The sequence below is a fragment of the Urocitellus parryii genome, chromosome Y (genome assembly GCF_045843805.1).
Source record: "Urocitellus parryii isolate mUroPar1 chromosome Y, mUroPar1.hap1, whole genome shotgun sequence".
NCBI classification, from domain to species: Eukaryota; Metazoa; Chordata; class Mammalia; order Rodentia; family Sciuridae; genus Urocitellus; species Urocitellus parryii.
In genome coordinates, this window is record NC_135548.1 from 59,575,696 (window position 1) to 59,647,784 (window position 72,089).

Here is a 72,089-nt window from a genome sequence, read left to right on the forward strand (position 1 = left end):
GTGACAAGTCACTGTCACCTCCTCTGCTCCAACTTCACTCATTGAGAATACCAAGTTCTAGGCACTGCAGCCTGCACCCTGGACATATCTCTGCCTTCATCTGTCCACAGCACTTCCGTCTGCACTTCTGGCCTGCAAAACCCACAATACACAGGCCCACTCACCACTGAAGCTGGGCATGCTGATGCTCTCCCTCCTCAGGTCAAGCCCTTAAGACGGACCTCTCTCTTCTTTATTTCCCACCATAGCCCTGGGGTTGGCTGTGTCTCCTGCCTTCCACTGTGTGGACACCCAGGAGGCAGCCCTGCTGTCGGGCTTACCGGGATGCGCTTTGTCTCCCTCAGGCTCTGTCCCTCTAGGAGGACGTGAACAACGCGGCTGTCTTCCACCTGCTCGCTGGAGTGAAGCAGTGAGGAGCTGCTACTCACAGCTGCTGGGGTCCTGGATGCCACTGCCACAGAAGGTTCCAAGAACTGTGGGGGATGACAACATCAGCAAAGCCCAGCAACTGCACCCCACCCAGCCTGGCAGTTGGCTCTGTGGGCATTCTACAACATCCATCCAGAACCTGGGGTTCTTGTCCCCTTGGAGGATGTGGAGTGGCACCAGGAGTAAAGACTGAAGAAGGTGGCTGCTTTGGGAACAAGAGATCCAGCACCTGCTGGGTGGGGATGGAATCCCAGGAGATTAACCCCATGTTGCTGCTGAAATGTAGGTTCCTCCCACAAATGACAGGCAGGAGCTCATTCCTAAGCTGGTCCTGCCTGTAAGGTTCAAGGCTCTGAACCCTGAAGGGCTCCTCCGTGTTCTGATCATTTTCACCCTGGGTTGGGACCAAGAATGGTGGGTTCAAAATGGAAATGGTGACAAACAGAAAAATGACTTGTGCCAATACACTAGAGTCAAAGCACAATGGGACAGTTCCCATCAGTACAAACACACACACACACACACACACACACACACACACACACACACAGAGTCAGAATAGGAGTCCTGGGCCATTCATCAGGGATCAGACTAGAGGGCCTGCTGGGCTCACCTACCCTGTGCTACTCACTGTTACTCTTGAGCTCCTCTGCGACAATCGCCAGAGGCTCTGGCGTCTAAGATGAAGCCTCACCCAGTGTATCCACAAAAGGGCTAGTTGGCCCCCCTGAGATTCCTGGGAGCCTGAGGCTCGGCATTGTCTGCAACCACAGGAGAACATCCTTCTCCCTCCAGTGGCTCCAACCAAGTGAGCTCGGATGGCTTGGTCAGTGAAGTGGGTGCCTGGATACCAGGGTTCCATGTTCTGTTTGATCCATTGTCAAGGCAATGATGTCATTTCCTGTGCCCATACCTGAGCCTCTTTTCACATAAGACCACTTTCAACAGCCCTATGGGCTGCCGATTTCTCCTCCATGCCTACCCATCTCAGGTGCGCAGGTGTTCACCAACAACTCCCCAAATATCCCCACCAGCATCTGCCCTGCTTGGTGCCACTAGAGTTCCAGCTTGGAGCCTTCAAAAATGCATTCACAACCAGTCCTTCCCTCTCAGCAGCTTTTGGACCCTGGTCCCATCATTGTGCAACTCATGGTGTGCCCAGTCTTTTCTGGAAAGTAGGGTAGCATCTAATCTCTAGGGTTTATTGTGTCTCTTGGCCCATAACACCCTCTGTTCTCTCTGAAACCAGAGATGGGACTCACAGGTGGCTAAAGCACAAATGTAGAGATGGGATAATCACAAGAAAGGGAGAGACAAAGAATGCACCCTAACTCAATCAGGCCTGTGTCCCACACAGGGACATGGCCAATGTCCGTCCCATCGTGGCTGCAGTTCCCTCTCTACACCATGGCAAGTTGGAGGGGACTGAGATGCAGAGGCTGCTCCCCTCTGCCATACATCTTCCCAAGGCTTCTCCTAAGATTTCAAAAGGGCCAAGTGTGTCTAGTGTTGGGGTCTCACAGAGACTCCGAGGTACCACAGCATCCTGCTGCCCAGAACCGGTTCACCCCTCACCTCAAGGGGGCTCAGCCTCTGGATTCATGGGAATTGAAGTGGGTACAGGTGATGGGATATCACCTCCAAGACTGAGTTATGCCAAGTCCATGACCCCTGTCTGCATCCCTGTCTCCAGCACCACTCCCCCCTCTCTCTTTCCTCCTCAGAGCAAACAAATCCATTTAGCAAGTGTGTCCTGTGATAAAGACATGACGGTCACCCATCCTCTCATTACAAAAACACTGAGGCTCAGCCAACATGGATCCTACAGGGAACACAGGCATAAACTCAGACTCCGATCCTCCCAGCCGAGCCTCAGTGGAGCCTGGACTCCCAGCCTCCTGAGTCAAGGAAACAGAGGTTCCTAGCCGAGCCACCTTGGATGCAGCCGCACACAAACTGAACTCATCAATGCCCCTTGCTCTCAGTTGTGAGTAAGAGGGGAAGTGGTGTTTCACAACCCTGGACATCAAGTGCAGTCTCCAGGCTTTGGGGTGTGCCCTGGCCTCTGTCTATCTGCCCAGGCTCTCCAACCCACACTGGCCTCTTACCCAACCTCCTCCTAGGGCCAAACTCAATCCTGCCTCTCAATTTCTGCTGCCTTCCCCAACACACTGCTCCCCAAAATGAGCAGGGCTGGCTCTCGGTTATCATGCTGGTGCCAGCAGCAATGCCACCCCACTGACATAATTCTGAGTCCCAACCTAGGCACTCCAGCTGTCTTTGCCACACCTGGCCTGTTTGGGCTCTGGCTCTTGCTCTTTTCTTTCATGTGCATGTGTTTTGAGGTTTTGAGTTTCTCCCACTGCAGAACTGCAGCTGTGGCAGGGTAGAGCTCATGAGGGTGACATTCTGAGCCACATCCAATCCCATCAGGACTGTTCACTGGGGTGACTGCTGGAACACAGTGATGAGTGAACACATGGGAGGTGGTTGGACCCACCTTGCCTCTGAGTGGCTTCCTTTCAGGACAGGAATGTAGGCATGGGCGGCCCTGGCGTGGGATGCTTTGCACAAGGCGTGACCATGGGCTCTCTTTCCTGGCAAAAATGGCTCCACTCAGCATGGAGAGCACTGTCATTCCTGGTGGCTAACAACAGCCCTGGACCCCAGAAAGGAACCCACACTCAAGATTAACGTCTGAGTGTGCGTGTCCTCGAGGAAATGAGGTCTCCTGATCCCAGGTGCAAAGGGGTAAGTCCTCTAACTCCAGGGGCCATGAAGGGACATCTGAGTTTCCCTTGTCCTTCTTTCCCTCTCTAACTAACCACAGTTAGGACCCTGGCCTCATTCCCCAGTGAGGATCATTAGGCTCCATAAAGGACAGTCTCTAAGATGCTCAGTGGACCAACACCCTCTGCACAACCCATAACCCTATTCACCCAAGAGGCAAGAGGATTTCTATTCAGGAAAACCAGGAAAGGGAGAGCCTTTCTCAAGGACACAAGGACATTAGTGAGTGAGGGAGTGATTAATGGATGGAGAACTATTTCCAACACCAACTTCCAGGAGCATATATGGCCCCCTGGAGAATTCTGCAGTGTGTTGGTGATTAAGGAGAACGTGTGAATTCAGGGGTCACTAGGTCCTCTCAGCCATAAGGAGGGAAACTGCCATAAAGGAACTAGGACAAGGGTGCGAGGAATGCTCACTGGTGGGAGATCGGAAGGAAGGAAAGTGTACTCATTAGAAAAGTGTCGCCTGAAAATTCTTAGCCAGCCAAAAGTCGTGCGAACTTGTGTGGGAAAAGAGTCTTTGCACAGTGATGAAGCTAAGAGCTCACATGATGGAACACAGCATCAACTGGGACCAAATCCAATATCTGATATTCTTGTAGGAAGAGGAGAGTCTGGACCCAGACTGGGGGATACCGGATATGTGAGGTTGGAGCCAGGGCGGGATGCCCATATGGGAACCACAGATCGTGGGCAGCAATAGGAGAGTGGGCAAGGGCTGGGAGAGTTGGGGAGACAGTCCCCTTGAAACCTGGGAGGGGTTATGGCACTGGGACAGCCCAACACCTACTGTGTTGAGCCTCTGGAGCTCAACGGAAGACACTTCCTCTGTTGTCGGCCACCCAGTTAACAGAGTTTGGTTGCAGCAGCCTAGGACCCAGCTGAAGGTCTGAGCATGTTGGCCATGCAGGTTGGATCTGGACCACAGACACCCTCATCAGAGATTGTAGGGTCTCAGCCCTGAGGCAAGACAGGCACTAAGTCAGGCCAGGTGGGGAAACGGATAGGCACACACTCTGGGGGCTGGTGCCTGTGTTACTGGGAGCACTTCTGATCGCAATTCCCTGATCTGCTGCCAACACAGGCTACAGAGGAGGGTACAGAAACACAGACCACGGATCTGCCCCACTCAGTGGGCCCAGGCCAACACCACACCCAGCAGCCTCGTGCCATACCCAATGAGTCTCGAAGCGGCCCCCTCTTCCCATCCTGAGAGCTCTTCCCTTCCTCATGTGCCAATAGCTCCCTACTGTCACTGGCAATATCTACTCTGTGAGATGTCAACATCCGTGGGTACTGTTCTCTCATCCCAGGACCGTGTGGTCCCACACACCCTGGTGAAATGGGCCACCTGGAGGCTGGACCTGGAGGTTGTTGAGGCTGAATGGCAGCGGTGGTCCTCTGGCACTTAATATTATTTAAGTTAAAAAAAAAAACAAAAACAAAAACAAAAAACGGGTCTTGGTGCTCAAAAATGTTTGATTTGCATATTCTCATCCCCTAACCCCAATATTTTCATTATTTCCTCACATATGAAATCTTACTAGCATAAAGGTAATTTCGTATTAAACAAAGTGGATTGAAATAACATTGGTAAAAATAATCAATCACCATACTTTCAATTTTTGTTCTGCTTTCCTATTAGAAACCACTTGGATACAAGAGAACAGAGGACAGACTCATGGAAATGCTTGAAATGACAAGAAGCTCCCACTCAAGCTCAGCATTCAGTCCTGGACAGGGTAAGACCAGGCCACTTTGACATCTGTGCCAAAGAGTCTACCAGACAGAATCCTCTGACTGATCCCTGACTGAGCCATAGGAACTGGCTAGAAAAGCCTTCACATCCTCAATACATTCTTCACGTCAGAATACTTGACAACCATTGATATCCATCTCTCGTTAACTTGCTCCCCAGCCAACCATTCTTCAACAAATTCAAAGGAGTAACTCATGCAAGCACACAGAAAGGGGTGTTCACTACACACATCCATGTGCGAAAAAGACAACTGGTATTTCTTGTTTGGGCTATTTCAAATGAAATCCCTTCTGCATGACCTCCACAAACCAAAGGAAAATATTTGTGAAATTCCCACGTAGAAGACAAGATACACTTGCCAAGGAGGCAGTGGCAAGAATTTTGACACTCCAAATGTAGAGTGTGTGTTTAGGAAGCAGTCACAGTTTCCATGAGAGAGTCCCATGAAATCAATTAGGAAGATCCATGCTCTAGCCCTACCATGCAAGTGATGTGACTTGAAAGAGTCACTTAGTCTTAGTAACCATCATCACTAACAACTAAGTCAATGAATAAAGGTCCTCAGGTGCCAAGCTACAAAATGTGGGTTGAGCATGGATGAGGATGGGTGGGAGAAGTCTCCAACTCTAACACAATTAGGGAAGGATGTGCTGACCTCAAGTGGCTGGGGGGCTGGGATCCTGCCACAGAGGGGGATTCCAAACCTCACATCCCCTGACCCAGGCCAGAAGACCAGGTAGAGTCCAAGGACCCTGGGGTGGCCCAATGGCAATAAAGGTCAAAAGGAACTAGGGATCTGCCTGGTCCCTCAATCCCCTACTCTGAGCAGGGCTGCATGACGAGGCCAGAGGCCATCCACAGCAATCTGCCTTTACAGGAAAACAGGGACTGCAGGCTGCCTCTGGCTCACTGAATCAGGGTGGTGTTTTCATAAAGCAAGACCACTTCCTCACATTTGACCAGCAGCTCATGTGTTGACAGCACAATGACTGACTTGACTCCGGCCCTGATGAATGAAATAGAAAATTCATAGCAAACCCATCTTTAGCTCTTCCACATCATCAGGGGCTCTGATTCAATTCCGTCCAGAAAGGTGTCTGAAATGATTTCTAAACATGCTGGGGACTCACCTCTGTGTGGAACTTTTCAGGAAAAAGGGGATCAAATCTCATGAAGCAACTCTTCTCTCTTCTAGCCCATGGGCAATGCAAGGAACCTGCATGATACCAGAGGCTCACTTCTCTCTTCTCATGTCTTCTGGAAAGGATTCGTTAATGCTTCCTGCAAGGTGAAGCAGAAGCCTGCATCCCCAGCTGCACAGAAGTGTTTTAGGGCAGTGTCTCCCTTAAAACCCAAAAATAAAAAAAACAGGTCATTCAACAGGCACATGGATTCGAGTACATGTTCAATGATCCCTCCTCCCTGGAGCCTTCCACATGCCCATCTTCCACATTCACAGAGCAATGCTTGGCCATTCTCAAGACCAGGAGACCATGATGCTCATCACCAGGAAGTCAATAAGGAACATGAAGAGAGCAGCATGGATTGCAGAAGGTGGCACATCAAGGATCTTCAGCTCTGCTGCTAGAACACAAGAGCTTAACTTCAGTATTGACTTTTTGCCAGCTACCAAGTACGATAGCAGTGTCAAGCCCAATATGCAGATATGCAAGTAGTAGGTGACACCCCGCATCCATTCACAAAAGTGGGCAACATCTGCATCAGAACAAGGAAGTATCTTACCCTTACTCATAAAAATCATCAGAAACAAAATAAAATGGATGCAAGACTTCTCATTTCACTATTAGGTAGCTGTTGGAATTCCCTATTAAATAATACCTCCTCCAAAATAAAAAGTATCTCAGACATGTGTCAACTATTCAATGGATGACATTTTAAAAACTATGGACTTTACTTAATATTTATGTATGCTATATCCCTGCCTAAGGCTCTATGAGAAAGGAGCACATAGAATTGGATCTTTGAAAATCTCACATTTGCTGATAAATATTACTGCTGATCTCAGGCATGGCGAAGTGAAAAGTGGGACTTTAGATATTCCAAGAATGCTATGTTGTGGGATTGGTGTCCCTGATTCATACATAGCATATGGTTTCTATGAAATCCAGTGAGGGAGCAGGAGTAACGAAGCTGATTGCACAGATGACCTCAGGGAATACTGACAGATAGGCCAAATGAAAAATATGCTCCAGCTAACCATTGGTATTTGGGCTTCTGATCCCAGTCCTGTTTTTAAAAAAGGTGCAGACAGGCAGTGTTCATTAAAAACTGTCTACCATGTAAAAGTGGGTAATTTAAATGGCATCTAGTTACACATCTGATAGAATGGTCTGGCAACATATGAATTTCATTCTAACAACAACAACAACAACAAAACATAGAAAATGAGACATAAAGATAAAACCTTGTCTTCACCAGGATGCCTAAAAATAGGTTTTATTTGGCTCATGCCAATAAATATCTTTCAATAGAATTTCTGATTTCTGAATGAATCCATTCAACTTCATACTGCACAGATCACAAGGTTTTCTTTACAGAATATTCTCTTCTTCTTCTTAAAGCCTCACATAGAAAATGTCTCACAGGACATAGGAGGGGAATGACCCAAAGGATGAGAGAATGGCTGGAACCGTTCTCAAATGTGCCCATGTAGCCTAAAGTTTGAAGGCATCTAATTGTACTCTAAAACAATTATGAACCTATTCGATCCATTATTAATAAATATCACCACTTTACCACTTGAACCAAATCACAGAAAATTGGAAACAGATGATCATTGGCTTTGATACCTTTACTTCTGTTTCATTACTCAGAGTCGATCAACTCTATACTTCAAGTGACACAGATTTATTACAGAATGCCTAAGATCCTAAGGATCTATTTTAGCTCAGCCCATGGTATTGCTTCATTATTTTATTATTTTGTAAGTAATAAAATATAACTTCATGTTGGATGATATATTCAAGCCATGAATATATCATCCAACATTGTTCTTCCCAAAATATTAGCCCAATTTCTGCGCGCGCTCACTTACTGTTCAGGAATTTTACTAATTGTTTGAAGGTTCTAGAGGACCTGTTAGACTCCTAATGGACAAACCATACAACATAGTCCAGAGAACGGACGAGTGCCATAAGAAGAAAATAAGGTCAGCCTACAGCAATGGGCAGCTGCCTGCCCTCGGCTGGGAGGAGCCCTGGCCATGGCACCAGGGCTGCTGGGCAGCAGAAGCCTCCACAGCCCTGCAGGGAGCCTGGAGCACAGCTCTGCCTAACCATGCTCAGCCCTGGACAGATGCACATGAGTTCCCATCACAGGCTCGAGTGTGACAGTCCCAGGTGCATGCCTGTCATGCCAGCCACCAGGGAGGCTGAGGCAAGAGGAACGTTTGAGGTCAGCCTTGGCAACTTAGACCCCGAGGCAAAGGGGAAATACTTTTAGAGGGGTCTCTGAGGGTGTAGCTCCGGTAGGTCACTTGCCTCACAGGCTCAAGGCCCTGGGTTCAATCCCCAGAACCCACGTACACACAAAAAGTGAACTTGGAATATTGTTTAAAATGATGGGTCAGGTACACACAAGGACTTCAATATGACCTCTCAGAGGAGCTCAATTTGAGATCAGACTGAACAAAAGACCACCTGGACCATTGACTCAGTGTCTGCAACCCTCTGTGAGCATGGGAAGCACTGCTGGCAAGACACCAGAGGGCCAAAGCACTTGTGCCCCCTGCAGGGGCGTCTCTTGTCTACCGCCAAAGACTGTTCCCCTCCTGGGGCAGCTGAGAGCAAGCTGGGCCTTGGAGCAAGGACTAGTGCTTTAGATATAGACTATGCAAGCAAGGGGCAATGTCTTTAATAAAACTAAAATTAAAAAGTCACATTGAAAAAATTTTAAAAAGAAGAAAATAAGGTCAAGTAGAGGAAGCCCATTTTCACAGGAAAAAATCCCCCAGTGAAAAGCATCAGAATAGATACCAAGAAAAATACCAACAAAAACAGTGTGCTCCCACTATGTATCTACTCAACATGCAAAAGTTAGAAAGCTAGATAATACAATCCTGGCCACAGGTAGAGCTATGCAGAAGAGCCACCTGGCAGTGCTTAGTCAAAGAAGTAAACATGCACACTTTGACCTAGAAATTCCACCTGTGTGTAAACCAGGCGGTGCTTAAGCAGTTTCACAAGGGGACATGCACAGGGAAATTTATCCTCAGGTTCTTATAGAGTTGTCTGTGCTTACAGGGAGTTGATGGTTGTCAAGATGCCCACAGCTGCGAAAGTCAAAAGCTAAAAAAATAATAGATGCCAACCTGGATATATTAATAATCCCGTATCTATGATCACCTTCATAAGGTAGCTTCCCAACTTCTGTGTGGAAGTGTGTTTCTCCTTGGCCCTTACACTGTTGTGGAGACCACTAGGAGTTCAGCTTTGTGCAGGATCATCTGACCTGGGCTTTTGGGAAGACCTGTACAGCCCTCACACATGCTCAGATGCTACAGGACTTTTCAGACCAGTCCAGACAACAGTAGGCATCCATTCATTGTCTGCACTCTACAGATTCCTAGATGCACGACATTCATTACCATCAAATGCAGAATTTTCATCAAAAACTAATATATATATCATTCCAATCTGAATCAAGAAAATCGGAAATATCCCCAAATCCAAAGAGTGGATCCCCATTGTGATGCTACAAGTTGAAAATTCCACAGCTGACCTCATGGGATGGTTCACAGTCAAAAGACAGCTGCATGAAAAATATTACATGACCTTCCTGCTATGTGAAAAGTGGCATGTGAAGTACACATGCATGTCTTCCTCAGACATGGGTTCATTTGCAAGACACCTTGTGCAATTGAAAATACTCCAAAAGGGGAGAAATCAGAACCATGTCTCCAAAGTATTTCAGCAGAGACCAACTCCATCTGTCTATCTATCACTCAGTGAGTGTGTGTGCTCTTGTGTGTGTTTGTGTGTCTTTGTTTGTGTTTGTACCATCATAGCTGATACTTCATTGCCCCCATTGGAAAACTGACTCAGATAATGCCATCTGCCAAACTCCTAAAAACCAAAGTTCTTGCTGATAGAATGAAGCATTCCTTCCTGTTGGTTTGGATGTGTCCTTTAGGAATCACTGCTACATTTAGTATACTCAAATCATCACAGTAGATCAGGTAACAAAAACATATATATTTTAAAATAATAATAATATTTTAATGGAAACAACAAATACAGGATAGAGTAACATCTGTGTTACTAAACAAGGTCAAGGACAATGGCAAAGTATAGATTCAAACTTTGAAGAAAATAGTAATCAATGTAAATATTCCTGGGCTGCCTCAGCCCCGCCCAGGCACACAGCAACAGAATGGTTTTGCAAGCATCCTCAGGAGGGCAGGAGCCTTCTTTGCAGGATGAGAGGGAGGTTGAGGCTCGATCCACCCATCATTCTTTTGGGAGAGGCTCCTTTTCCTCAGCACAAAGTTGGATTTTTTGTGAGGATTCTTGGCATAAAATACGTTGGCCTCTGCTGGAATCCTCAGCTCTGGGGAGAGAGGGGTGTACAAAAAGAAGGTGGCACTCAGGAGGTGCTCCCTAGGACATGCCAACATCTGAGAGCCTGTGCCAGAAAAGGCCAGAGCCACACACCTGAGAGCTCTCCAATTCAGCACCAATACCAACAAAGACAGCCTCCACAGTCCTCCCTGAGGAAGAACTAGGCAGAGCACTTCAACAGACCTAATGTCTGTTCCTACCGAAGGCTTTGGACTCCAGAATATCTCAGGTCCTCTTGCATCTGCCAAAGCACACCACTAGGGTTTGCATCTGAAATCTCCCACAAAAGGCTCCTGTGCCGAAGATTCAGTCCCCACATGAGCCATCTTCATAGGTGGGTTTGGAGGGAAGCATTGGATGGTGAGTGCTCTGATGTCAACATGAAATTCTCATTCAAGATGAATACACTACTGGGGGGTGGGAGGGACTGGAAGAAAGGTTGAGAATGGTTGGAGTAAGACCTAAAGAGGGTTGTGCCCTGGGCAACAGTACCTTGTTCCTGTTGGCTCCACTGAATCCTCATTCTCCAAGGAGAGGTCCTCCCTCTCCATCTTTCTCTCTCTCCCTCTCTGCCAGCCTCGTTCTCTCTCTCCCAGTCTATGCCTTTGTGGCAAGGGCTGAGGAGCTCTCCACTGCCACACACTAGAGCTTTATGGACAGCCTCAGTGCACAACCAAAGAGAAAGCTATGAAACCCAGAGAAAAAAGGCCTAGGATTCCTCCTCTGAGTTATTTTCCTCAAGTATGGCCACAGTGAGGACAGGCTGACCAGCACGGATACCACGTTAGAGCCATGCTTCTGCATTGGTGGAGCCCGCCTCCATGTGAACCAGGCTTCTGAGAATGGAGGCCACATTCCAAATACTGCCCTACTGAGAACAATGGTTCCAAAGACCAGCAAAGGGACTGCTTCCCTCCAACATGGTGTATGGCCCAGTGGTGCCATGACCCCGAGTGGGGGAATACAACAGCCGCTTCTCCTTCCTCTGAACATGTGTTTCCTGTCGCCCTCCTCTAACCTAGAGCCTGTTCTCCATCCCTTCTGGGTTGGATGTGGAGATCTCTGCTATGAATTTCTTAGGCTACCAAGGCCCCAGACAGACTTCCTCTTCCATAGACTCTACTAACCTAACAGTAGGTTAAGATAGGAGACAAGTGATCCTAGAACTCATAGGGATGGTGGTCTTCAGGGTACATAGGCTGGGATAATGGCTGCTGTGGTGTTTGGCTCACAAAAACCAACCAACCAACCAACGCCAAAGCGCTGGCATTATTATCAGATGAGCTCTGTGGCTACGTGCTCAGGAAGCCCTCATCTGACTTTAGTTAGGGATCACAACCTGGCTATTGTGATCACTCCTTGCCTAGTGGACTCAGGTGCGTAAGACCATGGAATTTATGCAAAAACAGATGATTCAGGCTGTCTCCCAGGCTGTGTTTTCTTCCCAATTTCATCCTGTTACTGCTTGCTAGAATCCTGGCAATGCTCTGCCCAGGCAGTGGTTTTTTGGTCACACAGAAGGCTTTCAATAGTACTGCTTCAGTCCACAAAATGCGAGTTCCCTCTTTAGCCCATGCATTCCCATGTTCCTTTGAAACCACTCCTATCCCAGACCATGAAAACATACTTCTCCTGGAGAGAGGCTTTCCTCCTCACTCCTCAAAGATGTCAGCTTTGGATGCCTGTTCATGTCCAGGGGAGGGCACCTGGTGGGGAGCCGCAATATCCACCGGGGTATACCATTGGACCTCAAGACCTTCCACCAGCAGAAGTGCAGTTGGCTTTGTGCACGAACCCAACACACCTGTTGGAGTGTTCTTGGGGGTCAGAGACTACTCTTTGTTGCTAAGAGTTGACCTGAGTCCACATCCTGACCCTTGCTCTCTGCTATCTGATTGTCTCACTTACTCTGACGGCGAGAGATGATTTGGCCCAGCTCATAATCCTCTGGATTCTCCTCAGTAAGGAAGTGTAGGTCGAGGGCGCTGCGGATGACGACAGGAGCCCTATCGTGGCAGGTCACCTGGAGCAGCATGGGAGACAGGCCTTCAGGAAATGGGCCTTGAAGTGACTACTCAAGGACAGTGGGCAGGGGCATTCTGGAGGCACCTCCACTCTAAATACAAGGGCAACATCCATGACCCTACTACCCGAGGCTGACCTCCTGCTCATCGTGTGGGCTCTTCCCACAGGCTACTAGCCCAATCCTTGTACATAGGACTTCCTGGGCCTGCCATTGCTCTTTGTGGAGCTGCACTCCTCTCGGAGTGAAAGGACCCCACTACCTGCATACAGATGCAATCTCTTCCCACAAGTTGGGAGGAATGGGACAATAGCCTCCAAGATCCCAGGTCTGCCCGAGGATGCAGGCGGCATTGGGAATGGCCTAGGCACAAAACCTAGAGGCTTTGGTCTGGATTGCCAGGGCCAAAAACAGACCCAGGAACATGACCACACACAGGAGAGCTGAAAGATAGCCACGAGAGCTCCTGGCCTCCAGAGGCTCAGTGCTGGCTGGGATGTAGGAGGGCACCTCATCCGGCAAGGGTGGTCATTGGGTTACCTGGACATTTAGTGTGCTTGCTCCACATCCATATCGACTCTGCAGAGAGACTCTCTCAGCTCCTTGTTCAAGGAACACGGAGAACCTCACACTGCTGTCCTCCTCCATAGACGTCAGCATCCCATACAAGGGAACCTGCAACCTAGTTCCTGTCCTATTCTCATCTGTCACCCATACCTGTCCCTGCCCTTCTGGACTGCATGCTGCCACCTGACACACAGACTCCCTCAGACATGGCAGTGGACAAGCTGCTGCACTCGCTCATCTCAGCTCCAGCCCTTCACACTGACCTCTCCCTTCTTGATTCCCATCTATCCTCCTGATCATCCAGAAGCTCCAAATTCAAGAGGGCATGAGTAGTCCATGGTATTGGACCAGTGTCTGCTCCCCACCCAGGTGTAAGCACCACGGGACACCCCTGCTCCCAGGCTTACCAGAACACTCTTGGCCATCTCTGGACTTTGTGTTTCTAAGTGGACACGAATTAAGCAGGTGTCTCCCACCTGCTTGTGGGAAAGCGGCCTGGAGGACTTGCAGGTTGATTCTGAGAACTGTGGGGGATGGAACATCAGCAAACCCAGAAACAGAAAGCCACCCCAGACTGTCAGTTGGCTCTATGGGCTTCCAGCAAATATGTCCAGGTGCTGAGGCTTCTTATTTCCTCAGGTCGGAGTGGAATGGCAGCACATGCACAGCTTGAATAAGGTAGGTGTTTACCTCCTTTCCCTTGACCTGGGGGCGTTTCCTCACCATGAAAGATTATATTCCCAAATTCATGGACAGACACACGAGTGAGTGGTCAGACACCTTGATTTCTGCAGAGCGAAGTGGAGAGAATTGTTAGGTGGCACTCAAGGATTATACCACAAAACACCCACAACCCCTGAGAGTCTCCGCCAGGCCCATCACAGTTTGGTATTTTGGGGCCAAGGCCCACTTTCTCTTGGCTGTCAGTTATCCTGAGCCCACTGTGGATCATGTCTCCCCACTGTCTGATTGTCCTACTTACTCTCATCCTCAGACATCATATACAGCAGCTCAAAGTTGTCCACATCCTCATGCTGCAACAAATTTTGGTCCAAGGCCCTGCGGATGAGGCTTGTCACCGTCTCCTGAAAGGTCACCTGGATCAGGGTGGGACAAATGTCATCAGAGAATGGCTTTTAGAAGAGCTACCCAGAAGACTGTGGTCAAACATTCAGGAGAAATCTCAGCTACATATACAAGGGCACAATCTTGTTATCCTGCTACCTGAGTGTGTCCTCCATATACCACCTGGGTTCTTGCAATGTGCTACTAGAACAATCCTGGTACAAATATCTGCCTGTACCTGCCATCTCCCCTCCCCCTGGGGAGCCACATTCCACTCATGTCAAAGGACCAAACTGCCTATGCACAGACACACTCTCATCTCACTGAGATGAGAGCAATGGGCCAGGGATCTGCGCACCAAGTGTGATCTGGGATGCAGGCTGCCTTTGTGGGTGGAAGAGGCAGATGCACTGAAAATTTGGGTCCTGACTGCCACGACACAAAACAGACTCAGATACAAGAGTGTGCACTTGAGTGCTTCATGATAGCTTTGAGAGGCCCTGGCCTCTGGAAGCTCGGTGCGGGTCTGGTTGTCATGATGTACTTGACTCAGCACTGGCAGTCACTGAACATGTCTCCTCTGCAGCTGGACACCTGCAGCATTAGCGTGTCTACTGCACATCCATAGAAATTCTGCCAAGAACCCCTTTAGCTCCGTATTTACATACATGCAAAGCCTAACATTCCGAAGCTTTGGCATGACCCCCCAGGTGATCCCGACCCCAAATTCCTACACCTAGTCATGCTAAGGAGGTTCTCTTCCCTGCCACCAGGAACACATCCCCTCCTACACATGTGACAAGTCACTGCCACCTCCTCTGCTCCAACTTCACTCATTGAGAATACCAAGTTCTAGGCACTGCAGCCTGCACCCTGGACATATCTCTGCCTTCATCTGTCCACAGCACTTCCGTCTGCACTTCTGGCCTGCAAAACCCACAATACACAGGCCCACTCACCACTGAAGCTGGGCATGCTGATGCTCTCCCTCCTCAGGTCAAGCCCTTAAGACGGACCTCTCTCTTCTTTATTTCCCACCATAGCCCTGGGGTTGGCTGTGTCTCCTGCCTTCCACTGTGTGGACACCCAGGAGGCAGCCCTGCTGTCGGGCTTACCGGGATGCGCTTTGTCTCCCTCAGGCTCTGTCCCTCTAGGAGGACGTGAACAACGCGGCTGTCTTACACCTGCTCGCTGGAGTGAAGCAGTGAGGAGCTGCTACTCACAGCTGCTGGGGTCCTGGATGCCACTGCCACAGAAGGTTCCAAGAACTGTGGGGGATGACAACATCAGCAAAGCCCAGCAACTGCACCCCACCCAGCCTGGCAGTTGGCTCTGTGGGCATTCTACAACATCCATCCAGAACCTGAGGTTCTTGTCCCCTTGGAGGATGTGGAGTGGCACCAGGAGTAAAGACTGAAGAAGGTGGCTGTTTTGGGAACAAGAGATCCAGCACCTGCTGGGTGGGGATGAAATCCCAGGAGATTAACCCCATGTTGCTGCTGAAATGTAGGTTCCTCCCACAAATGACAGGCAGGAGCTCATTCCTAAGCTGGTCCTGCCTGTAAGGTTCAAGGCTCTGAACCCTGAAGGGCTCCTCCGTGTTCTGATCATTTTCACCCTGGGTTGGGACCAAGAATGGTGGGTTCAAAATGGAATTGGTGACAAACAGAAAAATGACTTGTGCCAATACACTAGAGTCAAAGCACAATGGGACAGTTCCCATCAGTACAAACACACACACACACACACACACACACACACACACACACACACACACACAGAGTCAGAATAGGAGTCCTGGGCCATTCATCAGGGATCAGACTAGAGGGCCTGCTGGGCTCACCTGCCCTGTGCTACCCACTGTTACTCTTGAGCTCCTCTGCGACAATCGCCAGAGGCTCTGGCGTCTAAGATGAAGCCTCACCCAGTGTATCCACAAAAGGGCTAGTTGGCCCCCCTGAGATTCCTGGGAGCCTGAGGCTCGGCATTGTCTGCAACCACAGGAGAACATCCTTCTCCCTCCAGTGGCTCCAACCAAGTGAGCTCGGATGGCTTGGTCAGTGAAGTGGGTGCCTGGATACCAGGGTTCCATGTTCTGTTTGATCCATTGTCAAGGCAATGATGTCATTTCCTGTGCCCATACCTGAGCCTCTTTTCACATAAGACCACTTTCAACAGCCCTATGGGCTGCCGATTTCTCCTCCATGCCTACCCATCTCAGGTGCGCAGGTGTTCACCAACAACTACCCAAACATCCCCACCAGCATCTGCCCTGCTTGGTGCCACTAGAGTTCCAGCTTGGAGCCTTCAAAAATGCATTCACAACCAGTCCTTCCCTCTCAGCAGCTTTTGGACCCTGGTCCCATCATTGTGCAACTCATGGTGTGCCCAGTCTTTTCTGGAAAGTAGGGTAGCATCTAATCTCTAGGGTTTATTGTGTCTATTGGCCCATAACACCCTCTGTTCTCTCTGAAACCAGAGATGGGACTCACAGGTGGCTAAAGCACAAATGTAGAGATGGGATAATCACAAGAAAGGGAGAGACAAAGAATGCACCCTAACTCAATCAGGCCTGTGTCCCACACAGGGACATGGCAAATGTCTGTCCCATCGTGGCTGCAGTTCCCTCTCTACACCATGGCAAGTTGGAGGGGACTGAGATGCAGAGGCTGCTCCCCTCTGCCATACAACTTCCCAAGGCTTCTCCTAAGATTTCAAAAGGGCCAAGTGTGTCTAGTGTTGGGGTCTCACAGAGACTCCGAGGTACCACAGCATCCTGCTGCCCAGAACCGGTTCACCCCTCACCTCAAGGGGGCTCAGCCTCTGGATTCATGGGAATTGAAGTGGGTACAGGTGATGGGATATCACCTCCAAGACTGAGTTATGCCAAGTCCATGACCCCTGTCTGCATCCCTGTCTCCAGCACCACTCCCCCCTCTCTCTTTCCTCCTCAGAGCAAACAAATCCATTTAGCAAGTGTGTCCTGTGATAAAGACATGACGGTCACCCATCCTCTCATTACAAAAACACTGAGGCTCAGCCAACATGGATCCTACAGGGAACACAGGCATAAACTCAGACTCCGATCCTCCCAGCCGAGCCTCAGTGGAGCCTGGACTCCCAGCCTCCTGAGTCAAGGAAAGAGAGGTTCCTAGCCGAGCCACCTTGGATGCAGCCGCACACAAACTGAACTCATCAATGCCCCTTGCTCTCAGTTGTGAGTAAGAGGGGAAGTGGTGTTTCACAACCCTGGACATCAAGTGCAGTCTCCAGGCTTTGGGGTGTGCCCTGGCCTCTGTCTATCTGCCCAGGCTCTCCAACCCACACTGGCCTCTTACCCAACCTCCTCCTAGGGCCAAACTCAATCCTGCCTCTCAATTTCTGCTGCCTTCCCCAACACACTGCTCCCCAAAATGAGCAGGGCTGGCTCTCGGTTATCATGCTGGTGCCAGCAGCAATGCCACCCCACTGACATAATTCTGAGTCCCAACCTAGTCACTCCAGCTGTCTTTGCCACACCTGGCCTGTTTGGGCTCTGGCTCTTGCTCTTTTCTTTCATGTGCATGTGTTTTGAGGTTTTGAGTTTCTCCCACTGCAGAACTGCAGCTGTGGCAGGGTAGAGCTCATGAGGGTGACATTCTGAGCCACATCCAATCCCATCAGGACTGTTCACTGGGGTGACTGCTGGAACACAGTGATGAGTGAACACATGGGAGGTGGTTGGACCCACCTTGCCTCTGAGTGGCTTCCTTTCAGGACAGGAATGTAGGCATGGGAGCCCCTGGCGTGGGATGCTTTGCACAAGGCGTGACCATGGGCTCTCTTTCCTGGCAAAAATGGCTCCACTCAGCATGGAGAGCACTGTCATTCCTGGTGGCTAACAACAGCCCTGGACCCCAGAAAGGAACCCACACTCAAGATTAACGTCTGAGTGTGCGTGTCCTCGAGGAAATGAGGTCTCCTGATCCCAGGTGCAAAGGGGTAAGTCCTCTAACTCCAGGGGCCATGAAGGGACATCTGAGTTTCCCTTGTCCTTCTTTCCCTCTCTAACTAACCACAGTTAGGACCCTGGCCTCATTCCCCAGTGAGGATCATTAGGCTCCATAAAGGACAGTCTCTAAGATGCTCAGTGGACCAACACCCTCTGCACAACCCATAACCCTATTCACCCAAGAGGCAAGAGGATTTCTATTCAGGAAAACCAGGAAAGGGAGAGCCTTTCTCAAGGACACAAGGACATTAGTGAGTGAGGGAGTGATTAATGGATGGAGAACTATTTCCAACACCAACTTCCAGGAGCATATATGGCCCCCTGGAGAATTCTGCAGTGTGTTGGTGATTAAGGAGAACGTGTGAATTCAGGGGTCACTAGGTCCTCTCAGCCATAAGGAGGGAAACTGCCATAAAGGAACTAGGACAAGGGTGCGAGGAATGCTCACTGGTGGGAGATCGGAAGGAAGGAAAGTGTACTCATTAGAAAAGTGTCGCCTGAAAATTCTTAGCCAGCCAAAAGTCGTGCGAACTTGTGTGGGAAAAGAGTCTTTGCACAGTGATGAAGCTAAGAGCTCACATGATGGAACACAGCATCAACTGGGACCAAATCCAATATCTGATATTCTTGTAGGAATAGGAGAGTCTGGTCCCAGATACCAGGGAGACTGGGGGATACCGGATATGTGAGGTTGGAGCCAGGGCGGGATGCCCATATGGGAACCACAGATCGTGGGCAGCAATAGGAGAGTGGGCAAGGGCTGGGAGAGTTGGGGAGACAGTCCCCTTGAAACCTGGGAGGGGTTATGGCACTGGGACAGCCCAACACCTACTGTGTTGAGCCTCTGGAGCTCAACGGAAGACACTTCCTCTGTTGTCGGCCACCCAGTTAACAGAGTTTGGTTGCAGCAGCCTAGGACCCAGCTGAAGGTCTGAGCATGTTGGCCATGCAGGTTGGATCTGGACCACAGACACCCTCATCAGAGATTGTAGGGTCTCAGCCCTGAGGCAAGACAGGCACTAAGTCAGGCCAGGTGGGGAAACGGATAGGCACACACTCTGGGGGCTGGTGCCTGTGTTACTGGGAGCACTTCTGATCGCAATTCCCTGATCTGCTGCCAACACAGGCTACAGAGGAGCGTACAGAAACACAGACCACGGATCTGCCCCACTCAGTGGGCCCAGGCCAACACCACACCCAGCAGCCTCGTGCCATACCCAATGAGTCTCGAAGCGGCCCCCTCTTCCCATCCTGAGAGCTCTTCCCTTCCTCATGTGCCAATAGCTCCCTACTGTCACTGGCAATATCTACTCTGTGAGATGTCAACATCCGTGGGTACTGTTCTCTCATCCCAGGACAGTGTGGTCCCACACACCCTGGTGAAATGGGCCACCTGGAGGCTGGACCTGGAGGTTGTTGAGGCTGAATGGCAGCGGTGGTCCTCTGGCACTTAATATTATTTAAGTTAAAAAAAAAACAAAAACAAAAACAAAAAACGGGTCTTGGTGCTCAAAAATGTTTGATTTGCATATTCTCATTCCCTAACCCCAATATTTTCATTATTTCCTCACATATGAAATCTTACTAGCATAAAGGTAATTTCGTATTAAACAAAGTGGATTGAAATAACATTGGTAAAAATAATCAATCACCATACTTTCAATTTTTGTTCTGCTTTCCTATTAGAAACCACTTGGATACAAGAGAACAGAGGACAGACTCATGGAAATGCTTGAAATGACAAGAAGCTCCCACTCAAGCTCAGCATTCAGTCCTGGACAGGGTAAGACCAGGCCACTTTGACATCTGTGCCAAAGAGTCTACCAGACAGAATTCTCTGACTGATCCCTGACTGAGCCATAGGAACTGGCTAGAAAAGCCTTCACATCCTCAATACATTCTTCACGTCAGAATACTTGACAACCATTGATATCCATCTCTCGTTAACTTGCTCCCCAGCCAACCATTCTTCAACAAATTCAAAGGAGTAACTCATGCAAGCACACAGAAAGGGGTGTTCACTACACACATCCATGTGCGAAAAAGACAACTGGTATTTCTTGTTTGGGCTATTTCAAATGAAATCCCTTCTGCATGACCTCCACAAACCAAAGGAAAATATTTGTGAAATTCCCACGTAGAAGACAAGATACACTTGCCAAGGAGGCAGTGGCAAGAATTTTGACACTCCAAATGTAGAGTGTGTGTTTAGGAAGCAGTCACAGTTTCCATGAGAGAGTCCCATGAAATCAATTAGGAAGATCCATGCTCTAGCCCTACCATGCAAGTGATGTGACTTGAAAGAGTCACTTAGTCTTAGTAACCATCATCACTAACAACTAAGTCAATGAATAAAGGTCCTCAGGTGCCAAGCTACAAAATGTGGGATGAGCATGGATGAGGATGGGTGGGAGAAGTCTCCAACTCTAACACAATTAGGGAAGGATGTGCTGACCTCAAGTGGCTGGGGGGCTGGGATCCTGCCACAGAGGGGGATTCCAAACCTCACATCCCCTGACCCAGGCCAGAAGACCAGGTAGAGTCCAAGGACCCTGGGGTGGCCCAATGGCAATAAAGGTCAAAAGGAACTAGGGATCTGCCTGGTCCCTCAATCCCCTACTCTGAGCAGGGCTGCATGACGAGGCCAGAGGCCATCCACAGCAATCTGCCTTTACAGGAAAACAGGGACTGCAGGCTGCCTCTGGCTCACTGAATCAGGGTGGTGTTTTCATAAAGCAAGACCACTTCCTCACATTTGACCAGCAGCTCATGTGTTGACAGCCCAATGACTGACTTGACTCCGGCCCTGATGAATGAAATAGAAAATTCATAGCAAACCCATCTTTAGCTCTTCCACATCATCAGGGGCTCTGATTCAATTCCGTCCAGAAAGGTGTCTGAAATGATTTCTAAACATGCTGGGGACTCACCTCTGTGTGGAACTTTTCAGGAAAAAGGGGATCAAATCTCATGAAGCAACTCTTCTCTCTTCTAGCCCATGGGCAATGCAAGGAACCTGCATGATACCAGAGGCTCACTTCTCTCTTCTCATGTCTTCTGGAAAGGATTCGTTAATGCTTCCTGCAAGGTGAAGCAGAAGCCTGCATCCCCAGCTGCACAGAAGTGTTTTAGGGCAGTGTCTCCCTTAAAACCCAAAAATAAAAAAAAACAGGTCATTCAACAGGCACATGGATTCAAGTACATGTTCAATGATCCCTCCTCCCTGGAGCCTTCCACATGCCCATCTTCCACATTCACAGAGCAATGCTTGGCCATTCTCAAGACCAGGAGACCATGATGCTCATCACCAGGAAGTCAATAAGGAACATGAAGAGAGCAGCATGGATTGCAGAAGGTGGCACATCAAGGATCTTCAGCTCTGCTGCTAGAACACAAGAGCTTAACTTCAGTATTGACTTTTTGCCAGCTACCAAGTACGATAGCAGTGTCAAGCCCAATATGCAGATATGCAAGTAGTAGGTGACACCCCGCATCCATTCACAAAAGTGGGCAACATCTGCATCAGAACAAGGAAGTATCTTACCCTTACTCATAAAAATCATCAGAAACAAAATAAAATGGATGCAAGACTTCTCATTTCACTATTAGGTAGCTGTTGGAATTCCCTATTAAATAATACCTCCTCCAAAATAAAAAGTATCTCAGACATGTGTCAACTATTCAATGGATGACATTTTAAAAACTATGGACTTTACTTAATATTTATGTATGCTATATCCCTGCCTAAGGCTCTATGAGAAAGGAGCACATAGAATTGGATCTTTGAAAATCTCACATTTGCTGATAAATATTACTGCTGATCTCAGGCATGGCGAAGTGAAAAGTGGGACTTTAGATATTCCAAGAATGCTATGTTGTGGGATTGGTGTCCCTGATTCATACATAGCATATGGTTTCTATGAAATCCAGTGAGGGAGCAGGAGTAACGAAGCTGATTGCACAGATGACCTCAGGGAATACTGACAGATAGGCCAAATGAAAAATATGCTCCAGCTAACCATTGGTATTTGGGCTTCTGATCCCAGTCCTGTTTTTAAAAAAGGTGCAGACAGGCAGTGTTCATTAAAAACTGTCTACCATGTAAAAGTGGGTAATTTAAATGGCATCTAGTTACACATCTGATAGAATGGTCTGGCAACATATGAATTTCATTCTAACAACAACAACAACAACAAAACATAGAAAATGAGACATAAAGATAAAACCTTGTCTTCACCAGGATGCCTAAAAATAGGTTTTATTTGGCTCATGCCAATAAATATCTTTCAATAGAATTTCTGATTTCTGAATGAATCCATTCAACTTCATACTGCACAGATCACAAGGTTTTCTTTACAGAATATTCTCTTCTTCTTCTTAAAGCCTCACATAGAAAATGTCTCACAGGACATAGGAGGGGAATGACCCAAAGGATGAGAGAATGGCTGGAACCGTTCTCAAATGTGCCCATGTAGCCTAAAGTTTGAAGGCATCTAATTGTACTCTAAAACAATTATGAACCTATTCGATCCATTATTAATAAATATCACCACTTTACCACTTGAACCAAATCACAGAAAATTGGAAACAGATGATCATTGGCTTTGATACCTTTACTTCTGTTTCATTACTCAGAGTCGATCAACTCTATACTTCAAGTGACACAGATTTATTACAGAATGCCTAAGATCCTAAGGATCTATTTTAGCTCAGCCCATGGTATTGCTTCATTATTTTATTATTTTGTAAGTAATAAAATATAACTTCATGTTGGATGATATATTCAAGCCATGAATATATCATCCAACATTGTTCTTCCCAAAATATTAGCCCAATTTCTGCGCGCACTCACTTACTGTTCAGGAATTTTACTAATTGTTTGAAGGTTCTAGAGGACCTGTTAGACTCCTAATGGACAAACCATACAACATACTCCAGAGAACGGACGAGTGCCATAAGAAGAAAATAAGGTCAGCCTACAGCAATGGGCAGCTGCCTGCCCTCGGCTGGGAGGAGCCCTGGCCATGGCACCAGGGCTGCTGGGCAGCAGAAGCCTCCACAGCCCTGCAGGGAGCCTGGAGCACAGCTCTGCCTAACCATGCTCAGCCCTGGACAGATGCACATGAGTTCCCATCACAGGCTCGAGTGTGACAGTCCCAGGTGCATGCCTGTCATGCCAGCCACCAGGGAGGCTGAGGCAAGAGGAACGTTTGAGGTCAGCCTTGGCAACTTAGACCCCGAGGCAAAGGGGAAATACTTTTACAGGGGTCTCTGAGGGTGTAGCTCAGGTAGGTCACTTGCCTCACAGGCTCAAGGCCCTGGGTTCAATCCCCAGAACCCACGTACACACAAAAAGTGAACTTGGAATATTGTTTAAAATGATGGGTCAGGTACACACAAGGACTTCAATATGACCTCTCAGAGGAGCTCAATTTGAGATCAGACTGAACAAAAGACCACCTGGACCATTGACTCAGTGTCTGCAACCCTCTGTGAGCATGGGAAGCACTGCTGGCAAGACACCAGAGGGCCAAAGCACTTGTGCCCCCTGCAGGGGCGTCTCTTGTCTACCGCCAAAGACTGTTCCCCTCCTGGGGCAGCTGAGAGCAAGCTGGGCCTTGGAGCAAGGACTAGTGCTTTAGATATAGACTATGCAAGCAAGGGGCAATGTCTTTAATAAAACTAAAATTAAAAAGTCACATTGAAAAAATTTTAAAAAGAAGAAAATAAGGTCAAGTAGAGGAAGCCCATTTTCACAGGAAAAAATCCCCCAGTGAAAAGCATCAGAATAGATACCAAGAAAAATACCAACAAAAACAGTGTGCTCCCACTATGTATCTACTCAACATGCAAAAGTTAGAAAGCTAGATAATACAATCCTGGAAACAGGTAGAGCTATGCAGAAGAGCCACCTGGCAGTGCTTAGTCAAAGAAGTAAACATGCACACTTTGACCTAGAAATTCCACCTGTGTGTAAACCAGGCGGTGCTTAAGCAGTTTCACAAGGGGACATGCACAGGGAAATTTATCCTCAGGTTCTTATAGAGTTGTCTGTGCTTACAGGGAGTTGATGGTTGTCAAGATGCCCACAGCTGCGAAAGTCAAAAGCTAAAAAAATAATAGATGCCAACCTGGATATATTAATAATCCCGTATCTATGATCACCTTCATAAGGTAGCTTCCCAACTTCTGTGTGGAAGTGTGTTTCTCCTTGGCCCTTACACTGTTGTGGAGACCACTAGGAGTTCAGCTTTGTGCAGGATCATCTGACCTGGGCTTTTGGCAAGACCTGTACAGCCCTCACACATGCTCAGATGCTACAGGACTTTTCAGACCAGTCCAGACAACAGTAGGCATCCATTCATTGTCTGCACTCTACAGATTCCTAGATGCACGACATTCATTACCATCAAATGCAGAATTTTCATCAAAAACTAATATATATATCATTCCAATCTGAATCAAGAAAATCGGAAATATCCCCAAATCCAAAGAGTGGATCCCCATTGTGATGCTACAAGTTGAAAATTCCACAGCTGACCTCATGGGATGGTTCACAGTCAAAAGACAGCTGCATGAAAAATATTACATGACCTTCCTGCTATGTGAAAAGTGGCATGTGAAGTACACATGCATGTCTTCCTCAGACATGGGTTCATTTGCAAGACACCTTGTGCAATTGAAAATACTCCAAAAGGGGAGAAATCAGAACCATGTCTCCAAAGTATTTCAGCAGAGACCAACTCCATCTGTCTATCTATCTCTCAGTGAGTGTGTGTGCTCTTGTGTGTGTTTGTGTGTCTTTGTTTGTGTTTGTACCATCATAGCTGATACTTCATTGCCCCCATTGGAAAACTGACTCAGATAATGCCATCTGCCAAACTCCTAAAAACCAAAGTTCTTGCTGATAGAATGAAGCATTCCTTCCTGTTGGTTTGGATGTGTCCTTTAGGAATCACTGCTACATTTAGTATACTCAAATCATCACAGTAGATCAGGTAACAAAAACATATATATTTTAAAATAATAATAATATTTTAATGGAAACAACAAATACAGGATAGAGTAACATCTGTGTTACTAAACAAGGTCAAGGACAATGGCAAAGTATAGATTCAAACTTTGAAGAAAATAGTAATCAATGTAAATATTCCTGGGCTGCCTCAGCCCCGCCCAGGCACACAGCAACAGAATGGTTTTGCAAGCATCCTCAGGAGGGCAGGAGCCTTCTTTGCAGGATGAGAGGGAGGTTGAGGCTCGATCCACCCATCATTCTTTTGGGAGAGGCTCCTTTTCCTCAGCACAAAGTTGGATTTTTTGTGAGGATTCTTGGCATAAAATACGTTGGCCTCTGCTGGAATCCTCAGCTCTGGGGAGAGAGGGGTGTACAAAAAGAAGGTGGCACTCAGGAGGTGCTCCCTAGGACATGCCAACATCTGAGAGCCTGTGCCAGAAAAGGCCAGAGCCACACACCTGAGAGCTCTCCAATTCAGCACCAATACCAACAAAGACAGCCTCCACAGTCCTCCCTGAGGAAGAACTAGGCAGAGCACTTCAACAGACCTAATGTCTGTTCCTACCGAAGGCTTTGGACTCCAGAATATCTCAGGTCCTCTTGCATCTGCCAAAGCACACCACTAGGGTTTGCATCTGAAATCTCCCACAAAAGGCTCCTGTGCCGAAGATTCAGTCCCCACATGAGCCATCTTCATAGGTGGGTTTGGAGGGAAGCATTGGATGGTGAGTGCTCTGATGTCAACATGAAATTCTCATTCAAGATGAATACACTACTGGGGGGTGGGAGGGACTGGAAGAAAGGTTGAGAATGGTTGGAGTAAGACCTAAAGAGGGTTGTGCCCTGGGCAACAGTACCTTGTTCCTGTTGGCTCCACTGAATCCTCATTCTCCAAGGAGAGGTCCTCCCTCTCCATCTTTCTCTCTCTCCCTCTCTGCCAGCCTCGTTCTCTCTCTCCCAGTCTATGCCTTTGTGGCAAGGGCTGAGGAGCTCTCCACTGCCACACACTAGAGCTTTATGGACAGCCTCAGTGCACAACCAAAGAGAAAGCTATGAAACCCAGAGAAAAAAGGCCTAGGATTCCTCCTCTGAGTTATTTTCCTCAAGTATGGCCACAGTGAGGACAGGCTGACCAGCACGGATACCACGTTAGAGCCATGCTTCTGCATTGGTGGAGCCCGCCTCCATGTGAACCAGGCTTCTGAGAATGGAGGCCACATTCCAAATACTGCCCTACTGAGAACAATGGTTCCAAAGACCAGCAAAGGGACTGCTTCCCTCCAACATGGTGTATGGCCCAGTGGTGCCATGACCCCGAGTGGGGGAATACAACAGCCGCTTCTCCTTCCTCTGAACATGTGTTTCCTGTCGCCCTCCTCTAACCTAGAGCCTGTTCTCCATCCCTTCTGGGTTGGATGTGGAGATCTCTGCTATGAATTTCTTAGGCTACCAAGGCCCCAGACAGACTTCCTCTTCCATAGACTCTACTAACCTAACAGTAGGTTAAGATAGGAGACAAGTGATCCTAGAACTCATAGGGATGGTGGTCTTCAGGGTACATAGGCTGGGATAATGGCTGCTGTGGTGTTTGGCTCACAAAAACCAACCAACCAACCAACGAAAAAGCGCTGGCATTATTATCAGATGAGCTCTGTGGCTACGTGCTCAGGAAGCCCTCATCTGACTTTAGTTAGGGATCACAACCTGGCTATTGTGATCACTCCTTGCCTAGTGGACTCAGGTGCGTAAGACCATGGAATTTATGCAAAAACAGATGATTCAGGCTGTCTCCCAGGCTGTGTTTTCTTCCCAATTTCATCCTGTTACTGCTTGCTAGAATCCTGGCAATGCTCTGCCCAGGCAGTGGTTTTTTGGTCACACAGAAGGCTTTCAATAGTACTGCTTCAGTCCACAAAATGCGAGTTCCCTCTTTAGCCCATGCATTCCCATGTTCCTTTGAAACCACTCCTATCCCAGACCATGAAAACATACTTCTCCTGGAGAGAGGCTTTCCTCCTCACTCCTCAAAGATGTCAGCTTTGGATGCCTGTTCATGTCCAGGGGAGGGCACCTGGTGGGGAGCCGCAATATCCACCGGGGTATACCATTGGACCTCAAGACCTTCCACCAGCAGAAGTGCAGTTGGCTTTGTGCACGAACCCAACACACCTGTTGGAGTGTTCTTGGGGGTCAGAGACTACTCTTTGTTGCTAAGAGTTGACCTGAGTCCACATCCTGACCCTTGCTCTCTGCTATCTGATTGTCTCACTTACTCTGACGGCGAGAGATGATTTGGCCCAGCTCATAATCCTCTGGATTCTCCTCAGTAAGGAAGTGTAGGTCGAGGGCGCTGCGGATGACGACAGGAGCCCTATCGTGGCAGGTCACCTGGAGCAGCATGGGAGACAGGCCTTCAGGAAATGGGCCTTGAAGTGACTACTCAAGGACAGTGGGCAGGGGCATTCTGGAGGCACCTCCACTCTAAATACAAGGGCAACATCCATGACCCTACTACCCGAGGCTGACCTCCTGCTCATCGTGTGGGCTCTTCCCACAGGCTACTAGCCCAATCCTTGTACATAGGACTTCCTGGGCCTGCCATTGCTCTTTGTGGAGCTGCACTCCTCTCGGAGTGAAAGGACCCCACTACCTGCATACAGATGCAATCTCTTCCCACAAGTTGGGAGGAATGGGACAATAGCCTCCAAGATCCCAGGTCTGCCCGAGGATGCAGGCGGCATTGGGAATGGCCTAGGCACAAAACCTAGAGGCTTTGGTCTGGATTGCCAGGGCCAAAAACAGACCCAGGAACATGACCACACACAGGAGAGCTGAAAGATAGCCACGAGAGCTCCTGGCCTCCAGAGGCTCAGTGCTGGCTGGGATGTAGGAGGGCACCTCATCCGGCAAGGGTGGTCATTGGGTTACCTGGACATTTAGTGTGCTTGCTCCACATCCATATCGACTCTGCAGAGAGACTCTCTCAGCTCCTTGTTCAAGGAACATGGAGAACCTCACACTGCTGTCCTCCTCCATAGACGTCAGCATCCCATACAAGGGAACCTGCAACCTAGTTCCTGTCCTATTCTCATCTGTCACCCATACCTGTCCCTGCCCTTCTGGACTGCATGCTGCCACCTGACACACAGACTCCCTCAGACATGGCAGTGGACAAGCTGCTGCACTCGCTCATCTCAGCTCCAGCCCTTCACACTGACCTCTCCCTTCTTGATTCCCATCTATCCTCCTGATCATCCAGAAGCTCCAAATTCAAGAGGGCATGAGTAGTCCATGGTATTGGACCAGTGTCTGCTCCCCACCCAGGTGTAAGCACCACGGGACACCCCTGCTCCCAGGCTTACCAGAACACTCTTGGCCATCTCTGGACTTTGTGTTTCTAAGTGGACACGAATTAAGCAGGTGTCTCCCACCTGCTTGTGGGAAAGCGGCCTGGAGGACTTGCAGGTTGATTCTGAGAACTGTGGGGGATGGAACATCAGCAAACCCAGAAACAGAAAGCCACCCCAGACTGTCAGTTGGCTCTATGGGCTTCCAGCAAATATGTCCAGGTGCTGAGGCTTCTTATTTCCTCAGGTCGGAGTGGAATGGCAGCACATGCACAGCTTGAATAAGGTAGGTGTTTACCTCCTTTCCCTTGACCTGGGGGCGTTTCCTCACGATGAAAGATTATATTCCCAAATTCATGGACAGACACACAAGTGAGTGGTCAGACACCTTGATTTCTGCAGAGCGAAGTGGAGAGAATTGTTAGGTGGCACTCAAGGATTATACCACAAAACACCCACAACCCCTGAGAGTCTCCGCCAGGCCCATCACAGTTTGGTATTTTGGGGCCAAGGCCCACTTTCTCTTGGCTGTCAGTTATCCTGAGCCCACTGTGGATCATGTCTCCCCACTGTCTGATTGTCCTACTTACTCTCATCCTCAGACATCATATACAGCAGCTCAAAGTTGTCCACATCCTCATGCTGCAACAAATTTTGGTCCAAGGCCCTGCGGATGAGGCTTGTCACCGTCTCCTGAAAGGTCACCTGGATCAGGGTGGGACAAATGTCATCAGAGAATGGCTTTTAGAAGAGCTACCCAGAAGACTGTGGTCAAACATTCAGGAGAAATCTCAGCTACATATACAAGGGCACAATCTTGTTATCCTGCTACCTGAGTGTGTCCTCCATATACCACCTGGGTTCTTGCAATGTGCTACTAGAACAATCCTGGTACAAATATCTGCCTGTACCTGCCATCTCCCCTCCCCCTGGGGAGCCACATTCCACTCATGTCAAAGGACCAAACTGCCTATGCACAGACACACTCTCATCTCACTGAGATGAGAGCAATGGGCCAGGGATCTGCGCACCAAGTGTGATCTGGGATGCAGGCTGCCTTTGTGGGTGGAAGAGGCAGATGCACTGAAAATTTGGGTCCTGACTGCCACGACACAAAACAGACTCAGATACAAGAGTGTGCACTTGAGTGCTTCATGATAGCTTTGAGAGGCCCTGGCCTCTGGAAGCTCGGTGCGGGTCTGGTTGTCATGATGTACTTGACTCAGCACTGGCAGTCACTGAACATGTCTCCTCTGCAGCTGGACACCTGCAGCATTAGCGTGTCTACTGCACATCCATAGAAATTCTGCCAAGAACCCCTTTAGCTCCGTATTTACATACATGCAAAGCCTAACATTCCGAAGCTTTGGCATGACCCCCCAGGTGATCCCGACCCCAAATTCCTACACCTAGTCATGCTAAGGAGGTTCTCTTCCCTGCCACCAGGAACACATCCCCTCCTACACATGTGACAAGTCACTGCCACCTCCTCTGCTCCAACTTCACTCATTGAGAATACCAAGTTCTAGGCACTGCAGCCTGCACCCTGGACATATCTCTGCCTTCATCTGTCCACAGCACTTCCGTCTGCACTTCTGGCCTGCAAAACCCACAATACACAGGCCCACTCACCACTGAAGCTGGGCATGCTGATGCTCTCCCTCCTCAGGTCAAGCCCTTAAGACGGACCTCTCTCTTCTTTATTTCCCACCATAGCCCTGGGGTTGGCTGTGTCTCCTGCCTTCCACTGTGTGGACACCCAGGAGGCAGCCCTGCTGTCGGGCTTACCGGGATGCGCTTTGTCTCCCTCAGGCTCTGTCCCTCTAGGAGGACGTGAACAACGCGGCTGTCTTCCACCTGCTCGCTGGAGTGAAGCAGTGAGGAGCTGCTACTCACAGCTGCTGGGGTCCTGGATGCCACTGCCACAGAAGGTTCCAAGAACTGTGGGGGATGACAACATCAGCAAAGCCCAGCAACTGCACCCCACCCAGCCTGGCAGTTGGCTCTGTGGGCATTCTACAACATCCATCCAGAACCTGAGGTTCTTGTCCCCTTGGAGGATGTGGAGTGGCACCAGGAGTAAAGACTGAAGAAGGTGGCTGTTTTGGGAACAAGAGATCCAGCACCTGCTGGGTGGGGATGAAATCCCAGGAGATTAACCCCATGTTGCTGCTGAAATGTAGGTTCCTCCCACAAATGACAGGCAGGAGCTCATTCCTAAGCTGGTCCTGCCTGTAAGGTTCAAGGCTCTGAACCCTGAAGGGCTCCTCCGTGTTCTGATCATTTTCACCCTGGGTTGGGACCAAGAATGGTGGGTTCAAAATGGAATTGGTGACAAACAGAAAAATGACTTGTGCCAATACACTAGAGTCAAAGCACAATGGGACAGTTCCCATCAGTACAAACACACACACACACACACACACACACACACACACACACACACACACACAGAGTCAGAATAGGAGTCCTGGGCCATTCATCAGGGATCAGACTAGAGGGCCTGCTGGGCTCACCTGCCCTGTGCTACCCACTGTTACTCTTGAGCTCCTCTGCGACAATCGCCAGAGGCTCTGGCGTCTAAGATGAAGCCTCACCCAGTGTATCCACAAAAGGGCTAGTTGGCCCCCCTGAGATTCCTGGGAGCCTGAGGCTCGGCATTGTCTGCAACCACAGGAGAACATCCTTCTCCCTCCAGTGGCTCCAACCAAGTGAGCTCGGATGGCTTGGTCAGTGAAGTGGGTGCCTGGATACCAGGGTTCCATGTTCTGTTTGATCCATTGTCAAGGCAATGATGTCATTTCCTGTGCCCATACCTGAGCCTCTTTTCACATAAGACCACTTTCAACAGCCCTATGGGCTGCCGATTTCTCCTCCATGCCTACCCATCTCAGGTGCGCAGGTGTTCACCAACAACTACCCAAACATCCCCACCAGCATCTGCCCTGCTTGGTGCCACTAGAGTTCCAGCTTGGAGCCTTCAAAAATGCATTCACAACCAGTCCTTCCCTCTCAGCAGCTTTTGGACCCTGGTCCCATCATTGTGCAACTCATGGTGTGCCCAGTCTTTTCTGGAAAGTAGGGTAGCATCTAATCTCTAGGGTTTATTGTGTCTATTGGCCCATAACACCCTCTGTTCTCTCTGAAACCAGAGATGGGACTCACAGGTGGCTAAAGCACAAATGTAGAGATGGGATAATCACAAGAAAGGGAGAGACAAAGAATGCACCCTAACTCAATCAGGCCTGTGTCCCACACAGGGACATGGCAAATGTCTGTCCCATCGTGGCTGCAGTTCCCTCTCTACACCATGGCAAGTTGGAGGGGACTGAGATGCAGAGGCTGCTCCCCTCTGCCATACAACTTCCCAAGGCTTCTCCTAAGATTTCAAAAGGGCCAAGTGTGTCTAGTGTTGGGGTCTCACAGAGACTCCGAGGTACCACAGCATCCTGCTGCCCAGAACCGGTTCACCCCTCACCTCAAGGGGGCTCAGCCTCTGGATTCATGGGAATTGAAGTGGGTACAGGTGATGGGATATCACCTCCAAGACTGAGTTATGCCAAGTCCATGACCCCTGTCTGCATCCCTGTCTCCAGCACCACTCCCCCCTCTCTCTTTCCTCCTCAGAGCAAACAAATCCATTTAGCAAGTGTGTCCTGTGATAAAGACATGACGGTCACCCATCCTCTCATTACAAAAACACTGAGGCTCAGCCAACATGGATCCTACAGGGAACACAGGCATAAACTCAGACTCCGATCCTCCCAGCCGAGCCTCAGTGGAGCCTGGACTCCCAGCCTCCTGAGTCAAGGAAACAGAGGTTCCTAGCCGAGCCACCTTGGATGCAGCCGCACACAAACTGAACTCATCAATGCCCCTTGCTCTCAGTTGTGAGTAAGAGGGGAAGTGGTGTTTCACAACCCTGGACATCAAGTGCAGTCTCCAGGCTTTGGGGTGTGCCCTGGCCTCTGTCTATCTGCCCAGGCTCTCCAACCCACACTGGCCTCTTACCCAACCTCCTCCTAGGGCCAAACTCAATCCTGCCTCTCAATTTCTGCTGCCTTCCCCAACACACTGCTCCCCAAAATGAGCAGGGCTGGCTCTCGGTTATCATGCTGGTGCCAGCAGCAATGCCACCCCACTGACATAATTCTGAGTCCCAACCTAGTCACTCCAGCTGTCTTTGCCACACCTGGCCTGTTTGGGCTCTGGCTCTTGCTCTTTTCTTTCATGTGCATGTGTTTTGAGGTTTTGAGTTTCTCCCACTGCAGAACTGCAGCTGTGGCAGGGTAGAGCTCATGAGGGTGACATTCTGAGCCACATCCAATCCCATCAGGACTGTTCACTGGGGTGACTGCTGGAACACAGTGATGAGTGAACACATGGGAGGTGGTTGGACCCACCTTGCCTCTGAGTGGCTTCCTTTCAGGACAGGAATGTAGGCATGGGAGCCCCTGGCGTGGGATGCTTTGCACAAGGCGTGACCATGGGCTCTCTTTCCTGGCAAAAATGGCTCCACTCAGCATGGAGAGCACTGTCATTCCTGGTGGCTAACAACAGCCCTGGACCCCAGAAAGGAACCCACACTCAAGATTAACGTCTGAGTGTGCGTGTCCTCGAGGAAATGAGGTCTCCTGATCCCAGGTGCAAAGGGGTAAGTCCTCTAACTCCAGGGGCCATGAAGGGACATCTGAGTTTCCCTTGTCCTTCTTTCCCTCTCTAACTAACCACAGTTAGGACCCTGGCCTCATTCCCCAGTGAGGATCATTAGGCTCCATAAAGGAGAGTCTCTAAGATGCTCAGTGGACCAACACCCTCTGCACAACCCATAACCCTATTCACCCAAGAGGCAAGAGGATTTCTATTCAGGAAAACCAGGAAAGGGAGAGCCTTTCTCAAGGACACAAGGACATTAGTGAGTGAGGGAGTGATTAATGGATGGAGAACTATTTCCAACACCAACTTCCAGGAGCATATATGGCCCCCTGGAGAATTCTGCAGTGTGTTGGTGATTAAGGAGAACGTGTGAATTCAGGGGTCACTAGGTCCTCTCAGCCATAAGGAGGGAAACTGCCATAAAGGAACTAGGACAAGGGTGCGAGGAATGCTCACTGGTGGGAGATTGGAAGGAAGGAAAGTGTACTCATTAGAAAAGTGTCGCCTGAAAATTCTTAGCCAGCCAAAAGTCGTGCGAACTTGTGTGGGAAAAGAGTCTTTGCACAGTGATGAAGCTAAGAGCTCACATGATGGAACACAGCATCAACTGGGACCAAATCCAATATCTGATATTCTTGTAGGAATAGGAGAGTCTGGTCCCAGATACCAGGGAGACTGGGGGATACCGGATATGTGAGGTTGGAGCCAGGGCGGGATGCCCATATGGGAACCACAGATCGTGGGCAGCAATAGGAGAGTGGGCAAGGGCTGGGAGAGTTGGGGAGACAGTCCCCTTGAAACCTGGGAGGGGTTATGGCACTGGGACAGCCCAACACCTACTGTGTTGAGCCTCTGGAGCTCAACGGAAGACACTTCCTCTGTTGTCGGCCACCCAGTTAACAGAGTTTGGTTGCAGCAGCCTAGGACCCAGCTGAAGGTCTGAGCATGTTGGCCATGCAGGTTGGATCTGGACCACAGACACCCTCATCAGAGATTGTAGGGTCTCAGCCCTGAGGCAAGACAGGCACTAAGTCAGGCCAGGTGGGGAAACGGATAGGCACACACTCTGGGGGCTGGTGCCTGTGTTACTGGGAGCACTTCTGATCGCAATTCCCTGATCTGCTGCCAACACAGGCTACAGAGGAGCGTACAGAAACACAGACCACGGATCTGCCCCACTCAGTGGGCCCAGGCCAACACCACACCCAGCAGCCTCGTGCCATACCCAATGAGTCTCGAAGCGGCCCCCTCTTCCCATCCTGAGAGCTCTTCCCTTCCTCATGTGCCAATAGCTCCCTACTGTCACTGGCAATATCTACTCTGTGAGATGTCAACATCCGTGGGTACTGTTCTCTCATCCCAGGACAGTGTGGTCCCACACACCCTGGTGAAATGGGCCACCTGGAGGCTGGACCTGGAGGTTGTTGAGGCTGAATGGCAGCGGTGGTCCTCTGGCACTTAATATTATTTAAGTTAAAAAAAAAACAAAAACAAAAACAAAAAACGGGTCTTGGTGCTCAAAAATGTTTGATTTGCATATTCTCATTCCCTAACCCCAATATTTTCATTATTTCCTCACATATGAAATCTTACTAGCATAAAGGTAATTTCGTATTAAACAAAGTGGATTGAAATAACATTGGTAAAAATAATCAATCACCATACTTTCAATTTTTGTTCTGCTTTCCTATTAGAAACCACTTGGATACAAGAGAACAGAGGACAGACTCATGGAAATGCTTGAAATGACAAGAAGCTCCCACTCAAGCTCAGCATTCAGTCCTGGACAGGGTAAGACCAGGCCACTTTGACATCTGTGCCAAAGAGTCTACCAGACAGAATCCTCTGACTGATCCCTGACTGAGCCATAGGAACTGGCTAGAAAAGCCTTCACATCCTCAATACATTCTTCACGTCAGAATACTTGACAACCATTGATATCCATCTCTCGTTAACTTGCTCCCCAGCCAACCATTCTTCAACAAATTCAAAGGAGTAACTCATGCAAGCACACAGAAAGGGGTGTTCACTACACACATCCATGTGCGAAAAAGACAACTGGTATTTCTTGTTTGGGCTATTTCAAATGAAATCCCTTCTGCATGACCTCCACAAACCAAAGGAAAATATTTGTGAAATTCCCACGTAGAAGACAAGATACACTTGCCAAGGAGGCAGTGGCAAGAATTTTGACACTCCAAATGTAGAGTGTGTGTTTAGGAAGCAGTCACAGTTTCCATGAGAGAGTCCCATGAAATCAATTAGGAAGATCCATGCTCTAGCCCTACCATGCAAGTGATGTGACTTGAAAGAGTCACTTAGTCTTAGTAACCATCATCACTAACAACTAAGTCAATGAATAAAGGTCCTCAGGTGCCAAGCTACAAAATGTGGGATGAGCATGGATGAGGATGGGTGGGAGAAGTCTCCAACTCTAACACAATTAGGGAAGGATGTGCTGACCTCAAGTGGCTGGGGGGCTGGGATCCTGCCACAGAGGGGGATTCCAAACCTCACATCCCCTGACCCAGGCCAGAAGACCAGGTAGAGTCCAAGGACCCTGGGGTGGCCCAATGGCAATAAAGGTCAAAAGGAACTAGGGATCTGCCTGGTCCCTCAATCCCCTACTCTGAGCAGGGCTGCATGACGAGGCCAGAGGCCATCCACAGCAATCTGCCTTTACAGGAAAACAGGGACTGCAGGCTGCCTCTGGCTCACTGAATCAGGGTGGTGTTTTCATAAAGCAAGACCACTTCCTCACATTTGACCAGCAGCTCATGTGTTGACAGCCCAATGACTGACTTGACTCCGGCCCTGATGAATGAAATAGAAAATTCATAGCAAACCCATCTTTAGCTCTTCCACATCATCAGGGGCTCTGATTCAATTCCGTCCAGAAAGGTGTCTGAAATGATTTCTAAACATGCTGGGGACTCACCTCTGTGTGGAACTTTTCAGGAAAAAGGGGATCAAATCTCATGAAGCAACTCTTCTCTCTTCTAGCCCATGGGCAATGCAAGGAACCTGCATGATACCAGAGGCTCACTTCTCTCTTCTCATGTCTTCTGGAAAGGATTCGTTAATGCTTCCTGCAAGGTGAAGCAGAAGCCTGCATCCCCAGCTGCACAGAAGTGTTTTAGGGCAGTGTCTCCCTTAAAACCCAAAAATAAAAAAAAACAGGTCATTCAACAGGCACATGGATTCAAGTACATGTTCAATGATCCCTCCTCCCTGGAGCCTTCCACATGCCCATCTTCCACATTCACAGAGCAATGCTTGGCCATTCTCAAGACCAGGAGACCATGATGCTCATCACCAGGAAGTCAATAAGGAACATGAAGAGAGCAGCATGGATTGCAGAAGGTGGCACATCAAGGATCTTCAGCTCTGCTGCTAGAACACAAGAGCTTAACTTCAGTATTGACTTTTTGCCAGCTACCAAGTACGATAGCAGTGTCAAGCCCAATATGCAGATATGCAAGTAGTAGGTGACACCCCGCATCCATTCACAAAAGTGGGCAACATCTGCATCAGAACAAGGAAGTATCTTACCCTTACTCATAAAAATCATCAGAAACAAAATAAAATGGATGCAAGACTTCTCATTTCACTATTAGGTAGCTGTTGGAATTCCCTATTAAATAATACCTCCTCCAAAATAAAAAGTATCTCAGACATGTGTCAACTATTCAATGGATGACATTTTAAAAACTATGGACTTTACTTAATATTTATGTATGCTATATCCCTGCCTAAGGCTCTATGAGAAAGGAGCACATAGAATTGGATCTTTGAAAATCTCACATTTGCTGATAAATATTACTGCTGATCTCAGGCATGGCGAAGTGAAAAGTGGGACTTTAGATATTCCAAGAATGCTATGTTGTGGGATTGGTGTCCCTGATTCATACATAGCATATGGTTTCTATGAAATCCAGTGAGGGAGCAGGAGTAACGAAGCTGATTGCACAGATGACCTCAGGGAATACTGACAGATAGGCCAAATGAAAAATATGCTCCAGCTAACCATTGGTATTTGGGCTTCTGATCCCAGTCCTGTTTTTAAAAAAGGTGCAGACAGGCAGTGTTCATTAAAAACTGTCTACCATGTAAAAGTGGGTAATTTAAATGGCATCTAGTTACACATCTGATAGAATGGTCTGGCAACATATGAATTTCATTCTAACAACAACAACAACAACAAAACATAGAAAATGAGACATAAAGATAAAACCTTGTCTTCACCAGGATGCCTAAAAATAGGTTTTATTTGGCTCATGCCAATAAATATCTTTCAATAGAATTTCTGATTTCTGAATGAATCCATTCAACTTCATACTGCACAGATCACAAGGTTTTCTTTACAGAATATTCTCTTCTTCTTCTTAAAGCCTCACATAGAAAATGTCTCACAGGACATAGGAGGGGAATGACCCAAAGGATGAGAGAATGGCTGGAACCGTTCTCAAATGTGCCCATGTAGCCTAAAGTTTGAAGGCATCTAATTGTACTCTAAAACAATTATGAACCTATTCGATCCATTATTAATAAATATCACCACTTTACCACTTGAACCAAATCACAGAAAATTGGAAACAGATGATCATTGGCTTTGATACCTTTACTTCTGTTTCATTACTCAGAGTCGATCAACTCTATACTTCAAGTGACACAGATTTATTACAGAATGCCTAAGATCCTAAGGATCTATTTTAGCTCAGCCCATGGTATTGCTTCATTATTTTATTATTTTGTAAGTAATAAAATATAACTTCATGTTGGATGATATATTCAAGCCATGAATATATCATCCAACATTGTTCTTCCCAAAATATTAGCCCAATTTCTGCGCACGCTCACTTACTGTTCAGGAATTTTACTAATTGTTTGAAGGTTCTAGAGGACCTGTTAGACTCCTAATGGACAAACCATACAACATACTCCAGAGAATGGACGAGTGCCATAAGAAGAAAATAAGGTCAGCCTACAGCAATGGGCAGCTGCCTGCCCTCGGCTGGGAGGAGCCCTGGCCATGGCACCAGGGCTGCTGGGCAGCAGAAGCCTCCACAGCCCTGCAGGGAGCCTGGAGCACAGCTCTGCCTAACCATGCTCAGCCCTGGACAGATGCACATGAGTTCCCATCACAGGCTCGAGTGTGACAGTCCCAGGTGCATGCCTGTCATGCCAGCCACCAGGGAGGCTGAGGCAAGAGGAACGTTTGAGGTCAGCCTTGGCAACTTAGACCCCGAGGCAAAGGGGAAATACTTTTAGAGGGGTCTCTGAGGGTGTAGCTCAGGTAGGTCACTTGCCTCACAGGCTCAAGGCCCTGGGTTCAATCCCCAGAACCCACGTACACACAAAAAGTGAACTTGGAATATTGTTTAGAATGATGGATCAGGTACACACAAGGACTTCAATATGACCTCTCAGAGGAGCTCAATTTGAGATCAGACTGAACAAAAGACCACCTGGACCATTGACTCAGTGTCTGAAACCCTCTGTGAGCATGGGAAGCACTGCTGGCAAGACACCAGAGGGCCAAAGCACTTGTGCCCCCTGCAGGGGCGTCTCTTGTCTACCGCCAAAGACTGTTCCCCTCCTGGGGCAGCTGAGAGCAAGCTGGGCCTTGGAGCAAGGACTAGTGCTTTAGATATAGACTATGCAAGCAAGGGGCAATGTCTTTAATAAAACTAAAATTAAAAAGTCACATTGAAAAAATTTTAAAAAGAAGAAAATAAGGTCAAGTAGAGGAAGCTCATTTTCACAGGAAAAAATCCCCCAGTGAAAAGCATCAGAATAGATACCAAGAAAAATACCAACAAAAACAGTGTGCTCCCACTATGTATCTACTCAACCTGCAAAAGTTAGAAAGCTAGATAATACAATCCTGGCCACAGGTAGAGCTATGCAGAAGAGCCACCTGGCAGTGCTTAGTCAAAGAAGTAAACATGCACACTTTGACCTAGAAATTCCACCTGTGTGTAAACCAGGCGGTGCTTAAGCAGTTTCACAAGGGGACATGCACAGGGAAATTTATCCTCAGGTTCTTATAGAGTTGTCTGTGCTTACAGGGAGTTGATGGTTGTCAAGATGCCCACAGCTGCGAAAGTCAAAAGCTAAAAAAATAATAGATGCCAACCTGGATATATTAATAATCCCGTATCTATGATCACCTTCATAAGGTAGCTTCCCAACTTCTGTGTGGAAGTGAGTTCCTCCTTGGCCCTTACACTGTTGTGGAGACCACTAGGAGTTCAGCTTTGTGCAGGATCATCTGACCTGGACTTTTGGCAAGACCTGTACAGCCCTCACACATGCTCAGATGCTACAGGACTTTTCAGACCAGTCCAGACAACAGTAGGCATCCATTCATTGTCTGCACTCTACAGATTCCTAGATGCACGACATTCATTACCATCAAATGCAGAATTTTCATCAAAAACTAATATATATATCATTCCAAACTGAATCAAGAAAATCGGAAATATCCCCAAATCCAAAGAGTGGATCCCCATTGTGATGCTACAAGTTGAAAATTCCACAGCTGACCTCATGGGATGGTTCACAGTCAAAAGACAGCTGCATGTAAAATATTACATGACCTTCCTGCTATGTGAAAAGTGGCATGTGAAGTACACATGCATGTCTTCCTCAGACATGGGTTCATTTGCAAGACACCTTGTGCAATTGAAAATACTCCAAAAGGGGAGAAATCAGAACCATGTCTCCAAAGTATTTCAGCAGAGACCAACTCCATCTGTCTATCTATCTCTCAGTGAGTGTGTGTGCTCTTGTGTGTGTTTGTGTGTCTTTGTTTGTGTTTGTACCATCACAGCTGATACTTCATTGCCCCCATTGGAAAACTGACTCAGATAATGCCATCTGCCAAACTCCTAAAAACCAAAGTTCTTGCTGATAGAATGAAACATTCCTTCCTGTTGGTTTGGATGTGTCCTTTAGGAATCACTGCTACATTTAGTATACTCAAATCATCACAGTAGATCAGGTAACAAAAACATATATATTTTAAAATAATAATAATATATTAATGGAAACAACAAATACAGGATAGAGTAACAACTGTGTTACTAAACAAGGTCAAGGACAATGGCAAACTATAGATTCAAACTTTGAAGAAAATAGTAATCAATGTAAATATTCCTGGGCTGCCTCAGCCCCGCCCAGGCACACAGCCCCAGAATGGTTTTGCAAGCATCCTCAGGAGGGCTGGAGCCTTCTTTGCAGGACGAGAGGGAGGTTGAGGCTCGATCCACCCATCATTCTTTTGGGAGAGGCTCCTTTTCCTCAGCACAAAGTTGGATTTTTTGTGAGGATTCTTGGCATAAAATACGTTGGCCTCTGCTGGAATCCTCAGCTCTGGGGAGAGAGGGGTGTACAAAAAGAAGGTGGCACTCAGGAGGTGCTCCCTAGGACACGCCAACATCTGAGAGCCTGTGCCAGAAAAGGCCAGAGCCACACACCTGAGAGCTCTCCAATTCAGCACCAATACCAACAAAGACAGCCTCCACAGTCCTCCCTGAGGAAGAACTAGGCAGAGCACTTCAACAGACCTAATGTCTGTTCCTACCGAAGGCTTTGGACTCCAGAATATCTCAGGTCCTCTTGCATCTGCCAAAGCACACCACTAGGGTTTGCATCTGAAATCTCCCACAAAAGGCTCCTGTGCCGAAGATTCAGTCCCCACATGAGCCATCTTCATAGGTGGGTTTGGAGGGAAGCATTGGATGGTGAGTGCTCTGATGTCAACATGAAATTCTCATTCAAGATGAATACACTACTGGGGGGTGGGAGGGACTGGAAGAAAGGTTGAGCATGGTTGGAGTAAGACCTAAACAGGGTTGTGCCCTGGGCAACAGTACCTTGTTCCTGTTGGCTCCACTGAATCCTCATTCTCCAAGGAGAGGTCCTCCCTCTCCATCTTTCTCTCTCTCCCTCTCTGCCAGCCTCGTTCTCTCTCTCCCAGTCTATGCCTTTGTGGCAAGGGCTGAGGAGCTCTCCACTGCCACACACTAGAGCTTTATGGACAGCCTCAGTGCACAACCAAAGAGAAAGCTATGAAACCCAGAGAAAAAAGGCCTAGGATTCCTCCTCTGAGTTATTTTCCTCAAGTATGGCCACAGTGAGGACAGGCTGACCAGCACGGATACCACGTTAGAGCCATGCTTCTGCGTTGGTGGAGCCCGCCTCCATGTGAACCAGGCTTCTGAGAATGGAGGCCACATTCCAAATACTGCCCTACTGAGAACAATGGTTCCAAAGACCAGCAAAGGGACTGCTTCCCTCCAACATGGTGTATGGCCCAGTGGTGCCATGACCCCGAGTGGGGGAATACAACAGCCGCTTCTCCTTCCTCTGAACATGTGTTTCCTGTCGCCCTCCTCTAACCTAGAGCCTGTTCTCCATCCCTTCTGGGTTGGATGTGGAGATCTCTGCTATGAATTTCTTAGGCTACCAAGGCCCCAGACAGACTTCCTCTTCCATAGACTCTACTAACCTAACAGTAGGTTAAGATAGGAGACAAGTGATCCTAGAACTCATAGGGATGGTGGTCTTCAGGGTACATAGGCTGGGATAATGGCTGCTGTGGTGTTTGGCTCACAAAAACCAACCAACCAACCAACGAAAAAGCGCTGGCATTATTATCAGATGAGCTCTGTGGCTACGTGCTCAGGAAGCCCTCATCTGACTTTAGTTAGGGATCACAACCTGGCTATTGTGATCACTCCTTGCCTAGTGGACTCAGGTGCGTAAGACCATGGAATTTATGCAAAAACAGATGATTCAGGCTGTCTCCCAGGCTGTGTTTTCTTCCCAATTTCATCCTGTTACTGCTTGCTAGAATCCTGGCAATGCTCTGCCCAGGCAGTGGTTTTTTGGTCACACAGAAGGCTTTCAATAGTACTGCTTCAGTCCACAAAATGCCAGTTCCCTCTTTAGCCCATGCATTCCCATGTTCCTTTGAAACCACTCCTATCCCAGACCATGAAAACACACTGCTCCTGGAGAGAGGCTTTCCTCCTCACTCCTCAAAGATGTCAGCTTTGGATGCCTGTTCATGTCCAGGGGAGGGCACCTGGTGGGGAGCCGCAATATCCACCGGGGTATACCATTGGACCTCAAGACCTTCCACCAGCAGAAGTGCAGTTGGCTTTGTGCACGAACCCAACACACCTGTTGGAGTGTTCTTGGGGGTCAGAGACTAGTCTTTGTTGCTAAGAGTTGACCTGAGTCCACATCCTGACCCTTGCTCTCTGCTATCTGATTGTCTCACTTACTCTGACGGCGAGAGATGATTTGGCCCAGCTCATAATCCTCTGGATTCTCCTCAGTAAGGAAGTGTAGGTCGAGGGCGCTGCGGATGACGACAGGAGCCCTATCGTGGCAGGTCACCTGGAGCAGCATGGGAGACAGGCCTTCAGGAAATGGGCCTTGAAGTGACTACTCAAGGACAGTGGGCAGGGGCATTCTGGAGGCACCTCCACTCTAAATACAAGGGCAACATCCATGACCCTACTACCCGAGGCTGACCTCCTGCTCATCGTGTGGGCTCTTCCCACAGGCTACTAGCCCAATCCTTGTACATAGGACTTCCTGGGCCTGCCATTGCTCTTTGTGGAGCTGCACTCCTCTCGGAGTGAAAGGACCCCACTACCTGCATACAGATGCAATCTCATCCCACAAGTTGGGAGGAATGGGACAATAGCCTCCAAGATCCCAGGTCTGCCCGAGGATGCAGGCGGCATTGGGAATGGCCTAGGCACAAAACCTAGAGGCTTTGGTCTGGATTGCCAGGGCCAAAAACAGACCCAGGAACATGACCACACACAGGAGAGCTGAAAGATAGCCAGGAGAGCTCCTGGCCTCCAGAGGCTCAGTGCTGGCTGGGATGTAGGAGGCCACCTCATCCGGCAAGGGTGGTCATTGGGTTACCTGGACATTTAGTGTGCTTGCTCCACATCCATATCGACTCTGCAGAGAGACTCTCTCAGCTCCTTGTTCAAGGAACATGGAGAACCTCACACTGCTGTCCTCCTCCATAGACGTCAGCATCCCATACAAGGGAACCTGCAACCTAGTTCCTGTCCTATTCTCATCTGTCACCCATACCTGTCCCTGCCCTTCTGGACTGCATGCTGCCACCTGACACACAGACTCCCTCAGACATGGCAGTGGACAAGCTGCTGCACTCGCTCATCTCAGCTCCAGCCCTTCACACTGACCTCTCCCTTCTTGATTCCCATCTATCCTCCTGATCATCCAGAAGCTCCAAATTCAAGAGGGCATGAGTAGTCCATGGTATTGGACCAGTGTCTGCTCCCCACCCAGGTGTAAGCACCACGGGACACCCCTGCTCCCAGGCTTACCAGAACACTCTTGGCCATCTCTGGACTTTGTGTTTCTAAGTGGACACGAATTAAGCAGGTGTCTCCCACCTGCTTGTGGGAAAGCGGCCTGGAGGACTTGCAGGTTGATTCTGAGAACTGTGGGGGATGGAACATCAGCAAACCCAGAAACAGAAAGCCACCCCAGACTGTCAGTTGGCTCTATGGGCTTCCAGCAAATATGTCCAGGTGCTGAGGCTTCTTATTTCCTCAGGTCGGAGTGGAATGGCAGCACATGCACAGCTTGAATAAGGTAGGTGTTTACCTCCTTTCCCTTGACCTGGGGGCGTTTCCTCACCATGAAAGATTGTATTCCCAGATTCATGGACAGACACACGAGTGAGTGGTCAGAGACCTTGATTTCTGCAGAGCGAAGTGGAGAGAATTGTTAGGTGGCACTCAAGGATTATACCACAAAACACCCACAACCCCTGAGAGTCTCCGCCAGGCCCATCACACTTTGGTATTTTGGGGCCAAGGCCCACTTTCTCTTGGCTGTCAGTTATCCTGAGCCCACTGTGGATCATGTCTCCCCACTGTCTGATTGTCCTACTTACTCTCATCCTCAGACATCATATACAGCAGCTCAAAGTTGTCCACATCCTCATGCTGCAACAAATTTTGGTCCAAGGCCCTGCGGATGAGGCTTGTCACCGTCTCCTGAAAGGTCACCTGGATCAGGGTGGGACAAATGTCATCAGAGAATGGCTTTTAGAAGAGCTACCCAGAAGACTGTGGTCAAACATTCAGGAGAAATCTCAGCTACATATACAAGGGCACAATCTTGTTATCCTGCTACCTGAGTGTGTCCTCCATATACCACCTGGGTTCTTGCAATGTGCTACTAGAACAATCCTGGTACAAATATCTGCCTGTACCTGCCATCTCCCCTCCCCCTGGGGAGCCACATTCCACTCATGTCAAAGGACCAAACTGCCTATGCACAGACACACTCTCATCTCACTGAGATGAGAGCAATGGGCCAGGGATCTGCGCACCAAGTGTGATCTGGGATGCAGGCTGCCTTTGTGGGTGCAAGAGGCAGATGCACTGAAAATTTGGGTCCTGACTGCCACGACACAAAACAGACTCAGATACAAGAGTGTGCACTTGAGTGCTTCATGATAGCTTTGAGAGGCCCTGGCCTCTGGAAGCTCGGTGCGGGTCTGGTTGTCATGATGTACTTGACTCAGCACTGGCAGTCACTGAACATGTCTCCTCTGCAGCTGGACACCTGCAGCATTAGCGTGTCTACTGCACATCCATAGAAATTCTGCCAAGAACCCCTTTAGCTCCGTATTTACCTACATGCAAAGCCTAACATTCCGAAGCTTTGGCATGACCCCCCAGGTGATCCCGACCCCAAATTCCTACACCTAGTCATGCTAAGGAGGATCTCTTCCCTGCCACCAGGAACACATCCCCTCCTACACATGTGACAAGTCACTGCCACCTCCTCTGCTCCAACTTCACTCATTGAGAATACCAAGTTCTAGGCACTGCAGCCTGCACCCTGGACATATCTCTGCCTTCATCTGTCCACAGCACTTCCGTCTGCACTTCTGGCCTGCAAAACCCACAATACACAGGCCCACTCACCACTGAAGCTGGGCATGCTGATGCTCTCCCTCCTCAGGTCAAGCCCTTAAGACGGACCTCTCTCTTCTTTATTTCCCACCATAGCCCTGGGGTTGGCTGTGTCTCCTGCCTTCCACTGTGTGGACACCCAGGAGGCAGCCCTGCTGTCGGGCTTACCGGGATGCGCTTTGTCTCCCTCAGGCTCTGTCCCTCTAGGAGGACGTGAACAACGCGGCTGTCTTCCACCTGCTCGCTGGAGTGAAGCAGTGAGGAGCTGCTACTCACAGCTGCTGGGGTCCTGGATGCCACTGCCACAGAAGGTTCCAAGAACTGTGGGGGATGACAACATCAGCAAAGCCCAGCAACTGCACCCCACCCAGCCTGGCAGTTGGCTCTGTGGGCATTCTACAACATCCATCCAGAACCTGAGGTTCTTGTCCCCTTGGAGGATGTGGAGTGGCACCAGGAGTAAAGACTGAAGAAGGTGGCTGTTTTGGGAACAAGAGATCCAGCACCTGCTGGGTGGGGATGAAATCCCAGGAGATTAACCCCATGTTGCTGCTGAAATGTAGGTTCCTCCCACAAATGACAGGCAGGAGCTCATTCCTAAGCTGGTCCTGCCTGTAAGGTTCAAGGCTCTGAACCCTGAAGGGCTCCTCCGTGTTCTGATCATTTTCACCCTGGGTTGGGACCAAGAATGGTGGGTTCAAAATGGAAATGGTGACAAACAGAAAAATGACTTGTGCCAATACACTAGAGTCAAAGCACAATGGGACAGTTCCCATCAGTACAAACACACACACACACACACACACACACACACACACACACACACACACACAGAGTCAGAATAGGAGTCCTGGGCCATTCATCAGGGATCAGACTAGAGGGCCTGCTGGGCTCACCTGCCCTGTGCTACCCACTGTTACTCTTGAGCTCCTCTGCGACAATCGCCAGAGGCTCTGGCGTCTAAGATGAAGCCTCACCCAGTGTATCCACAAAAGGTCTAGTTGGCCCCCCCTGAGATTCCTGGGAGCCTGAGGCTCGGCATTGTCTGCAACCACAGGAGAACATCCTTCTCCCTCCAGTGGCTCCAACCATGTGAGCTCGGATGGCTTGGTCAGTGAAGTGGGTGCCTGGATACCAGGGTTCCATGTTCTGTTTGATCCATTGTCAAGGCAATGATGTCATTTCCTGTGCCCATACCTGAGCCTCTTTTCACATAAGACCACTTTCAACAGCCCTATGGGCTGCTGATTTCTCCTCCATGCCTACCCATCTCAGGTGCGCAGGTGTTCACCAACAACTACCCAAACATCCCCACCAGCATCTGCCCTGCTTGGTGCCACTAGAGTTCCAGCTTGGAGCCTTCAAAAATGCATTCACAACCAGTCCTTCCCTCTCAGCAGCTTTTGGACCCTGGTCCCATCATTGTGCAACTCATGGTGTGCCCAGTCTTTTCTGGAAAGTAGGGTAGCATCTAATCTCTAGGGTTTATTGTGTCTATTGGCCCATAACACCCTCTGTTCTCTCTGAAACCAGAGATGGGACTCACAGGTGGCTAAAGCACAAATGTAGAGATGGGATAATCACAAGAAAGGGAGAGACAAAGAATGCACCCTAACTCAATCAGGCCTGTGTCCCACACAGGGACATGGCCAATGTCCGTCCCATTGTTGCTGCAGTTCCCTCTCTACACCATGGCAAGTTGGAGGGGACTGAGATGCAGAGGCTGCTCCCCTCTGCCATACAACTTCCCAAGGCTTCTCCTAAGATTTCAAAAGGGCCAAGTGTGTCTAGTGTTGGGGTCTCACAGAGACTCCGAGGTACCACAGCATCCTGCTGCCCAGAACCGGTTCACCCCTCACCTCAAGGGGGCTCAGCCTCTGGATTCATGGGAATTGAAGTGGGTACAGGTGATGGGATATCACCTCCAAGACTGAGTTATGCCAAGTCCATGACCCCTGTCTGCATCCCTGTCTCCAGCACCACTCCCCCCTCTCTCTTTCCTCCTCAGAGCAAACAAATCCATTTAGCAAGTGTGTCCTGTGATAAAGACATGACGGTCACCCATCCTCTCATTACAAAAACACTGAGGCTCAGCCAACATGGATCCTACAGGGAACACAGGCATAAACTCAGACTCCGATCCTCCCAGCCGAGCCTCAGTGGAGCCTGGACTCCCAGCCTCCTGAGTCAAGGAAACAGAGGTTCCTAGCCGAGCCACCTTGGATGCAGCCGCACACAAACTGAACTCATCAATGCCCCTTGCTCTCAGTTGTGAGTAAGAGGGGAAGTGGTGTTTCACAACCCTGGACATCAAGGGCAGTCTCCAGGCTTTGGGGTGTGCCCTGGCCTCTGTCTATCTGCCCAGGCTCTCCAACCCACACTGGCCTCTTACCCAACCTCCTCCTAGGGCCAAACTCAATCCTGCCTCTCAATTTCTGCTGCCTTCCCCAACACACTGCTCCCCAAAATGAGCAGGGCTGGCTCTCGGTTATCATGCTGGTGCCAGCAGCAATGCCACCCCACTGACATAATTCTGAGTCCCAACCTAGGCACTCCAGCTGTCTTTGCCACACCTGGCCTGTTTGGGCTCTGGCTCTTGCTCTTTTCTTTCATGTGCATGTGTTTTGAGGTTTTGAGTTTCTCCCACTGCAGAACTGCAGCTGTGGCAGGGTAGAGCTCATGAGGGTGACATTCTGAGCCACATCCAATCCCATCAGGACTGTTCACTGGGGTGACTGCTGGAACACAGTGATGAGTGAACACATGGGAGGTGGTTGGACCCACCTTGCCTCTGAGTGGCTTCCTTTCAGGACAGGAATGTAGGCATGGGCGGCCCTGGCGTGGGATGCTTTGCACAAGGCGTGACCATGGGCTCTCTTTCCTGGCAAAAATGGCTCCACTCAGCATGGAGAGCACTGTCATTCCTGGTGGCTAACAACAGCCCTGGACCCCAGAAAGGAACCCACACTCAAGATTAACGTCTGAGTGTGCGTGTCCTCGAGGAAATGAGGTCTCCTGATCCCAGGTGCAAAGGGGTAAGTCCTCTAACTCCAGGGGCCATGAAGGGACATCTGAGTTTCCCTTGTCCTTCTTTCCCTCTCTAACTAACCACAGTTAGGACCCTGGCCTCATTCCCCAGTGAGGATCATTAGGCTCCATAAAGGACAGTCTCTAAGATGCTCAGTGGACCAACACCCTCTGCACAACCCATAACCCTATTCACCCAAGAGGCAAGAGGATTTCTATTCAGGAAAACCAGGAAAGGGAGAGCCTTTCTCAAGGACACAAGGACATTAGTGAGTGAGGGAGTGATTAATGGATGGAGAACTATTTCCAACACCAACTTCCAGGAGCATATATGGCCCCCTGGAGAATTCTGCAGTGTGTTGGTGATTAAGGAGAACGTGTGAATTCAGGGGTCACTAGGTCCTCTCAGCCATAAGGAGGGAAACTGCCATAAAGGAACTAGGACAAGGGTGCGAGGAATGCTCACTGGTGGGAGATCGGAAGGAAGGAAAGTGTACTCATTAGAAAAGTGTCGCCTGAAAATTCTTAGCCAGCCAAAAGCCGTGCGAACTTGTGTGGGAAAAGAGTCTTTGCACAGTGATGAAGCTAAGAGCTCACATGATGGAACACAGCATCAACTGGGACCAAATCCAATATCTGATATTCTTGTAGGAAGAGGAGAGTCTGGACCCAGACTGGGGGATACCGGATATGTGAGGTTGGAGCCAGGGCGGGATGCCCATATGGGAACCACAGATCGTGGGCAGCAATAGGAGAGTGGGCAAGGGCTGGGAGAGTTGGGGAGACAGTCCCCTTGAAACCTGGGAGGGGTTATGGCACTGGGACAGCCCAACACCTACTGTGTTGAGCCTCTGGAGCTCAACGGAAGACACTTCCTCTGTTGTCGGCCACCCAGTTAACAGAGTTTGGTTGCAGCAGCCTAGGACCCAGCTGAAGGTCTGAGCATGTTGGCCATGCAGGTTGGATCTGGACCACAGACACCCTCATCAGAGATTGTAGGGTCTCAGCCCTGAGGCAAGACAGGCACTAAGTCAGGCCAGGTGGGGAAACGGATAGGCACACACTCTGGGGGCTGGTGCCTGTGTTACTGGGAGCACTTCTGATCGCAATTCCCTGATCTGCTGCCAACACAGGCTACAGAGGAGGGTACAGAAACACAGACCACGGATCTGCCCCACTCAGTGGGCCCAGGCCAACACCACACCCAGCAGCCTCGTGCCATACCCAATGAGTCTCGAAGCGGCCCCCTCTTCCCATCCTGAGAGCTCTTCCCTTCCTCATGTGCCAATAGCTCCCTACTGTCACTGGCAATATCTACTCTGTGAGATGTCAACATCCGTGGGTACTGTTCTCTCATCCCAGGACCGTGTGGTCCCACACACCCTGGTGAAATGGGCCACCTGGAGGCTGGACCTGGAGGTTGTTGAGGCTGAATGGCAGCGGTGGTCCTCTGGCACTTAATATTATTTAAGTTAAAAAAAAAACAAAAACAAAAACAAAAAACGGGTCTTGGTGCTCAAAAATGTTTGATTTGCATATTCTCATCCCCTAACCCCAATATTTTCATTATTTCCTCACATATGAAATCTTACTAGCATAAAGGTAATTTCGTATTAAACAAAGTGGATTGAAATAACATTGGTAAAAATAATCAATCACCATACTTTCAATTTTTGTTCTGCTTTCCTATTAGAAACCACTTGGATACAAGAGAACAGAGGACAGACTCATGGAAATGCTTGAAATGACAAGAAGCTCCCACTCAAGCTCAGCATTCAGTCCTGGACAGGGTAAGACCAGGCCACTTTGACATCTGTGCCAAAGAGTCTACCAGACAGAATCCTCTGACTGATCCCTGACTGAGCCATAGGAACTGGCTAGAAAAGCCTTCACATCCTCAATACATTCTTCACGTCAGAATACTTGACAACCATTCATATCCATCTCTCGTTAACTTGCTCCCCAGCCAACCATTCTTCAACAAATTCAAAGGAGTAACTCATGCAAGCACACAGAAAGGGGTGTTCACTACACACATCCATGTGCGAAAAAGACAACTGGTATTTCTTGTTTGGGCTATTTCAAATGAAATCCCTTCTGCATGACCTCCACAAACCAAAGGAAAATATTTGTGAAATTCCCACGTAGAAGACAAGATACACTTGCCAAGGAGGCAGTGGCAAGAATTTTGACACTCCAAATGTAGAGTGTGTGTTTAGGAAGCAGTCACAGTTTCCATGAGAGAGTCCCATGAAATCAATTAGGAAGATCCATGCTCTAGCCCTACCATGCAAGTGATGTGACTTGAAAGAGTCACTTAGTCTTAGTAACCATCATCACTAACAACTAAGTCAATGAATAAAGGTCCTCAGGTGCCAAGCTACAAAATGTGGGATGAGCATGGATGAGGATGGGTGGGAGAAGTCTCCAACTCTAACACAATTAGGGAAGGATGTGCTGACCTCAAGTGGCTGGGGGGCTGGGATCCTGCCACAGAGGGGGATTCCAAACCTCACATCCCCTGACCCAGGCCAGAAGACCAGGTAGAGTCCAAGGACCCTGGGGTGGCCCAATGGCAATAAAGGTCAAAAGGAACTAGGGATCTGCCTGGTCCCTCAATCCCCTACTCTGAGCAGGGCTGCATGACGAGGCCAGAGGCCATCCACAGCAATCTGCCTTTACAGGAAAACAGGGACTGCAGGCTGCCTCTGGCTCACTGAATCAGGGTGGTGTTTTCATAAAGCAAGACCACTTCCTCACATTTGACCAGCAGCTCATGTGTTGACAGCACAATGACTGACTTGACTCAGGCCCTGATGAATGAAATAGAAAATTCATAGCAAACCCATCTTTAGCTCTTCCACATCATCAGGGGCTCTGATTCAATTCCGTCCAGAAAGGTGTCTGAAATGATTTCTAAACATGCTGGGGACTCACCTCTGTGTGGAACTTTTCAGGAAAAAGGGGATCAAATCTCATGAAGCAACTCTTCTCTCTTCTAGCCCATGGGCAATGCAAGGAACCTGCATGATACCAGAGGCTCACTTCTCTCTTCTCATGTCTTCTGGAAAGGATTCGTTAATGCTTCCTGCAAGGTGAAGCAGAAGCCTGCATCCCCAGCTGCACAGAAGTGTTTTAGGGCAGTGTCTCCCTTAAAACCCAAAAATAAAAAAACAGGTCATTCAACAGGCACATGGATTCGAGTACATGTTCAATGATCCCTCCTCCCTGGAGCCTTCCACATGCCCATCTTCCACATTCACAGAGCAATGCTTGGCCATTCTCAAGACCACGAGACCATGATGCTCCTCACCAGGAAGTCAATAAGGAACATGAAGAGAGCAGCATGGATTGCAGAAGGTGGCACATCAAGGATCTTCAGCTCTGCTGCTAGAACACAAGAGCTTAACTTCAGTATTGACTTTTTGCCAACTACCAAGTACGATAGCAGTGTCAAGCCCAATATGCAGATATGCAAGTAGTAGGTGACACCCCGCATCCATTCACAAAAGTGGGCAACATCTACATCAGAACAAGGAAGTATCTTACCCTTACTCATAAAAATCATCAGAAACAAAATAAAATGGATGCAAGACTTCTCATTTCACTATTAGGTAGCTGTTGGAATTCCCTATTAAATAATACCTCCTCCAAAATAAAAAGTATCTCAGACATGTGTCAACTATTCAATGGATGACATTTTAAAAACTATGGACTTTACTTAATATTTATGTATGCTATATCCCTGCCTAAGGCTCTATGAGAAAGGAGCACATAGAATTGGATCTTTGAAAATCTCACATTTGCTGATAAATATTACTGCTGATCTCAGGCATGGCGAAGTGAAAAGTGGGACTTTGGATATTCCAAGAATGCTATGTTGTGGGATTGGTGTCCCTGATTCATACATAGCATATGGTTTCTATGAAATCCAGTGAGGGAGCAGGAGTAACGAAGCTGATTGCACAGATGACCTCAGGGAATACTGACAGATAGGCCAAATGAAAAATATGCTCCAGCTAACCATTGGTATTTGGGCTTCTGATCCCAGTCCTGTTTTTAAAAAAGGTGCAGACAGGCAGTGTTCATTAAAAACTGTCTACCATGTAAAAGTGGGTAATTTAAATGGCATCTAGTTACACATCTGATAGAATGGTCTGGCAACATATGAATTTCATTCTAACAACAACAACAACAACAAAACATAGAAAATGAGACATAAAGATAAAACCTTGTCTTCACCAGGATGCCTAAAAATAGGTTTTATTTGGCTCATGCCAATAAATATCTTTCAATAGAATTTCTGATTTCTGAATGAATCCATTCAACTTCATACTGCACAGATCACAAGGTTTTCTTTACAGAATATTCTCTTCTTCTTCTTAAAGCCTCTAATAGAAAATGTCTCATAGGATATAGGAGGGGAATGACCCAAAGGATGAGAGAATGGCTGGAACCGTTCTCAAATGTGCCCATGTAGCCTAAAGTTTGAAGGCATCTAATTGTACTCTAAAACAATTATGAACCTATTCGATCCATTATTAATAAATATCACCACTTTACCACTTGAACCAAATCACAGAAAATTGGAAACAGATGATCATTGGCTTTGATACCTTTACTTCTGTTTCATTACTCAGAGTCGATCAACTCTATACTTCAAGTGACACAGATTTATTACAGAATGCCTAAGATCCTAAGGATCTATTTTAGCTCAGCCCATGGTATTGCTTCATTATTTTATTATTTTGTAAGTAATAAAATATAACTTCATGTTGGATGATATATTCAAGCCATGAATATATCATCCAACATTGTTCTTCCCAAAATATTAGCCCAATTTCTGCGCGCGCTCACTTACTGTTCAGGAATTTTACTAATTGTTTGAAGGTTCTAGAGGACCTGTTAGACTCCTAATGGACAAACCATACAACATACTCCAGAGAACGGACGAGTGCCATAAGAAGAAAATAAGGTCAGCCTACAGCAATGGGCAGCTGCCTGCCCTCGGCTGGGAGGAGCCCTGGCCATGGCACCAGGGCTGCTGGGCAGCAGAAGCCTCCACAGCCCTGCAGGGAGCCTGGAGCACAGCTCTGCCTAACCATGCTCAGCCCTGGACAGATGCACATGAGTTCCCATCACAGGCTCGAGTGTGACAGTCCCAGGTGCATGCCTGTCATGCCAGCCACCAGGGAGGCTGAGGCAAGAGGAACGTTTGAGGTCAGCCTTGGCAACTTAGACCCCGAGGCAAAGGGGAAATACTTTTACAGGGGTCTCTGAGGGTGTAGCTCAGGTAGGTCACTTGCCTCACAGGCTCAAGGCCCTGGGTTCAATCCCCAGAACCCACGTACACACAAAAAGTGAACTTGGAATATTGTTTAAAATGATGGGTCAGGTACACACAAGGACTTCAATATGACCTCTCAGAGGAGCTCAATTTGAGATCAGACTGAACAAAAGACCACCTGGACCATTGACTCAGTGTCTGAAACCCTCTGTGAGCATGGGAAGCACTGCTGGCAAGACACCAGAGGGCCAAAGCACTTGTGCCCCCTGCAGGGGCGTCTCTTGTCTACCGCCAAAGACTGTTCCCCTCCTGGGGCAGCTGAGAGCAAGCTGGGCCTTGGAGCAAGGACTAGTGCTTTAGATATAGACTATGCAAGCAAGGGGCAATGTCTTTAATAAAACTAAAATTAAAAAGTCACATTGAAAAAATTTTAAAAAGAAGAAAATAAGGTCAAGTAGAGGAAGCCCATTTTCACAGGAAAAAATCCCCCAGTGAAAAGCATCAGAATAGATACCAAGAAAAATACCAACAAAAACAGTGTGCTCCCACTATGTATCTACTCAACATGCAAAAGTTAGAAAGCTAGATAATACAATCCTGGCCACAGGTAGAGCTATGCAGAAGAGCCACCTGGCAGTGCTTAGTCAAAGAAGTAAACATGCACACTTTGACCTAGAAATTCCACCTGTGTGTAAACCAGGCGGTGCTTAAGCAGTTTCACAAGGGGACATGCACAGGGAAATTTATCCTCAGGTTCTTATAGAGTTGTCTGTGCTTACAGGGAGTTGATGGTTGTCAAGATGCCCACAGCTGCGAAAGTCAAAAGCTAAAAAAGTAATAGATGCCAACCTGGATATATTAATAATCCCGTATCTATGATCACCTTCATAAGGTAGCTTCCCAACTTCTGTGTGGAAGTGAGTTCCTCCTTGGCCCTTACACTGTTGTGGAGACCACTAGGAGTTCAGCTTTGTGCAGGATCATCTGACCTGGGGTTTTGGCAAGACCTGTACAGCCCTCACACATGCTCAGATGCTACAGGACTTTTCAGACCAGTCCAGACAACAGTAGGCATACATTCATTGTCTGCACTCTACAGATTCCTAGATGCACGACATTCATTACCATCAAATGCAGAATTTTCATCAAAAACTAATATATATATCATTCCAATCTGAATCAAGAAAATCGGAAATATCCCCAAATCCAAAGAGTGGATCCCCATTGTGATGCTACAAGTTGAAAATTCCACAGCTGACCTCATGGGATGGTTCACAGTCAAAAGACAGCTGCATGAAAAATATTACATGACCTTGCTGCTATGTGAAAAGTGGCATGGGAAGTACACATGCATGTCTTCCTCAGACATGGGTTCATTTGCAAGACACCTTGTGCAATTGAAAATACTCCAAAAGGGGAGAAATCAGAACCATGTCTCCAAAGTATTTCAGCAGAGACCAACTCCATCTGTCTATCTATCTCTCAGTGAGTGTGTGTGCTCTTGTGTGTGTTTGTGTGTCTTTGTTTGTGTTTGTACCATCATAGCTGATACTTCATTGCCCCCATTGGAAAACTGACTCAGATAATGCCATCTGCCAAACTCCTAAAAACCAAAGTTCTTGCTGATAGAATGAAACATTCCTTCCTGTTGGTTTGGATGTGTCCTTTAGGAATCACTGCTACATTTAGTATACTCAAATCATCACAGTAGATCAGGTAACAAAAACATATATATTTTAAAATAATAATAATATATTAATGGAAACAACAAATACAGGATAGAGTAACAACTGTGTTACTAAACAAGGTCAAGGACAATGGCAAACTATAGATTCAAACTTTGAAGAAAATAGTAATCAATGTAAATATTCCTGGGCTGCCTCAGCCCCGCCCAGGCACACAGCAACAGAATGGTTTTGCAAGCATCCTCAGGAGGGCAGGAGCCTTCTTTGCAGGACGAGAGGGAGGTTGAGGCTCGATCCACACATCATTCTTTTGGGAGAGGCTCCTTTTCCTCAGCACAAAGTTGGATTTTTTGTGAGGATTCTTGGCATAAAATACGTTGGCCTCTGCTGGAACCCTCAGCTCTGGGGAGAGAGGGGTGTACAAAAAGAAGGTGGCACTCAGGAGGTGCTCCCTAGGACACGCCAACATCTGAGAGCCTGTGCCAGAAAAGGCCAGAGCCACACACCTGAGAGCTCTCCAATTCAGCACCAATACCAACAAAGACAGCCTCCACAGTCCTCCCTGAGGAAGAACTAGGCAGAGCACTTCAACAGACCTAATGTCTGTTCCTACCGAAGGCTTTGGACTCCAGAATATCTCAGGTCCTCTTGCATCTGCCAAAGCACACCACTAGGGTTTGCATCTGAAATCTCCCACAAAAGGCTCCTGTGCCGAAGATTCAGTCCCCACATGAGCCATCTTCATAGGTGGGTTTGGAGGGAAGCATTGGATGGTGAGTGCTCTGATGTCAACATGAAATTCTCATTCAAGATGAATACACTACTGGGGGGTGGGAGGGACTGGAAGAAAGGTTGAGCATGCTTGGAGTAAGACCTAAACAGGGTTGTGCCCTGGGCAACAGTACCTTGTTCCTGTTGGCTCCACTGAATCCTCATTCTCCAAGGAGAGGTCCTCCCTCTCCATCTTTCTCTCTCTCCCTCTCTGCCAGCCTCGTTCTCTCTCTCCCAGTCTATGCCTTTGTGGCAAGGGCTGAGGAGCTCTCCACTGCCACACACTAGAGCTTTATGGACAGCCTCAGTGCACAACCAAAGAGAAAGCTATGAAACCCAGAGAAAAAAGGCCTAGGATTCCTCCTCTGAGTTATTTTCCACAAGTATGGCCACAGTGAGGACAGGCTGAACAGCACGGATACCACGTTAGAGCCATGCTTCTGCATTGGTGGAGCCCGCCTCCATGTGAACCAGGCTTCTGAGAATGGAGGCCACATTCCAAATACTGCCCTACTGAGAACAATGGTTCCAAAGACCAGCAAAGGGACTGCTTCCCTCCAACATGGTGTATGGCCCAGTGGTGCCATGACCCCGAGTGGGGGAATACAACAGCCACTTCTCCTTCCTCTGAACATGTGTTTCCTGTCGCCCTCCTCTAACCTAGAGCCTGTTCTCCATCCCTTCTGGGTTGGATGTGGAGATCTCTGCTATGAATTTCTTAGGCTACCAAGGCCCCAGACAGACTTCCTCTTCCATAGACTCTACTAACCTAACAGTAGGTTAAGATAGGAGACAAGTGATCCTAGAACTCATAGGGATGGTGGTCTTCAGGGTACATAGGCTGGGATAATGGCTGCTGTGGTGTTTGGCTCACAAAAACCAACCAACCAACCAACGAAAAAGCGCTGGCATTATTATCAGATGAGCTCTGTGGCTACGTGCTCAGGAAGCCCTCATCTGACTTTAGTTAGGGATCACAACCTGGCTATTGTGATCACTCCTTGCCTAGTGGACTCAGGTGCGTAAGACCATGGAATTTATGCAAAAACAGATGATTCAGGCTGTCTCCCAGGCTGTGTTTTCTTCCCAATTTCATCCTGTTACTGCTTGCTAGAATCCTGGCAATGCTCTGCCCAGGCAGTGGTTTTTTGGTCACACAGAAGGCTTTCAATAGTACTGCTTCAGTCCACAAAATGCCAGTTCCCTCTTTAGCCCATGCATTCCCATGTTCCTTTGAAACCACTCCTATCCCAGACCATGAAAACATACTGCTCCTGGAGAGAGGCTTTCCTCCTCACTCCTCAAAGATGTCAGCTTTGGATGCCTGTTCATGTCCAGGGGAGGGCACCTGGTGGGGAGCCGCAATATCCACCGGGGTATACCATTGGACCTCAAGACCTTCCACCAGCAGAAGTGCAGTTGGCTTTGTGCACGAACCCAACACACCTGTTGGAGTGTTCTTGGGGGTCAGAGACTACTCTTTGTTGCTAAGAGTTGACCTGAGTCCACATCCTGACCCTTGCTCTCTGCTATCTGATTGTCTCACTTACTCTGACGGTGAGAGATGATTTGGCCCAGCTCATAATCCTCTGGATTCTCCTCAGTAAGGAAGTGTAGGTCGAGGGCGCTGCGGATGACGACAGGAGCCCTATCGTGGCAGGTCACCTGGAGCAGCATGGGAGACAGGCCTTCAGGAAATGGGCCTTGAAGTGACTACTCAAGGACAGTGGGCAGGGGCATTCTGGAGGCACCTCCACTCTAAATACAAGGGCAACATCCATGACCCTACTACCCGAGGCTGACCTCCTGCTCATCGTGTGGGCTCTTCCCACAGGCTACTAGCCCAATCCTTGTACATAGGATTTCCTGGGCCTGCCATTGCTCTTTGTGGAGCTGCACTCCTCTCGGAGTGAAAGGACCCCACTACCTGCATACAGATGCAATCTCATCCCACAAGTTGGGAGGAATGGGACAATAGCCTCCAAGATCCCAGGTCTGCACGAGGATGCAGGCAGCATTGGGAATGGCCTAGGCACAAAACCTAGAGGCTTTGGTCTGGATTGCCAGGGCCAAAAACAGACCCAGGAACATGACCACACACAGGAGAGCTGAAAGATAGCCACGAGAGCTCCTGGCCTCCAGAGGCTCAGTGCTGGCTGGGATATAGGAGGGCACCTCATCCGGCAAGGGTGGTCATTGGGTTACCTGGACATTTAGTGTGCTTGCTCCACATTCATATCGACTCTGCAGAGAGACTCTCTCAGCTCCTTGTTCAAGGAACATGGAGAACCTCACACTGCTGTCCTCCTCCATAGACGTCAGCATCCCATACAAGGGAACCTGCAACCTAGTTCCTGTCCTATTCTCATCTGTCACCCATACCTGTCCCTGCCCTTCTGGACTGCATGCTGCCACCTGACACACAGACTCCCTCAGACATGGCAGTGGACAAGCTGCTGCACTCGCTCATCTCAGCTCCAGCCCTTCACACTGACCTCTCCCTTCTTGATTCCCATCTATCCTCCTGATCATCCAGAAGCTCCAAATTCAAGAGGGCATGAGTAGTCCATGGTATTGGACCAGTGTCTGCTCCCCACCCAGGTGTAAGCACCACGGGACACCCCTGCTCCCAGGCTTACCAGAACACTCTTGGCCATCTCTGGACTTTGTGTTTCTAAGTGGACACGAATTAAGCAGGTGTCTCCCACCTGCTTGTGGGAAAGCGGCCTGGAGGACTTGCAGGTTGATTCTGAGAACTGTGGGGGATGGAACATCAGCAAACCCAGAAACAGAAAGCCACCCCAGACTGTCAGTTGGCTCTATGGGCTTCCAGCAAATATGTCCAGGTGCTGAGGCTTCTTATTTCCTCAGGTCGGAGTGGAATGGCAGCACATGCACAGCTTGAATAAGGTAGGTGTTTACCTCCTTTCCCTTGACCTGGGGGCGTTTCCTCACGATGAAATATTGTATTCCCAGATTCATGGACAGACACACGAGTGAGTGGTCAGAGACCTTGATTTCTGCAGAGCGAAGTGGAGAGAATTGTTAGGTGGCACTCAAGGATTATACCACAAAACACCCACAACCCCTGAGAGTCTCCGCCAGGCCCATCACACTTTGGTATTTTGGGGCCAAGGCCCACTTTCTCTTGGCTGTCAGTTATCCTGAGCCCACTGTGGATCATGTCTCCCCACTGTCTGATTGTCCTACTTACTCTCATCCTCAGACATCATATACAGCAGCTCAAAGTTGTCCACATCCTCATGCTGCAACAAATTTTGGTCCAAGGCCCTGCGGATGAGGCTTGTCACCGTCTCCTGAAAGGTCACCTGGATCAGGGTGGGACAAATGTCATCAGAGAATGGCTTTTAGAAGAGCTACCCAGAAGACTGTGGTCAAACATTCAGGAGAAATCTCAGCTACATATACAAGGGCACAATCTTGTTATCCTGCTACCTGAGTGTGTCCTCCATATACCACCTGGGTTCTTGCAATGTGCTACTAGAACAATCCTGGTACAAATATCTGCCTGTACCTGCCATCTCCCCTCCCCCTGGGGAGCCACATTCCACTCATGTCAAAGGACCAAACTGCCTATGCACAGACACACTCTCATCTCACTGAGATGAGAGCAATGGGCCAGGGATCTGCGCACCAAGTGTGATCTGGGATGCAGGCTGCCTTTGTGGGTGCAAGAGGCAGATGCACTGAAAATTTGGGTCCTGACTGCCACGACACAAAACAGACTCAGATACAAGAGTGTGCACTTGAGTGCTTCATGATAGCTTTGAGAGGCCCTGGCCTCTGGAAGCTCGGTGCGGGTCTGGTTGTAATGATGTACTTGACTCAGCACTGGCAGTCACTGAACATGTCTCCTCTGCAGCTGGACACCTGCAGCATTAGCGTGTCTACTGCACATCCATAGAAATTCTGCCAAGAACCCCTTTAGCTCCGTATTTACCTACATGCAAAGCCTAACATTCCGAAGCTTTGGCATGACCCCCCAGGTGATCCCGACCCCAAATTCCTACACCTAGTCATGCTAAGGAGGATCTCTTCCCTGCCACCAGGAACACATCCCCTCCTACACATGTGACAAGTCACTGCCACCTCCTCTGCTCCAACTTCACTCATTGAGAATACCAAGTTCTAGGCACTGCAGCCTGCACCCTGGACATATCTCTGCCTTCATCTGTCCACAGCACTTCCGTCTGCACTTCTGGCCTGCAAAACCCACAATACACAGGCCCACTCACCACTGAAGCTGGGCATGCTGATGCTCTCCCTCCTCAGGTCAAGCCCTTAAGACGGACCTCTCTCTTCTTTATTTCCCACCATAGCCCTGGGGTTGGCTGTGTCTCCTGCCTTCCACTGTGTGGACACCCAGGAGGCAGCCCTGCTGTCGGGCTTACCGGGATGCGCTTTGTCTCCCTCAGGCTCTGTCCCTCTAGGAGGACGTGAACAACGCGGCTGTCTTCCACCTGCTCGCTGGAGTGAAGCAGTGAGGAGCTGCTACTCACAGCTGCTGGGGTCCTGGATGCCACTGCCACAGAAGGTTCCAAGAACTGTGGGGGATGACAACATCAGCAAAGCCCAGCAACTGCACCCCACCCAGCCTGGCAGTTGGCTCTGTGGGCATTCTACAACATCCATCCAGAACCTGAGGTTCTTGTCCCCTTGGAGGATGTGGAGTGGCACCAGGAGTAAAGACTGAAGAAGGTGGCTGTTTTGGGAACAAGAGATCCAGCACCTGCTGGGTGGGGATGAAATCCCAGGAGATTAACCCCATGTTGCTGCTGAAATGTAGGTTCCTCCCACAAATGACAGGCAGGAGCTCATTCCTAAGCTGGTCCTGCCTGTAAGGTTCAAGGCTCTGAACCCTGAAGGGCTCCTCCGTGTTCTGATCATTTTCACCCTGGGTTGGGACCAAGAATGGTGGGTTCAAAATGGAAATGGTGACAAACAGAAAAATGACTTGTGCCAATACACTAGAGTCAAAGCACAATGGGACAGTTCCCATCAGTACAAACACACACACACACACACACACACACACACACACACACACACACACAGAGTCAGAATAGGAGTCCTGGGCCATTCATCAGGGATCAGACTAGAGGGCCTGCTGGGCTCACCTGCCCTGTGCTACTCACTGTTACTCTTGAGCTCCTCTGCGACAATCGCCAGAGGCTCTGGCGTCTAAGATGAAGCCTCACCCAGTGTATCCACAAAAGGGCTAGTTGGCCCCCCTGAGATTCCTGGGAGCCTGAGGCTCGGCATTGTCTGCAACCACAGGAGAACATCCTTCTCCCTCCAGTGGCTCCAACCAAGTGAGCTCGGATGGCTTGGTCAGTGAAGTGGGTGCCTGGATACCAGGGTTCCATGTTCTGTTTGATCCATTGTCAAGGCAATGATGTCATTTCCTGTGCCCATACCTGAGCCTCTTTTCACATAAGACCACTTTCAACAGCCCTATGGGCTGCCGATTTCTCCTCCATGCCTACCCATCTCAGGTGCGCAGGTGTTCACCAACAACTACCCAAACATCCCCACCAGCATCTGCCCTGCTTGGTGCCACTAGAGTTCCAGCTTGGAGCCTTCAAAAATGCATTCACAACCAGTCCTTCCCTCTCAGCAGCTTTTGGACCCTGGTCCCATCATTGTGCAACTCATGGTGTGCCCAGTCTTTTCTGGAAAGTAGGGTAGCATCTAATCTCTAGGGTTTATTGTGTCTATTGGCCCATAACACCCTCTGTTCTCTCTGAAACCAGAGATGGGACTCACAGGTGGCTAAAGCACAAATGTAGAGATGGGATAATCACAAGAAAGGGAGAGACAAAGAATGCACCCTAACTCAATCAGGCCTGTGTCCCACACAGGGACATGGCCAATGTCCGTCCCATTGTTGCTGCAGTTCCCTCTCTACACCATGGCAAGTTGGAGGGGACTGAGATGCAGAGGCTGCTCCCCTCTGCCATACAACTTCCCAAGGCTTCTCCTAAGATTTCAAAAGGGCCAAGTGTGTCTAGTGTTGGGGTCTCACAGAGACTCCGAGGTACCACAGCATCCTGCTGCCCAGAACCGGTTCACCCCTCACCTCAAGGGGGCTCAGCCTCTGGATTCATGGGAATTGAAGTGGGTACAAGTGATGGGATATCACCTCCAAGACTGAGTTATGCCAAGTCCATGACCCCTGTCTGCATCCCTGTCTCCAGCACCACTCCCCCCTCTCTCTTTCCTCCTCAGAGCAAACAAATCCATTTAGCAAGTGTGTCCTGTGATAAAGACATGACGGTCACCCATCCTCTCATTACAAAAACACTGAGGCTCAGCCAACATGGATCCTACAGGGAACACAGGCATAAACTCAGACTCCGATCCTCCCAGCCGAGCCTCAGTGGAGCCTGGACTCCCAGCCTCCTGAGTCAAGGAAACAGAGGTTCCTAGCCGAGCCACCTTGGATGCAGCCGCACACAAACTGAACTCATCAATGCCCCTTGCTCTCAGTTGTGAGTAAGAGGGGAAGTGGTGTTTCACAACCCTGGACATCAAGTGCAGTCTCCAGGCTTTGGGGTGTGCCCTGGCCTCTGTCTATCTGCCCAGGCTCTCCAACCCACACTGGCCTCTTACCCAACCTCCTCCTAGGGCCAAACTCAATCCTGCCTCTCAATTTCTGCTGCCTTCCCCAACACACTGCTCCCCAAAATGAGCAGGGCTGGCTCTCGGTTATCATGCTGGTGCCAGCAGCAATGCCACCCCACTGACATAATTCTGAGTCCCAACCTAGGCACTCCAGCTGTCTTTGCCACACCTGGCCTGTTTGGGCTCTGGCTCTTGCTCTTTTCTTTCATGTGCATGTGTTTTGAGGTTTTGAGTTTCTCCCACTGCAGAACTGCAGCTGTGGCAGGGTAGAGCTCATGAGGGTGACATTCTGAGCCACATCCAATCCCATCAGGACTGTTCACTGGGGTGACTGCTGGAACACAGTGATGAGTGAACACATGGGAGGTGGTTGGACCCAAATTGCCTCTGAGTGGCTTCCTTTCAGGACAGGAATGTAGGCATGGGAGCCCCTGGCGTGGGATGCTTTGCACAAGGCGTGACCATGGGCTCTCTTTCCTGGCAAAAATGGCTCCACTCAGCATGGAGAGCACTGTCATTCCTGGTGGCTAACAACAGCCCTGGACCCCAGAAAGGAACCCACACTCAAGATTAACGTCTGAGTGTGCGTGTCCTCGAGGAAATGAGGTCTCCTGATCCCAGGTGCAAAGGGGTAAGTCCTCTAACTCCAGGGGCCATGAAGGGACATCTGAGTTTCCCTTGTCCTTCTTTCCCTCTCTAACTAACCACAGTTAGGACCCTGGCCTCATTCCCCAGTGAGGATCATTAGGCTCCATAAAGGACAGTCTCTAAGATGCTCAGTGGACCAACACCCTCTGCACAACCCATAACCCTATTCACCCAAGAGGCAAGAGGATTTCTATTCAGGAAAACCAGGAAAGGGAGAGCGTTTCTCAAGGACACAAGGACATTAGTGAGTGAGGGAGTGATTAATGGATGGAGAACTATTTCCAACACCAACTTCCAGGAGCATATATGGCCCCCTGGAGAATTCTGCAGTGTGTTGGTGATTAAGGAGAACGTGTGAATTCAGGGGTCACTAGGTCCTCTCAGCCATAAGGAGGGAAACTGCCATAAAGGAACTAGGACAAGGGTGCGAGGAATGCTCACTGGTGGGAGATCGGAAGGAAGGAAAGTGTACTCATTAGAAAAGTGTCGCCTGAAAATTCTTAGCCAGCCAAAAGTCGTGCGAACTTGTGTGGGAAAAGAGTCTTTGCACAGTGATGAAGCTAAGAGCTCACATGATGGAACACAGCATCAACTGGGACCAAATCCAATATCTGATATTCTTGTAGGAAGAGGAGAGTCTGGACCCAGATACCAGGGAGACTGGGGGATACCGGATATGTGAGGTTGGAGCCAGGGCGGGATGCCCATATGGGAACCACAGATCGTGGGCAGCAATAGGAGAGTGGGCAAGGGCTGGGAGAGTTGGGGAGACAGTCCCCTTGAAACCTGGGAGGGGTTATGGCACTGGGACAGCCCAACACCTACTGTGTTGAGCCTCTGGAGCTCAACGGAAGACACTTCCTCTGTTGTCGGCCACCCAGTTAACAGAGTTTGGTTGCAGCAGCCTAGGACCCAGCTGAAGGTCTGAGCATGTTGGCCATGCAGGTTGGATCTGGACCACAGACACCCTCATCAGAGATTGTAGGGTCTCAGCCCTGAGGCAAGACAGGCACTAAGTCAGGCCAGGTGGGGAAACAGATAGGCACACACTCTGGGGGCTGGTGCCTGTGTTACTGGGAGCACTTCTGATCGCAATTCCCTGATCTGCTGCCAACACAGGCTACAGAGGAGGGTACAGAAACACAGACCACGGATCTGCCCCACTCAGTGGGCCCAGGCCAACACCACACCCAGCAGCCTCGTGCCATACCCAATGAGTCTCGAAGCGGCCCCCTCTTGCCATCCTGAGAGCTCTTCCCTTCCTCATGTGCCAATAGCTCCCTACTGTCACTGGCAATATCTACTCTGTGAGATGTCAACATCCGTGGGTACTGTTCTCTCATCCCAGGACAGTGTGGTCCCACACACCCTGGTGAAATGGGCCACCTGGAGGCTGGACCTGGAGGTTGTTGAGGCTGAATGGCAGCAGTGGTCCTCTGGCACTTAATAATATTTAAGTTAAAAAAAAAACAAAAACAAAAACAAAAAACGGGTCTTGGTGCTCAAAAATGTTTGATTTGCATATTCTCATCCCCTAACCCCAATATTTTCATTATTTCCTCACATATGAAATCTTACTAGCATAAAGTAATTTCGTATTAAACAAAGTGGATTGAAATAACATTGGTAAAAATAATCAATCACCATACTTTCAATTTTTGTTCTGCTTTCCTATTAGAAACCACTTGGATACAAGAGAACAGAGGACAGACTCATGGAAATGCTTGAAATGACAAGAAGCTCCCACTCAAGCTCAGCATTCAGTCCTGGACAGGGTAAGACCAGGCCACTTTGACATCTGTGCCAAAGAGTCTACCAGACAGAATCCTCTGACTGATCCCTGACTGAGCCATAGGAACTGGCTAGAAAAGCCTTCACATCCTCAATACATTCTTCACGTCAGAATACTTGACAACCATTCATATCCATCTCTCGTTAACTTGCTCCCCAGCCAACCATTCTTCAACAAATTCAAAGGAGTAACTCATGCAAGCACACAGAAAGGGGTGTTCACTACACACATCCATGTGCGAAAAAGACAACTGGTATTTCTTGTTTGGGCTATTTCAAATGAAATCCCTTCTGCATGACCTCCACAAACCAAAGGAAAATATTTGTGAAATTCCCACGTAGAAGACAAGATACACTTGCCAAGGAGGCAGTGGCAAGAATTTTGACACTCAAAATGTAGAGTGTGTGTTTAGGAAGCAGTCACAGTTTCCATGAGAGAGTCCCATGAAATCAATTAGGAAGATCCATGCTCTAGCCCTACCATGCAAGTGATGTGACTTGAAAGAGTCACTTAGTCTTAGTAACCATCATCACTAACAACTAAGTCAATGAATAAAGGTCCTCAGGTGCCAAGCTACAAAATGTGGGATGAGCATGGATGAGGATGGGTGGGAGAAGTCTCCAACTCTAACACAATTAGGGAAGGATGTGCTGACCTCAAGTGGCTGGGGGGCTGGGATCCTGCCACAGAGGGGGATTCCAAACCTCACATCCCCTGACCCAGGCCAGAAGACCAGGTAGAGTCCAAGGACCCTGGGGTGGCCCAATGGCAATAAAGGTCAAAAGGAACTAGGGATCTGCCTGGTCCCTCAATCCCCTACTCTGAGCAGGGCTGCATGACGAGGCCAGAGGCCATCCACAGCAATCTGCCTTTACAGGAAAACAGGGACTGCAGGCTGCCTCTGGCTCACTGAATCAGGGTGGTGTTTTCAATAAAGCAAGACCACTTCCTCACATTTGACCAGCAGCTCATGTGTTGACAGCACAATGACTGACTTGACTCAGGCCCTGATGAATGAAATAGAAAATTCATAGCAAACCCATCTTTAGCTCTTCCACATCATCAGGGGCTCTGATTCAATTCCGTCCAGAAAGGTGTCTGAAATGATTTCTAAACATGCTGGGGACTCACCTCTGTGTGGAACTTTTCAGGAAAAAGGGGATCAAATCTCATGAAGCAACTCTTCTCTCTTCTAGCCCATGGGCAATGCAAGGAACCTGCATGATACCAGAGGCTCACTTCTCTCTTCTCATGTCTTCTGGAAAGGATTCGTTAATGCTTCCTGCAAGGTGAAGCAGAAGCCTGCATCCCCAGCTGCACAGAAGTGTTTTAGGGCAGTGTCTCCCTTAAAACCCAAAAATAAAAAAACAGGTCATTCAACAGGCACATGGATTCGAGTACATGTTCAATGATCCCTCCTCCCTGGAGCCTTCCACATGCCCATCTTCCACATTCACAGAGCAATGCTTGGCCATTCTCAAGACCAGGAGACCATGATGCTCATCACCAGGAAGTCAATAAGGAACATGAAGAGAGCAGCATGGATTGCAGAAGGTGGCACATCAAGGATCTTCAGCTCTGCTGCTAGAACACAAGAGCTTAACTTCAGTATTGACTTTTTGCCAACTACCAAGTACGATAGCAGTGTCAAGCCCAATATGCAGATATGCAAGTAGTAGGTGACACCCCGCATCCATTCACAAAAGTGGGCAACATCTGCATCAGAACAAGGAAGTATCTTACCCTTACTCATAAAAATCATCAGAAACAAAATAAAATGGATGCAAGACTTCTCATTTCACTATTAGGTAGCTGTTGGAATTCCCTATTAAATAATACCTCCTCCAAAATAAAAAGTATCTCAGACATGTGTCAACTATTCAATGGATGACATTTTAAAAACTATGGACTTTACTTAATATTTATGTATGCTATATCCCTGCCTAAGGCTCTATGAGAAAGGAGCACATAGAATTGGATCTTTGAAAATCTCACATTTGCTGATAAATATTACTGCTGATCTCAGGCATGGCGAAGTGAAAAGTGGGACTTTGGATATTCCAAGAATGCTATGTTTTGGGATTGGTGTCCCTGATTCATACATAGCATATGGTTTCTATGAAATCCAGTGAGGGAGCAGGAGTAACGAAGCTGATTGCACAGATGACCTCAGGGAATACTGACAGATAGGCCAAATGAAAAATATGCTCCAGCTAACCATTGGTATTTGGGCTTCTGATCCCAGTCCTGTTTTTAAAAAAGGTGCAGACAGGCAGTGTTCATTAAAAACTGTCTACCATGTAAAAGTGGGTAATTTAAATGGCATCTAGTTACACATCTGATAGAATGGTCTGGCAACATATGAATTTCATTCTAACAACAACAACAACAACAAAACATAGAAAATGAGACATAAAGATAAAACCTTGTCTTCACCAGGATGCCTAAAAATAGGTTTTATTTGGCTCATGCCAATAAATATCTTTCAATAGAATTTCTGATTTCTGAATGAATCCATTCAACTTCATACTGCACAGATCACAAGGTTTTCTTTACAGAATATTCTCTTCTTCTTCTTAAAGCCTCTAATAGAAAATGTCTCATAGGACATAGGAGGGGAATGACCCAAAGGATGAGAGAATGGCTGGAACCGTTCTCAAATGTGCCCATGTAGCCTAAAGTTTGAAGGCATCTAATTGTACTCTAAAACAATTATGAACCTATTCGATCCATTATTAATAAATATCACCACTTTACCACTTGAACCAAATCACAGAAAATTGGAAACAGATGATCATTGGCTTTGATACCTTTACTTCTGTTTCATTACTCAGAGTCGATCAACTCTATACTTCAAGTGACACAGATTTATTACAGAATGCCTAAGATCCTAAGGATCTATTTTAGCTCAGCCCATGGTATTGCTTCATTATTTTATTATTTTGTAAGTAATAAAATATAACTTCATGTTGGATGATATATTCAAGCCATGAATATATCATCCAACATTGTTCTTCCCAAAATATTAGCCCAATTTCTGCGCGCGCTCACTTACTGTTCAGGAATTTTACTAATTGTTTGAAGGTTCTAGAGGACCTGTTAGACTCCTAATGGACAAACCATACAACATAGTCCAGAGAACGGACGAGTGCCATAAGAAGAAAATAAGGTCAGCCTACAGCAATGGGCAGCTGCCTGCCCTCGGCTGGGAGGAGCCCTGGCCATGGCACCAGGGCTGCTGGGCAGCAGAAGCCTCCACAGCCCTGCAGGGAGCCTGGAGCACAGCTCTGCCTAACCATGCTCAGCCCTGGACAGATGCACATGAGTTCCCATCACAGGCTCGAGTGTGACAGTCCCAGGTGCATGCCTGTCATGCCAGCCACCAGGGAGGCTGAGGCAAGAGGAACGTTTGAGGTCAGCCTTGGCAACTTAGACCCCGAGGCAAAGGGGAAATACTTTTACAGGGGTCTCTGAGGGTGTAGCTCAGGTAGGTCACTTGCCTCACAGGCTCAAGGCCCTGGGTTCAATCCCCAGAACCCACGTACACACAAAAAGTGAACTTGGAATATTGTTTAAAATGATGGGTCAGGTACACACAAGGACTTCAATATGACCTCTCAGAGGAGCTCAATTTGAGATCAGACTGAACAAAAGACCACCTGGACCATTGACTCAGTGTCTGAAACCCTCTGTGAGCATGAGAAGCACTGCTGGCAAGACACCAGAAGGCCAAAGCACTTGTGCCCCCTGCAGGGGCGTCTCTTGTCTACCGCCAAAGACTGTTCCCCTCCTGGGGCAGCTGAGAGCAAGCTGGGCCTTGGAGCAAGGACTAGTGCTTTAGATATAGACTATGCAAGCAAGGGGCAATGTCTTTAATAAAACTAAAATTAAAAAGTCACATTGAAAAAATTTTAAAAAGAAGAAAATAAGGTCAAGTAGAGGAAGCCCATTTTCACAGGAAAAAATCCCCCAGTGAAAAGCATCAGAATAGATACCAAGAAAAATACCAACAAAAACAGTGTGCTCCCACTATGTATCTACTCAACATGCAAAAGTTAGAAAGCTAGATAATACAATCCTGGCCACAGGTAGAGCTATGCAGAAGAGCCACCTGTCAGTGCTTAGTCAAAGAAGTAAACATGCACACTTTGATCTAGAAATTCCACCTGTGTGTAAACCAGGTGGTGCTTAAGCAGTTTCACAAGGGGACATGCACAGGGAAATTTATCCTCAGGTTCTTATAGAGTTGTCTGTGCTTACAGGGAGTTGATGGTTGTCAAGATGCCCACAGCTGCGAAAGTCAAAAGCTAAAAAAATAATAGATGCCAACCTGGATATATTAATAATCCCGTATCTATGATCACCTTCATAAGGTAGCTTCCCAACTTCTGTGTGGAAGTGAGTTTCTCCTTGGCCCTTACACTGTTGTGGAGACCACGAGGAGTTCAGCTTTGTGCAGGATCATCTGACCTGGACTTTTGGCAAGACCTGTACAGCCCTCACACATGCTCAGATGCTACAGGACTTTTCAGACCAGTCCAGACAACAGTAGGCATCCATTCATTGTCTGCACTCTACAGATTCCTAGATGCACGACATTCATTACCATCAAATGCAGAATTTTCATCAAAAACTAATATATATATCATTCCAATCTGAATCAAGAAAATCGGAAATATCCCCAAATCCAAAGAGTGGATCCCCATTGTGATGCTACAAGTTGAAAATTCCACAGCTGACCTGATGGTTCACAGTCAAAAGACAGCTGCATGAAAAATATTACATGACCTTCCTGCTATGTGAAAAGTGGCATGTGAAGTACACATGCATGTCTTCCTCAGACATGGGTTCATTTGCAAGACACCTTGTGCAATTGAAAATACTCCAAAAGGGGAGAAATCAGAACCATGTCTCCAAAGTATTTCAGCAGAGACCAACTCCATCTCTCTATCTATCTCTCAGTGAGTGTGTGTGCTCTTGTGTGTGTTTGTGTGTCTTTGTTTGTGTTTGTACCATCATAGCTGATACTTCATTGCCCCCATTGGAAAACTGACTCAGATAATGCCATCTGCCAAACTCCTAAAAACCAAAGTTCTTGCTGATAGAATGAAGCATTCCTTCCTGTTGGTTTGGATGTGTCCTTTAGGAATCACTGCTACATTTAGTATACTCAAATCATCACAGTAGATCAGGTAACAAAAACATATATATTTTAAAATAATAATAATATATTAATGGAAACAACAAATACAGGATAGAGTAACAACTGTGTTACTAAACAAGGTCAAGGACAATGGCAAACTATAGATTCAAACTTTGAAGAAAATAGTAATCAATGTAAATATTCCTGGGCTGCCTCAGCCCCGCCCAGGCACACAGCCCCAGAATGGTTTTGCAAGCATCCTCAGGAGGGCAGGAGCCTTCTTTGCAGGACGAGAGGGAGGTTGAGGCTCGATCCACCCATCATTCTTTTGGGAGAGGCTCCTTTTCCTCAGCACAAAGTTGGATTTTTTGTGAGGATTCTTGGCATAAAATACGTTGGCCTCTGCTGGAATCCTCCGCTCTGGGGAGAGAGGGGTGTACAAAAAGAAGGTGGCACTCAGGAGGTGCTCCCTAGGACACGCCAACATCTGAGAGCCTGTGCCAGAAAAGGCCAGAGCCACACACCTGAGAGCTCTCCAATTCAGCACCAATACCAACAAAGACAGCCTCCACAGTCCTCCCTGAGGAAGAACTAGGCAGAGCACTTCAACAGACCTAATGTCTGTTCCTACCGAAGGCTTTGGACTCCAGAATATCTCAGGTCCTCTTGCATCTGCCAAAGCACACCACTAGGGTTTGCATCTGAAATCTCCCACAAAAGGCTCCTGTGCCGAAGATTCAGTCCCCACATGAGCCATCTTCATAGGTGGGTTTGGAGGGAAGCATTGGATGGTGAGTGCTCTGATGTCAACATGAAATTCTCATTCAAGATGAATACACTACTGGGGGGTGGGAGGGACTGGAAGAAAGGTTGAGCATGGTTGGAGTAAGACCTAAACAGGGTTGTGCCCTGGGCAACAGTACCTTGTTCCTGTTGGCTCCACTGAATCCTCATTCTCCAAGGAGAGGTCCTCCCTCTCCATCTTTCTCTCTCTCCCTCTCTGCCAGCCTCGTTCTCTCTCTCCCAGTCTATGCCTTTGTGGCAAGGGCTGAGGAGCTCTCCACTGCCACACACTAGAGCTTTATGGACAGCCTCAGTGCACAACCAAAGAGAAAGCTATGAAACCCAGAGAAAAAAGGCCTAGGATTCCTCCTCTGAGTTATTTTCCTCAAGTATGGCCACAGTGAGGACAGGCTGACCAGCACGGATACCACGTTAGAGCCATGCTTCTGCATTGGTGGAGCCCGCCTCCATGTGCACCAGGCTTCTGAGAATGGAGGCCACATTCCAAATACTGCCCTACTGAGAACAATGGTTCCAAAGACCAGCAAAGGGACTGCTTCCCTCCAACATGGTGTATGGCCCAGTGGTGCCATGACCCCGAGTGGGGGAATACAACAGCCGCTTCTCCTTCCTCTGAACATGTGTTTCCTGTCGCCCTCCTCTAACCTAGAGCCTGTTCTCCATCCCTTCTGGGTTGGATGTGGAGATCTCTGCTATGAATTTCTTAGGCTACCAAGGCCCCAGACAGACTTCCTCTTCCATAGACTCTACTAACCTAACAGTAGGTTAAGATAGGAGACAAGTGATCCTAGAACTCATAGGGATGGTGGTCTTCAGGGTACATAGGCTGGGATAATGGCTGCTGTGGTGTTTGGCTCACAAAAACCAACCAACCAACCAACGAAAAAGCGCTGGCATTATTATCAGATGAGCTCTGTGGCTACGTGCTCAGGAAGCCCTCATCTGACTTTAGTTAGGGATCACAACCTGGCTATTGTGATCACTCCTTGCCTAGTGGACTCAGGTGCGTAAGACCATGGAATTTATGCAAAAACAGATGATTCAGGCTGTCTCCCAGGCTGTGTTTTCTTCCCA